Source organism: Python bivittatus, unplaced genomic scaffold (assembly GCF_059951505.1).
Source record: "Python bivittatus isolate LINGU-HERP-01145 unplaced genomic scaffold, Pbiv_v1 ctg000190_np1212, whole genome shotgun sequence".
NCBI lineage: Eukaryota > Metazoa > Chordata > Lepidosauria > Squamata > Pythonidae > Python > Python bivittatus.
This window is the reverse complement of record NW_028277042.1, coordinates 1,966,353-2,021,157: the sequence shown is the minus strand read 5'-3', so window position 1 is coordinate 2,021,157 and position 54,805 is coordinate 1,966,353. Positions and strand designations below refer to the sequence as shown.

Here is a 54,805-nt window from a genome sequence, read left to right as displayed (position 1 = left end):
GGACTTCAGCTCCCAGAATTCCCCAGCCAGCATTCTGGGAGTTGAAGTCCACCCATCTTAAACTTGCCAAGGTTGAGAAACACTGTTCTAGGCAAACAACAGCTCCCGCTTACCATGAACTAATTAACTACTCTCAACATAAAAGCTAAATTTAAATAGGTGAGTGTGTGTGTGTATGTCCTTGCTCTCTCACACACAGCTTTTAGTTTCTACTATGGTTCTGTTATTGATATTTTTTCCTCCAATTTTAAAACCACACTCCTCTTCTTCCAATCCAGCTTCCCTTAATGTATATTCAGGATGTAAATTGAATAAACAAGTGGAGAGGCTATACTCTTGTCGCCAACCTGGAGCCAATCTGCTTTGCCATGTCCTCCCTGTACAGTGGCTTCCACATCTATATATAAGTTTCTCTTGAGGACAAGGAGATGTGGAGACAAGTGAAAGTGGTGATGTGTAAGAGTGAGTTTCTGATCATTTGTTAGATAGAAATGAGAGCTGGGCATGTCAGGAGAAACGCAAGAGCAAGTTCAATGCCGTGGGAATGAGAGAGTTAAGAATGGCAGGTGGTAAAGCAAGAACAGATGAGGACAAGGATGCGTAAAGGTGCTGAATAAATGTGGAATGCATACACAAATGGGTGACTGGTACAGACGAAATCTGTTGGGACGGTTTGGTCATATGGAAGAAAAATCACAAAACATATACAGAGGGAAATGAATGGGTTGAAAGGAGAAGGGAGGGGGAGACGGAGAAAGTTGCAGTTGAATGAACCTGATGAGATCCTCAGAACGAAAGAGGTGAGAGAAGCTGATCGAGCAAAGTCCTGGTACAAAAAGGTGGATGGATGTGATGGTTGGCAAGAAGAGAAAATGTGGAGAAGCAGAGGGTGTGAAGAATGGTGGAAAGTAAATGCGGCTGTATTTTCTTTTCTTATCTGATGCCTTTAATTTCTTCGGCTTTCTACGGCTTACTTCACACCTGTTTTATCTAAAATTGCTCACCCTAAAAGGAATTAGCGTGATGGATATGTATAGGAGCAGATGATGTATGTACAAGAGTTCCAAGAACATCTGCAAAGTCCCTTATTTTATATCTATCCCAGATACTGTGGAAGTGGTTAGAGCGATCGGCATGAGAGTCACACTGTTTGAGTTGGGCATCCTTATGAATCTCAGAACTAAATAAATTACATTGATGATCACCTGCAAGCATCATCAGATTACGCAAAGCCGCCAGCCTCCAAGAGATCAGAAGTGAAAGGATCAAAGTGTTGGTTCCCAGGCTGATTTAGATTCAAGAGAGCTTCATGGAAAGAGTGTTGCAACGGTACTTGGGGGGATTTCCTCATCCTCAAATACAGGTACTAGAAGTTGCAGGAGCAGTTCATTCGCAGTAGGGAGGACAACTTCTCCATCGCCACATTTCTTAGAAATATTGTACAGTCAGCAGCTTTGGGAAACTAGTTTAAATTTTGGAGCAACTTTTTTCTAATTTAGCAGCCTACAGTTTAAGCCAGCTTGGAAGTTCTCTCATTCCTGCTCCCAGTAATAGGACGGTCATGACTGTAGTCTAAATTAGAACTGGTTTATCTTTGGATGCTCCCAATATAGACCGTCTAACTATCTTATGTCCAATGGCAGCTAATTTATCCTGGGATAGTCTTTTAGCGCCCTCTAGAGGATGGATCACATTTGCCAGAGGTCCAAACTGCCCTTATTTCTCGCTGCTGGAGAGTTTCCCATCCGATTCTGAGCCTTCTGCTGCGACTGCCAGAGAAGCAAACGGGCTGCGATGCAGTTGCGCGACAAGGCAGCCTGGTAAATGTGCCGCGTGGTCCAGGGATGCAGGTGCATCGATTGAGAGGGGTGCTGGTTTGCTCCCACACGGTTAGCAAAGTACCCCTTTGAATTCATTATGCTTCCCCGCTGCATAGCAGCCTTTCTGGCTGACCTTGCAAGCTAAGCAGGGTCAGCTTGGGTTAGTATCTGCATGGGAGGCTAGCAGAGCTGTCGGCTAGGCTAGGGACTTGGGAAAGCACCTTAGAAGGAAACAGCAACAACCGATTTTGGTAACTCTGCTTTAAAAAGTGGAGTGTGTGTGTGCATGCACATGTGTGGAATCACCACCACGGGTCAAGCACAAGTTGAGAGCATCTTTTTTTTCCCCCTTTTCACTCTGAACAGAAGAGAAAGGAGTTTCGCAGTTGATCTCTGCCAACTGGAGCTGCCCAGAATTCTTCACCTCCTGCACAGCCCCATTCCTGGATGACGAGATCCAATGTAGCCCATGACTGACCTGGTCCTGAGAGGCCTGTGAAGCATGGGTCTCACCTGGCAGAAAATCTGGGAGGGATGGATGGACGGACAGACACCGATCAACCTACCTTGTAGGTTTGGGGGGAATTAATAGTATTTCTGAAGCAAAGGGAACATCTCCTTTTCCTCTGAAAAAACTGGAGGAGAAGACCCTTTTTATGTGACCCTTTTCATGCAGGAGCGATCCACTGATACCAAGGTTAACTGTAGTCAACTCTGCATAGCTTTACCAAATATTAATTAAAAAAGAATTAAACTATTTCACTACGATTTTAGTTCATCTTCCATTGGGGGGAGGGAGGGAGGTTTAGCCCCCACCCTCTTGATATGCTATAAAGCAATATTTCTGAACCTCAGCAGCTTTAAGATGGGTGGACTTCAACTCCCAGAATTCCCCAGCCAGCAAAGCTGGCTGGGGAATTCTGGGAGTTGAAGTCCACCCATCTTAAAGTTGTTGAGGTTGAGAAACACTGCTGTAAAGCATTGAAAACCACATGGTCCTCCCATGCATTTAGCTATAATTGAGGGTGGAAAAACAGGTTTCATCTTGGTTTTTTGTTTGTTTTACTGGGTTGTATGCTCCTCAGAGATTTTTGACTGGGGCAGGCTACAAATATTGGAAAATCAATCATTAAGCCATTATGTTCCATTTAAATTTTGCAATCTCTTAGATTTTAAGACGTCCGGGGGAAATTGGTGTGTGGCTGTAGAGAGTAATGGTATGGTATTGCTATGGTAAAGGATCACATTAATTTGTTAGATTTACATTGCCCTTTCATTGAAGAGCTCAATGAGGTGTTCGGTGTCCATCTTCCTCCCATTTTTCCCCACAACCACCCTGGGAGGTGGGTTGGGCATTGGTCACTCATTTAAGACGACTGAGAACTCTCTAGCCATTTTGTGGCTTGAGGCATGAAACAAGATGCCGCACCCCCTATTCCATGTTCAAAAGTTAAATGGAAGCTAAATACAACTGGAGCGTCTACGCTTCGTATGTAAAGAATAGACTACCCAACTCTCTCCTTGTTTTATATGTGAATAAACTTGCCAACACTGATCTTTGGTGGGTTTATACAGCCAGGGTTCTGAGTCAGCGTTACTAAAACTAGTTTTCACACACTCTAAGACAGCCATAAAGAGAGAATCTGGTTGGTCTGTAGGTCTGCTGTGGGTTCTAACCCTGAAAGACACTCTTACGCACTGGTGGTTTAGGAGAAAGCCAGGCAGGGAACAGAGCACCTCCAGTAGTTGGAAGCAGCTCATGTTACCTCTTGCTCGTTGCCACAAAAGGACAGGAGAGAGTTCTGTGTCCAAGAACACACCTGTCAAATCATCCAGAGAGGGAGGCTGGCTGGTGGGGGCGAAGCACAGCTGGCCCACGGGACGAAGATGAGGGCTGAGGAAGCCCAGCTATTGTGGATTGCAAGGCAGGACTTACCGCTTAGTAAAAGATCAGAACCTGATCAGCTGTGGTTTATTCCATAAATGGCTAAATTAATTATGGCTTAATTAATTAATTAGTGCACTGGCATGCCGTCAAGCCAAGATGGTAAACCGTGAGCCTTCTACAGCCCTTTTGGAGCATGTATGAACCCCAAAGGCAGACACTGCCTTATTTCCAAGTGTTGTTTTGTATTGTTGCCCAAGAAACAAATCTTGACTATTTAAAGGAGGAAGGTCATTTGTGGGCTTCTCTTCCATCGATGTTTCTCAGGTAAACCTCAGCAGGTTGAAGCCAAGGTGATGCCAAGGTTTAGGGGAATGCCAAACCACGTTACCTCATTTTCTACTGTACTTTCTCATACTTAAGAGTTCCTTGTGGGTTTGGGGCACAATTATTTTTCTCCTTAAACAAGCTTTCAAAGGGAACTGAATGGTTATTGTTGTTTGGAACTCTCTGCTCCAAAATAAAATTGATTTATTGCTTTTGGAAGTGGGCCCAGAAGGAAAGAGGAAGGGCAGAGGGGCAGACGGTGGGAGCTGGACATGAGGTTTGCCAGGAACAGGGTGGGCCAAGGTTAGTCCCGCACCCCCTACAGCCCTGAACCACCAGCCTGGCACAGAACACCCAGACAACTCAGCTATACTTTGCCCAGATGGAATCAAGAAGGCCTCTGCGCTAATAAAATTTTTGTTTAATAAACGTATCTTAAATTTCAATGTACTCTCATAAATCCTTTACACCATAGGAATCTTTTTTAAAAAAATATTTACATTAGAAAAAGTGTCATACAAATATGGAAGGAAGACAAGGTCTCTGCCCTGTCGCCTCTGAGCTACTCAGAGTTATGACGTCGCCCACGTCCACCGAAGAAGGGTTTGACCGAGTCCCCGAGGAGGGGCTCCCGCAGGTGCTTCACGCCCCAAGCCCTCCTGGCCAGGACCAGATCAGATGCTGGTGCTGCTGGACTGCAGCTTCAGGCTGTTGGAAGTCGTGCACTGCATGGAGGACGACCTGCGGGACTGCAGCACTTTGGCCAGGTACCAAAGGAAGATGAGGAAGCCTGCAGAAACAGGAGGAGGCCACGGAGGTTAAGCAGTCCCTGGGAGGAATTGGGATGCAGGGATGGAAGTACAGTGTAATGGGTAGTAGGAATAACCTTGAGGAACAGGAGGAAAAGTGCAGCCAAGACAATGGTCAGATAAAAGAAATCTGAGTCTGGGGCCGAAATGTAAATTGAGAAAGGGTCCCAGGCAGGACCCTCCCTAGTTCTCATGAAGGTAAAGGGAGGGAGGGGGAAGTATAATCAGACTTGCAAGTTTCTGTTACTGTAACCTTATATTAAAAGTAGCATTAGCACTCATAACTTTGGTTTCCTAGTCTGAAGGGCTGACATGCAGTGAGGCTGAGGGCTTTTCATCATCACGCCTCTCTGCTGCTGATGGTCAATGGTGCGGAAGACTGAAATTCAGAAGTCAAGCACATTCTTTGTATTGCTGGCAACTTCATCATATAGAGCCAAGAAGAACCTGGGTTTGAAACCTAGCTGAAAAATTGCTTGTCCAGGAGTGGTTAACTTTTCTACCAAGGACCACATTTCCTCTCTCTATGGTTTCAGCGTGGACAAATTTGAAGCATGCCACGAGTGGACCTTGAGCAAAAAGTGAGTGGAGACTCCTGTCCTATTTCTGACACCCCCTTCTCTCATCTTTTATCTTCGTTATCTTTTCAGCTCTCCTGCAGCACAGGAAGAAGGAGCAGAGTGCTTCTCTCAATAGCTATCAGCCTTGCCAGGTGGACCAGACAGGAAGCACAACCCAATGAGCTAATTCTTCTTTATTGTAATGTTACATTAACAGAATCTTGCAAGTCTGAAAGTACAATTCTCCCCCCACCCCGTCTCCTTTACAGCCCTAGAAACTAGGGAAGGTCCCTTCTGAGCCTCTTGTCCCACCCACTATGCAGCTGTGGTCCATGCCCTCTCTTATCTGACCATTCCCTAGGCAGTATCTCTTTGTCCCATCTCCCAAGTTGTTTCCCACATACCATTAATCGCTGAGGCTCTCCTGCCAAGAGCTGAGGACTTCATGTGACCCATCTCTGCAAAAGATAACCTTGAGACTGGGTCAGACTTGTTCTAAGGTCAGTTAGAGCAAAGCCATGTTTCTAGAGAGTTTCTGTTCTTCCTTGTGCAGCTTCCTGTTCAGGGAAACTGACAAGGAAACATCAGTCTAACTTCAGACTTTACTCAACGAAGCAACAGGGCACTTCCACATGACCTGTTCACACCTTCTGATTCTGATCCATTTTTTTCTGCACTTTTCTTCACTTTCTTGCAAGTCTTTCCACTTGCCCATGCAAGGCAAGGTGGGGGGACACTAACCCGAGTTTATTAACAACAGACTGGCCATTAGCAAAGTGCCATCGGTCTGGTTTCTAAAGAGGGCGGCTGCCTTGAAAGGGAAGTTCCCCATTCACAGAAACAAGGGCGATGTAGTGAGGGTCTTCTGCCGTTCCAAGGCTCTGGTCATGACGTTATTTGATTGCCAAGGGCGTCATCTCACACCACAAGAATTGCACCTTTGCCTAGGAACCTCCTAGGAGAGACTGCTGGTGATTGGACAGTTGTAAAACTAGACAGGTACAAAGCCTTTGCTTCAGTGGCTCAGCCCAACCTGACTGCTACAGGTTGTGTTTCATTGTCCATTCCAGTATGAGCATAAGGATTTCTCACTTGGTTTCTGATATCCAGACAGGACAGGACATGGTGGGGTCCCTCTTTTTAGGCATTTTCCTGACAGCAACATAGCCGTCAGATGAGCCTCTTCAGGGAGAAGGTTTCCTAACTATGAAGGCAACATTAAATGGTCCTGTCTCTTGCTACCAAGCATCTAATCTCATAAAGCAGGGCCTACTACTAGCATCGATGTATACTGGCCCACCTTGAATAATATCTTTAAAAAATCTTCCCTGAAAATAATTCAACCCAGCTTCAGTCCTTTTAAAACAAAATCTGCAGAGCTTTGAGAGCTGGAATGTGCTGCTCTTTTCCAGAAGCAAAACTCCTTCCCTCAAGGATGTAATTGCATAAATATTGGGGATGCTGTGGATATCAACTCTTACTATAACAACGCAGCCTCCTTCATGGAACGAAGCATCTAATGTTTGCTTGGATGTGAAATGCCTAAGCTGGCCATTAAAAAATAAGGGGAAAAAACCCTGAGGGCAGAGATTGGACGTGCAGTCTTAGATGTATGAATCCAAATTGTAAGCTGCCCAGAGTCACCCTCTGGGGGAGATGGGTGGCATATGAATTTAATAATAAATAAATAAATAAATAAATAAATAAATGTCCATTTATCCACCAGCTGGAAGATCAACTCGCCTGCAGATTAGATTATGCTGAAAAGATGCATCTTAGGTTAGCAGTGACCTCCATGTCACATACCATGCAAGTTCAGGGGACCCCACAGGTAGGAGAAGGAAAGCAGCCGCACCCACTGACCTTGAAGGGAGTTGATGATGGTGAAAAGGTAGACTGCTACCAACTTGAACGTCCCGGAAGCGAACGCAAAGAAGACCAGTCCCCATGGGATGCCCAGGACACAGCTGAGCCCCAGAAGCATCACCGCATATTCCCAGTGATGCTCTCGATGTCTCAGCTTGAGAATCTCATACACCATTGTGGCCAGCATGATGCTGTTGAAGAACAGCACCAAGCTTAAATAGCCCAAATTCAGGAAATTGTTGATCTCTTTTTTTGTAATCCAACAGCTGGAGAAGAAGAGAAAAAAACAGAAATGTGAGCCTGTGCACTAGTTAACCAGGTGGAAGGCACACAAAAACTGGAATATGAACCCTCAAATAGGCTGAGAAGTTTTCTTTAAACTGACCCCTCCCCAAAAGACAGGACTGTCCAGGACACTCATGTATGTGGTGCATCACACCCTCCCTGTGGTCCAAGCTCATCCCGTATGTTGGATCTCAGCATCTGCTACCCAGAGGTTGGCAGCTGGTAATCCTCAAGGAGAAATGCATCTTTCTGAATGGACAGTGGGGGGCGCTCCTGTCCTACCCCCAAGAACTTACATGGTTGCGTTGGTATATTTATCAGGAGACTCGTAGACCTTAAAAGAGGAAGGGCCGTAGTGCGAATGATTGATCACAAAAATTAGACACACCATGAATATGGGAAGACCTGCAAGAGGAGAACAGCCTGAGTAAATGCTTCTGCCACACTTCTTCCCCATATTGCTCGCCCAGAAAGTTTTACATTTTCCATTTATTTAAAATATTTCTATACTGTCCAGTATATATTTTCCTCCTAGGCTGTTCAAAAGTGAAACATCCAAATGAAGAAATATCAGATGAAAAGGGAAACAGGAATCTGTAACTAAATTAAAAGAGCAAAGTGAAATTTGCAAGAGAATCTGAGAATAATGGAGGACACTGAAGGAGGAGAGCCATATTATTCTAGCAAAAAATCTAGAGTGATAGCAGCTTTTCTGATGAACAAATTTGATTAAAAAGGCATTTTATTAAAAGAAATTAATAAAATAATGCCTTTGAATCAAATTTGTTCGTCAAAAAAGTGCTTTTCCTTCTAACAATAATGGAACAGACTGAAAAGACATGATTTTTTTTTTTAAAGAATGTTAAGTCCAAGAAAATAAATGCCTAACAGATTCCAAAGTGGGGAATGTCTTGAGGTCTTTCCACGAGCAGAAAGACAATGAAATGCCATTCTAACCCTTGGCTCGGTTTTTGAGAGCATTGCTAGCAAACGTTCCCAGATGCTTCGGATTTTGCCCACAAATGAAATGACAACAGCTCCAAATGGGGAGAAATTCACTCCCTTCTTAACAGAATGCAGACACACTGAATGTCATGTTTTCAAACCAATACGTGAACTGAAATGCAGTTATCATTCCAAATTTGTAGTTCTCCAAATTTTGCAATCCCAGTAGCCAATTAAAGGCGGATATACTGTACAGGAAAGTTTGCACAAGAGCCTTCTCTGCCGTGGCCCCTGCCTTGTGGAATCTTCTCCCCCCGGAAGTGAGGTTAGCCCCGTCCCTCTTAGCATTCCGCAAGTCCCTCAAGACCTGGCCCTGGGATCGGGCCTGGGGCTCCCAGGGGACTGGGGAGATTTTGCAATGGCTCCCTTACTACGGTTAACATCATCCTCTCCTGTTGTGTGCGTTTTTATGGTTTTTATAGTTTTAACGATTGTCTTATATGTATTTATGGGCTTTTTAATTGAGTGTTGTATGCCGCCCAGAGTTTACTTTTAAAATCTTTATATCAAAAATAATGGTTTGCAAAAAAAAAAAAAAGTATAGTCATTAAACAACGTTGTAAATAAAGCAGATGTACACTAATAATATTGGCAAGTAAAGCTTTAGAGAGAATTTGACAATGGTAGCAAGTTGTTGAACTTGGCTGATCTTGAAAAAAATTAAACTGAGTTGGCTGAGTTAATACTTGGTTAGGAGATCATCGGGGAATCCCAGACCTGCAGGCTAGACTGGGAAGTTGGAGTAGCATGTTTTTATTTTATTTTTTTAATGTATAACTCTTTTTTTTTAACAAGACAATCTTTAATCTTAAAGAAAAATATTTTTTAAAAAAATTAAAAGTACAAACTGAAAATATAAACTAAGAAGGAAAGAAAAAGAAAAAATCTCTCTTATATTTTATACTTATCAATAGTCACTGGTTTACCAATGAATTCACTACTATCATAAGAGCAATGCAAGATGTTACTGCAAGATCTCACGGAATCTCTGCCATAGTAACACATATTGCTGCATCCTTTGATTAGTAGAAAATATTGCCTTTTCCAAAACAGATTAATCACACATTTCCGACAACCATTCCTTGATATCACTTTTCCAATTTCTTAATATAACTCTTTTATCCCCCTGTGCTTAATACAACCGTGCTTCCTGATGAACAAATTCCAAAGCTCTGGTACATAATTCAACATTACATTAACACCTTTAACATTTAAAGGTTTTTCTATAAATCTGCTAATATACATTAATACATTATACTAAAAAGATACTAAATGATCACATGATCATATCATATGGGTCAGTGAGCCCTCAATTTTTTTACATTAAAAAGAAAAAAAACCTTTTAAGTTGAAAAAACATCTTAGACAAAACTAATGGCAGTTTCTGTATTGTTGCCAAGAAAATGGAATGAATCAATTAATATCCATTAATCATCAGGAGTCCATTCAACCCAAGACCATCTTTACCTTTAAAAAAAAACCTTTCAAATTAATGAACTGAATGTGACAGATTGATAAAAGTGAGGAACAGAGAAATCCAAACTTCCAAATTTGCCCAGGGCTATCTCCAATACCTTCATGCTTAGAAATTAATGTTGCATTAGGGAAAAGCAGCAAAAAAACTTTCTGCAAATTAAAAAACTAAAATAACATAAAACAACCTTTTTCTACCTGTGTTTTCCATCTGCTTTCCTAGTGTGGTTTTCTATTTTCAGGGAGTTTTTCTTATTTTTTCAAATAAAGGAAAAAAGATAAGTTATCTTTAGTCTGAAATGATATGGGCCTTTCTATCCCAGGATTTTGCCTCCTCGTTCTGTCTCTGTTGCTTTTATTTCTATTTACAGGCAAAGATTTTTCTTTTTTCTTTTTCCTAAGCAAGGGAAAGCAATCAAATATGATACCCTCCTTTTGCAGACTGATGTGGTACGGTCCTTTCTTCCACCTTGTTCTTCTGTGTCTACAGACCAAGTGTTGGCTATGAGAAACCAGCACTTCCTGAGTTCACAGCAGAAGCAAGACTGAACTGAGGCTTTGCATCAATCCTTCAGAGCAGTGCCCACCTTCTTCCTCTCACTGTCTGCTTCTTTTACTAAAGAGCTGGTCATAACCTCTGAGGTTCTGGCATACTAGAGATTTGTTCTCCAACGCTTCTGCCACTCACCCCAGCCCACCAGGCAGAGCTTGAACAGGAAGTGTTTGACATAGGAATTGAAGACTTCGATCACCAGCCGGTAGAGACTGTAGCCCTCAATGGCCATCCAGGTCAAGCACGCAAGCACGCCAAAGTGCAGGAACATGCCACCAGCTTTGCAAGCCATGTCACCTCCGGTAGGAGCCAGGGGAACTGCGATGAGGAAGCTCATGTCAAGGAGAAAGATGGCCCAGAGGAGATTCATGTGCACATAGACAATGTGGTCTCTCTGCTTTTTCCTGTGAAGAAGAAAGAGCATCATACTTCACTTCTCTCTTTGCGTGAGGCTCCAAGCTGCAGTCATGAAAAGTCCCAGAACCCTGCTGCAGGAAAGGTTTTGATCCCCTGCACCTTATTCCTTAGTTATGTAACCTGCACCTTCCAGATGTTCTGCATGCAGTTCTCACAGTCCACTGCTGTTGGCTGTGCTGGTTGGGGCTCATGGACACTGAAGTCCAAAAGACTGGACAGCAACAGGTTACCAACCTCTACCCTCTCAGAAAACATATATCCTTCAAATGCACACAAACTCCCACCCACCACAGACTGCTGTCCATGACGTCCCCTTCCCGCTGATATGCCAAATGAATATCCCACTCAACACAACCTACTTTGAACAAAGGAAAAAGAAGATGGTGAAGAACGAAGCTAGAGCTGAAATGATGCAACCAACATAAGTGACAATAGTCAGGTATTCATAGTGGATATGGTCTATATCTGGAGAGGACACCTGTGGAACAAAGGAAGGAAATTGTTTAGAAAGTGTAAGAGGTAAGAAAAGAACAGGGAGATTTTTCAATGCCTAAAGATGAGCTCAGGACCCAGGTCGTCCAGAGTGTGTGGAATTACAACTCAATCAGTGACCAAGTTCCTTGCGATTGTGAGGAGTTGTAGTTCTGCAACATCTGGGAGGGGCACCTTTTTTTCAACATGCTCTGCAGGATGCTGATACTCACCATGAGCACAGCAAAGAAGGTGAGATGGTCACAAAGGCAGGTTGTTTGATATTCTTCTTGTACAGCTTCACAGCCTGATGTATTCCACTTGCCAGGGTGGCCGGCTAAGATCAAAAGGAGTATTCATTTTACAAATGATTATCTCGAAGGATGAAATAGAGAAACCCACAAACCACAGAGTAATAGCAAGGGGGGAAACAGAAATTTTAAGGCTTATTTTAATTAAAATTTTAATCTTGTGACGCTATCTCAGGCCAATATAAGAAGGTAAAATTTAGACCCAGAAGAATGGGCATAAATGGCCTTTGGAAATGTTGCGCTAAACTTGGGCCAGAGAAACCCAGTTTCTCCAGAAGAAGAAATTCCTCAGCTGTTTCTCAAGGGCAGGACTTCTCTTTAGTGGTGAAGTAGGACCCATCTTGGAAAATACATCCAGAGAGGAGTTCCCTTCTGGTGCCTGCCTTAGCCTTTAGTGGTTCTAGACTGCCAGCAGGAGGATGGTCCAAAGAAAGAAAGAAGGGCCACTTGTCCACACTCTCTCCATGTCCCACCTCCACAAGTGAAATAACACCTAAAAGAAGTTCTCTGGAATATCTAAAATGAATTTTCTTTCATCAGAACAAGGAGAAAGGACAGGAGGTGTTGCCCATCTATGATGGTGAACCACTTGATCCTTGATTTCCTATGGAACTGTTATCCTACTTCTAGGATAGAAGTAGGATAGACTGGGTTCTCACAACATGCTTAACCAGGTATCAACCAAAGCTCTAACAGCTGTATTTGCATAACATGCAAAGTTTGGTTCATTTTAACTTGTATTAAGTTTTTTTGGTGTCTTGGTGTCTTGGATGAACCTATACTACTGAGTTAGTTTATGGTTCCATGTATAGTTTTAGATGCTTGTTAACGGGACTGCTGTAAACATAAGTAATGAAATACAAAATTTTGTCTCAGTCTTAAATATGTCTCGAACTCCTCTATACAGCTGACCCAAAATTACAACTTAGCCAAAGAAGAAAAATCCCTCTCAAAACAGCAAAATGCATTAGAGTAGAGGCTCCCTGTTGGATATCTGCCTGAGTCACCGTCCTTGACTTGTGCTTTCATATCCAGAACCATGACACACACAGGGCTGGACTGCTCTGGAGCACCTGTGACCCACTGGGAAATGACAGTTACCAGGAATAAAGGAATAGGAATAACCACTACACCAAACTGGCTGCATTTTTCACAAATGAACAAGTGCAGAAATCGCTGAAGGAGAAGCCCAGAGCTTCCTTCCAAATCTTCACCTTCGCACCCCGAACTTCCTTGGACACTTACCCTTGGAGCCCATATCCCAGAACACACACGCGGGAGTCAAATTCCTCTGAAATCAAACCAAAATTCAAAGAGTGAATACAGCACATGGCCTTCTTAAAGAAAAAGAAATCCACAGGGAAATGTGATTATTTGTCCCTTTTTCTCTCGGGGGCCCTATTTGTCTAAAATAATTGTTCGGTTCCCTTTGAAAGCTATCTTACAATGACAACTCTGGGTGGTTTACAATGTTTAAAAACAATACAGTAACACAATATAAAACACAAACAGCAGCCAAGGAGCCAAACCAGTCCACACAAATAATATCCACATCACCGTCTCTAACTAACGTTCAACCGCCATGGCCAGCAACGCCCCCCCATCTTAAGAGTCTTCCAAGAAGCCACTCAAATTCTTTTTGCGTGCAGATGAAAAATCCCATAATACCTTATTCTTTCCTTCTCCAAGAAAGTATAATACTAAATTTAAATTTATGATGAATATCCTTTATGATTCTCAAAGTCATAATCAACCCTGTGCTACTTCACTCTCCCTCCTCATACCATCTGCCCAATTTACCCACTACCCCAAACCTCTGTGCAAGCTTGGGAGTTCCAGCCCCCTTTTCAACCTGCTGCTTTTAAAGCAGAATTATCTTTTTTAATCTTCAGAGATGACAGCAGTGGAACAAAAGATTGAAAGAAATCAAAGCGCATGGAGAGAAGGTTATTTCTGATTGCAAAGCAAAAATCTATATTTCTCTGTCTCAGCTCAGCAGTTGATTGCTGCTTAGAAAAACCTTCCCCTTGTAACCACACATTTGCATGCTATTTCTCTAGGAGTGATACATTTTTTATTCTGAGCTGTATTTGTATAAATATACAAAGGAACCAGTTTTCCAAGGGTTCAGTGAATTTAATGAAGAGTCTTTCGATTTACATTGTGTCCTGAACAAGTCTTAGAATAAAAAAGTATTTAGTCAGCCACCAATTGTGCAAGTTCTCCCACTTAAAAAGATGAGAGAGGCCTGTAATTTTCATCATAGGTATACCTCAACTATGAGAGACAAAATGGGGAAAAAAATCCAGAAAATCACATTGTCTGATTTTTAAAGAATTTATTTGCAAATCATGCTGGAAAATAAGTATTTGGTCAATATCAAAAGTTCATCTCAATACTTTGTTATATATCCTTTGTTGGCAATGACAGAGGTCAAACTTTTTCTGTAAGTCTTCACAAGGTTTTCACACACTGTTGCTGGTATTTTGGCCCATTCCTCCATGCAGATCTCCTCTAGAGCAGTGATGTTTTGGGGCTGTCGCTGGGCAACACGGACTTTCAACTCCCTCCAAAGGTTTTCCATGGGGTTGAGATCTGGAGACTGGCTAGGCCACTCCAGGACCTTGAAATGCTTCTTACGAAGCCACTCCTTCGTTGCCCGGGCGGTGTGTTTGGGATCATTGTCATGCTGAAAGACCCAGCCACGTTTCATCTTCAATGCCCTTGCTGATGGAAGGAGGTGTTCACTCCAAATCTCACGATACATGGCCCCATTCATTCTTCCCTTTACACGGATCAGTCGTCCTGGTCCCTTTGCAGAAAAGCAGCCCCAAAGCATGATGTTTCCACCCCCATGCTTCACAGTAGGTATGGTGTTCTTTGGATGCAACTCAGCATTCTCTCTCCTCCAAACACGACAAGTTGAGTTTAGACCAAAAAGTTCTACTTTGGTTTCATCTGACCATATGACATTCTCCCAATCCTCTTCTGGATCATCCAAATGCTCTCTAGCAAACTTCAGACAGGCCCGGACATGTACTGGCTTAAGCAGGGGGACACATCTGGCACTGCAGGATTTGAGTCCCCGGCGGCATAGTGTGGTACTGATGGTAGCCTTTGTTACTTTGGTCCCAGCTCTCTGCAGGTCATTCACTAGGTCCCCCCATGTGGTTCTGGGATTTTTGCTCACCGTTCTTGTGATCATTTTGACCCCACGGGGTGAGATCCTGCGTGGAGCCCCAGATCAAGGGAGATTATCAGTGGTCTTGTATGTCTTCTATTTTCTAATTATTGCTCCCACAGTTGATTTCTTCACACCAAGCTACTTGCCTATTGCAGATTCAGTCTTCCCAGCCTGGTGCAGGTCTACAATTTTGTTTCTGGTGTTCTTCAACAGCTCTTTGGTCTTGACCATAATGGAGTTTGGAGTGTGACTGTTTGAGGTTGTGGACAGGTGTCTTTTATACTGATAACAAGGTCAAACAGGTGCCATTACTACAGGTAACGAGTGGAGGACAGAGGAGCCTCTTAAAGAAGTAGTTACAGGTCTGTGAGAGCCAGACATCTTGCTTGTTTGTAGGTGACCAAATACTTATTTTCCACCATGATTTGCAAATAAATTCTTTAAAAATCAGACAATGTGATTTTCTGGATTTTTTGTCCCATTTTGTCTCTCATAGTTGAGGTATACCTATGATGAAAATTACAGGCCTCTCTCATCTTTTTAAGTGGGAGAACTTGCACAATTGGTGGCTGGCTAAATACTTTTTTGCCCCACTGTACTTGTGGGGAAAATATGCTAGATATCAGGTGCAATTCCACTGCACCCCGGTGCATAGGAAATGTTTTCTCTGATTTCTGTTGTGGAGGCCAAGGATTAGTTAGTAAAGCAACTCCACAAATAGTCAGGAAAACAAAGTTACATCTTTGTGTTTCTGAACTGAACAATTTGTAACGAAGTCACACTAGAAATTCAAGGCTAATTTACATGTTCACTGGATATCATGAACAGATTTATCCACTTCCTTGTTGAATGTGTTGGACTACCAGTCTCATGTATCAGATTAAGAAGTGAAGAACCCATGCTTGATAGAAACAAATGACTCACAGCATAGTCCTTGACCTAGTCCATCCCACCGCTGAATTCATGGGAGCTTGCTGCTTCCATCTTCATATGAGATTCATTCACGGCCTTTCAAGGTAGCCCATGAAAAATCCTGATGCAGGTTTCTTTCACCCCACCAGTGAGCATCAGGGAGATGGGAAGAAAAGATTTCAGACCTACCTGAAGGAGGTGGTGCCAAAAGGTGATAGATATCCGCTCTTCCTTGGGCAACCCGTGGACTGGCGTGTTCCCCACTGAAATGCCAATCACATTTCCACCAAGGAGTGAATTAGAATCATTATCCTGCCAGAAAGAAAGTTGGATACCTAAACATACATACATAAGTTGATTTAAATAATCACAAACCTTAGCATTAATTCAGGACACACCCAACATCTGATGTGTTCCACAAAGACTTTTTCACATATGCACATTGTCAGAATCCATGGGCATCGTGTTCTACACTTTCTTCCCAGGCACTACTCAACCACACGATTTCTTATTCAGCAGAAATCTGCTTGATACCAAAGCTGAGTAATTTTACTTCTTGTAATCTGCAATATGGTTGGCTTGCTTGATCCTCACGTTTTGTCTTTTCAACAGTAATAATTGTTGTTCTTTGTTCTGTTTTATTCTTTTTTTTTCCCTTTGTCCTATATGATGGGGGAAAAGTAAAGGCAAACTTTTTTTAAAAAAATGGGTCAGTTTTTTTATGGCTTAGGATCCTGAGCCCAATTAATGATTCCGTTTATTTTGCAAAATCAGAAAATACAGTAGGTCACTTTAGTAGCCAGATTAAACGTGTCATGCGAACACTATTACAGTGTTGTTGGAGAATAGGTTAGAACAGTTTTTCAACCTTGGCAACTGTAAGATGTGTGAACTTCAATTCCCAGAATTCTGGGAGTTGAAGTCCACACATCTTAAAGTTGAAAAACATGAGGTTAGAAGTTCTATACATTCCAACCCCTCCCCAATGACACCACACTTATCTTAAGGGTAACCAACTCTAACTTTAGGACAACCCCCATCCCCGAAGGAAGATTAGACAGAAAAGGCTCCTCTGCCCTCTAGGTTCATCCTGACAGGATGAAGTCCACCTGGAGGGAAGGTTGGACACGACCCTTCCTGAACTCAAAAGATGACTTCCTCAACCAATTAAGTCCAATGATGGCTTAATATAATGGCCAGGTTCACACAACTGACTAAAACAATGGTTATATTTCCACAACATGCTAAATCACACGCCACCCCCATGTTTAGTCTCATCTAATATTTTGTGCAAAGCCGGCCATTCACATATAGGTGAATGCTTATCTCCAGATAAGCAAACTGGAGAAAAGGAGAGAGCATTTCCCTCTCTTTCCAATGAAACTGACAGAAGAACATGAGTCCACCTACGTTTATGGCCCCCAAAATAATGATTTCCACTGCCAGTCAAAAGACACTTTCCCCAAAATTCCTCATTGTGGGAGAAAAATCCAGGTTTGGGGAAAGCACGAGCCATCTGAGGTCCTGGCAGCCAGATGCAGGGCCTAAGAGGAACTCAGCAGTCAGTTCCTTCCGGACATCAAGAGTGTGTGTATTAGCAGAACTGAAGCAAGAGTCCCTGTGAAGTCTGACTTAGTGCAATCTAAGAACCCGCTGCATAACTAAGAATTTTGCTTTAAAAATGGCTTAATCCAGGGGAGTGGAAGCAGAACCTGCAGGAGAGAGACAGCAAAGCATTGCAGCAACTTGGAGAGGAACCTCCCCCTTCCTTGAGGCTTTATTCAATAACTAAGCCAAATTCCTTATAACCCACCATATATACACAGCAGGGGACACTACCTGGCTAGTCCTATCTGGCCTGGGAAGCTAAGCTGGGCCAGGTCTGATTAGAATTTGGATGGGAGACAGCCAGGGAGTCTCAGGATTCCAGGGTAGACTGGGAACTCAGGAGAAAAAATTCCAGAAGGCAATGGTAAACTATTTCTGTCCTGTTGCCAAGAAAACTACAACAAATTCACCAGAGTTGAGCTCAGCCTGAAGAAGACTTTACCTTCTGAGCAAATACATCTCAAACTAGGGTTGTTGCAGAGTTGTCAACTTCACCAAAAAAACAAAAACAAAAAAACTTTCCCAGGGGACTAACTTTGCTGATGCATGTGAAAAAACTGCTCAGTTTATAGAACATATGAGATTTCTATCTGATGTGAAAAAAGAATACCACACAACTCTAAACCAAGAAATTCCAGCATGCACTGCTAACATTTCATCAATTTTGGTGCAGATTCTGAAACCTAGTGAGGAAATGTACGTTTTCTCTCGTTTTAGACTGAGGCTGTAACGCAGCTGTTCACTTCTATTTGATGTAGAAAGAGGTGAGCTTGACTTGAAGGAAGCTTCAACTTTAAAACAGGCAGGGGGGAGCTTTGAACATCTGCTCTGAACTTGTTGGAACATCTGGTACTCTTGGTGCAACCACTCAGATGAAATAAGTTAGTTTCCAAGGTTCCACAGAATTCTTTGCTTTTTAAACAGGCAGACTGATCAGTATCAAGGGCACCAAAGCTGTTCTCCCCATCGTTACCTGGAAGAGGGTCTCACTTGTAGCAGCCAACACCACGACCTTCATCTTCCCACTCTTGGACCCATCTCTGGATTTCTCAAAGACTTTTTTTGGCAGAGTAACTTGGAACTTGCGGACTACTTTGTCCTCCTGCAGAAAGAAAATAGGCCCCACCTTAGAAAAGGAAAGTTGGAATCTTTATTTATAGAGCAGAGAATTTATGCCAGTCCCTAACTCATATAGACTTATTTATCGGAGATGCAGAAGGGGTGTTTAAAACACACTCACAAGGCAGAGAGGGCAAATAATAAATAACCATGCAAACGCATACAGGTTTTCTCGCAGGTCTGTTTTTTAATTTACAAACTGATGACAAAATAGGACAGAACAAATGTGCAACTGGAAAAGGGAAAGTGGAATGAACTGGAACTTGACAAATGTACCATTTCGACGCTCAACTCACCTTCAGTGTAACCCCAATGGGCAGATTTTCAGGAATATGAAGTGGAACTTTCTGGACATTTGCATGCACTGCTGTCCCCTCAAACGTCTTGTGATCTCCCTGGAATTCCACTTCTCCCAGCTTTGACTCCAAACGCTGCAGGTACCTATTGAGGATGGGAGAGCTGGATGAAGCTGGAAATACTTTGCTCCAAACCATTATTCCACAGATCCCTAGTTGCCACTTCTCTGGGCTTTATTAGCCCAGCAGTAGCCAAATTCACCCACTACACTAGACCATAATTTGCCTGGGCTAAATGGACCCAACTGTTGTGATCCATAAACCATGGGTTAGCCTTATGTGTGAATCCGGCCATCATTGCTTCAACCATCCATGATTTAAGACAAACCATAACTAAACACAATGTGTAAATCATAGCATGTTCGGTCCTCAAGATTGTGCAAGAATGTGTTCTCAAGCAGTCTCTGAATGTTGCCATCCAGCAGCCAGAAGATATTCTCCAAACATCTGTGCATTTGATTCCCATTCAGCTCCTATTTCAAACCTACTTCTGATATCAAGTAAGATGAGATTTCTGCATTTGCTTGGTAATACGGTCAAACATAATTTATATGCAAGGTTATAGGAAGCCGATTTAATAGCAGACCAGACTTCCTGCCCATCTCATAGACAGCAATACTGTCTCCTGTGATGGACAGTGACAGTGACAGAGTTTCAGATACTGGTCTTTCCCATCACCTATTACTAGTCATCTACAGGGTATGTTGAGGACCAATCCTTCTGCACACAAAGCACCTGATCTTCTACCACTGAGGGATGATCCCCCCACCCCCAGTTTTCTAAGCAGTTTGCTTATATTCTATAGCAGCTGGGGAATTCTGGGAGTTGAAGCCCTCATGTCTTAAAGTTGCTAAGTTTGAGAAACACTGCTCTATAGTGATAAAGATCAAAGGACTACCTCTTCCCAAGTTTTATTCACTTTTGTTTTTTCCGAGTATTTCAGAATAAGAAGCTTACAAGCAACATCAATAATTGCAAATAAACATGCAGTACATTTGCCTCAAAAACAAACAAGTCTGCGCCATTGCAAGATATACATAATTTTTCACTCATATAGCAAGGTCAGGGTTTTCTTTTAAAATAAACATGTAAAAAAAATCCTCTTCTTCTCTTCCCTTCCACCTTTCCCAGCATTATGGACTTCTCAAGAGTGCTGGGTCTTGCATTGATAGATAGATAGATAGATAGATAGATAGATAGATAGATAGATAGATAGATAGATAGATAGATAGATAGATAGATAGATAGATAACCTGCTTTCAAGTCAGCATCAACTCTTAGCAATACACAGATAGATTTTCTCCATGACAATCTATCCTGAACCCGGTCTTTCAGGTTTTCCAGCAGTGCCCCCATCGCCACTGCAACTGAGTCCATCCCCCTTGCTGCTGGTCATCCTCGTCTTCTCTTTCCTTCCACCTTTCCCAGGTTGGAATTTTAGTGGGGTCCCCAACAGTAAGACCTCCAACCCTCCCACTTTACCATGAACTTGATTTTATTTGAATCAGCAACTCCCCTTTCTTGCCAACTTTAGCGACCAATGATCAAGAGGAAAGCTAATGGGTGGAGGGTGTCTATTTATGGAATTTATGGATTGTTAGACCACCCAGATCCATTTTACTCAATTTCAAGAACTAGATTAAATGGCGTAAATTAATGTTACTGGAAATTTTTTAAAGAGGTGATTGAAGGAATCAATGGGCTTGGGTTTTGTGAAACAGGTTTCTTTTTTAATAGAAACCTGTGGATTCAAAGAACTGCAATGAGTTTGGTAAGGATTGCACTTACCATTCCTCCAACGCAGTCATTTTGTGTCTCACTACACACCCCATACACAGATACCATTTCCAGATGCTATTTAGAACACCCTCCAAATACTAAGTATGCCCTAATCCCCAAAGATGGAGGATTCAGGACACACACAAGACAAATGGCTTGGGCACAGAGCGCTTCCAACCACCCTACTCCATCCCACTCCATTTCGCAGCCAATAAACAGTGCCTCCTTTATGAATACAAATAAATAAGAATGCAGGTTGGCAAACATATACTCACAAAAAGGGATCTTCTGAAGCCACATTCTTACCACAGCCAGGACATGTTTCTAAGCTCTTTAGTTTTTCTTCCGTTTCTCTCATTTCTTTTTCCACATCGCTGATTTGGACCAACTTTTGCTTCTGGTCCCTTTTTCCAGATTCTGTGGGGCAAAGCAAACCAGCAAAGTAAACTGAAAGGGCCTCACTGATGGGCAGTGCCCTCTCGGTGGGATTTGAACCAAGGCTCATTCCGTGAAAGGGTAGGAAATGGCACTGGCTAAAAAAAGAAAAAAAATCAGCATCCTGAACATCGCAGCTGTTGTTTTAAGACACAACTAGCAGTTTCAAGCTCTCATGGTTGAAAAGACCCTTGGGGAATTCTGGGAAGGCACTGAAGGGAGAGGGTTTCAGTGTCCGATAAAAATATTTAATCCTAACTATGATTGGGGCAGAATAAATTGTGCAAACATATGAGATTTTGTACCATTCTGATAATTTGTTCGAATCAGCTTCTCTGGATATACAGAACAGATAAGGAGGCCAGGCAGCTAACTAATATTTTTATTATTTTTAATACTGTGAGCCACCCAGGGTTACTCATGTGAGATGGGCAATCGTATAAATCCAACAAGCAAGCAAGCAAGTTCTGGGAACTGCATTCACACAACATACTAGGCACAACAAATTAAATTGGGTTATTTTTACCTGTGATTAGTTTTCTACGGCCAAGTATATTATGCAAACTGTACCTTCCTTTGGTCCCCCTGCCCCCTGCAACCCCCACACGCTCTCTATTGAGGGAATGCTCCGTCTGTCTCCCAGGAAATTCCTTCTCTTCCTTCTAATCAGCTTCTCTGTGATCTTTCCCCACCCAAGGACTGATCTGAGACATGCAATGCCCCAGGCTTCCACCCTCCCACACTGAGCCCGGCCATTGCTCCTCCTATGTAGTCTTGGCTGATGCAGAAGGAGCACCACATCAGGTATGGGCACCAGCAGTGCCCCAGGGCGAGGTTGGGTGGTCAAAGAGGAGCAGAATGGCCAGAGCAGCATCTCCGCCCCTTTCAGTGTGAGCGTCATGACATTGCGCTCACATGGAGAGAGCCTGCGATGTGACAGCCCGATGCCACTTTCACCATTTTGACAAAAGCAGGCTGAGCCTCCTGTGCCGGGGGAGTCCTGGTGGAGGGGAGCCTAAAATGTCAAGATGACGGAAGGCAGTGATCCGTTCCCTTTTTTCTGACTCACACTGAAGCCCTAAAAATACTGCATTCTCTTAATCAATACGACTGTGCTCAAGCAAGGTCCCCCACACATTTTCTGAATCATTTGCAAAGAAGGTGTGGCACCAATATTTATTACCCCAGCTTTAATCAACTGGAGCAGTTGCTAAGCAGCAACACACAAGTACCGAATAATGCAGTAATCAAAACAGTCCATACAGAAACAATGAAATACAGTAACACTCATAATAGCCTTTGTAACCCTGACATCATCAATGTCACAGACATGTACAAAGGGGCAGGGCCTTGATCATGCACATTTGCGACTGCCATCTTGACTTTTTTGACCCCCACACCTTGGATGCTCCAGACTCATCTTATGCACTGCATTTAATTCATGGATTTAAATGTTATTTTGTTTTTCCCCTGACCCTTGGCTTGGAATACCTGGTCCCCCGCTGCCTGGATGCAATTCACTTAAGGAGAACCTGTATCCGGCCAAACTTGGAAGGGAGATATTGCAGGAGCCGTTGTTGTAGGCATAGGAGACGCTATAAAGTAACCTGTTTCCAACGTCGTTCTCCTTCCAGGTGACAATTGGAGAGGGGAGGGAATAATCAGCTTGATTACTCAGGGTGTAATTTTTGGTAATTCCATAGTTAAGGCTGAGAAGGTGAGTGTCCTGAAACCAGTAAACGCAGAAGCGATATCTCCCAGAACGTTCAGGAAACACCCAGGACTGCTGAGGTCCCGGTGAGAATGGGGCACTTATGTTAAGCCCATCAACACTGTTGACAATAGTGATGGCGTCCTTCTGGAATTCATAACGGAGATGGCCTTTAACTGTTTGCACTCGGTCAGCACAGAAGCGGAAGTCTTCCTTGTAGCTGTTGATCCCATGTGCACCTAGACCCCCCCCAAAAGAAACGCATAGCATTAGGGTCTGGAGGAACACCTTAAAATCTACAAGTCTTTGCACTTAATGCTATGAAAACAGAGATGCATTGTTCCAGGAAAGCAAGAAAAATACTTAGGGAAATTCTATACAAGGCATGCATTAGGCAATCAATCTGTTTTGTGAATTTCATTTCGGGAGGAGGGGAGAGAAAGAGACGTCATCATTCTCTTTTTTAGCTCCCCTCCCTCCAAAATCCAACTGAGGAGGGAAAAATAGAGGTTGTGCAAGACTGTTGTATCAGTGGAGGAAGAAACCCTCTTTCTGGAAGCATTCTCAGTTACAGGTGCTTCTTACACTGCAGATCAACAGCAAACAGCCTAGGTATTTTCTCACAATGAGTTCCGTTCCTTCACCAGCACAGTGCATTAACCATACATGATGGGACTTGTAGTCCAAGGTAACTGGGAGCTACCAGGTTGGGCAGGAAGGCTGTTTATCATGGTAAATTCACCGTAGAAGAGAAGGGGTAAGAGTTCTGACTCTCCAGTAATGGAAAAACAAAGTTAGGAGTTTTTATGTTACCCTGGAGCCGGAAAAAGAAAGGAAGAAGATAGAAGAGCATTCTGGAGCTCTGGTCTCAGACTGTGGGATCTAGCAGAGGCTTGATGTTGCAACTGTGGTCTTCTGTAGGACACTTTTCTTGAAAACCTGGCTCTTCTGGAAGCATCTGCAGCCCTGGAATTAAAATCCCATCACGGTGTTTCTGCAAAAGAATTGTCAAAAGTGGCAGATCCTGTAAATTATTTCTATGTTTCTTAACTGGATCCCTTTCAAGCCCATTCCTGCCCATCAATTGTGAGAGCTCTTAAGCAGCGGGACAGCCTGCCTCCTGAAGTCAAGGGTGCTCCATCACTGGAGGTTTTCAAGAAAAGACTGGATAGCCATTTGTCCAGAATGGGATGAAGATTCCTGCCCTGGGCAGGGGGTTGGACTTGAAGAGCTCCAAAGTCCCTTCCAGCCCCAGGATTCTATGATTTCTATCCAAGAAACTTTAGAGGCAACAGAGACATGATACAAAATGAAGATGCGTGTTTCATATAGTACTGTGCAAAAGTTTTAGGCAGGTGTGAAAAAATGCTGTAAAGTAAGAATGCTTTCAAAAATATATATTGTAATTGTTTATGTTTATCAATTTACAAAATGCAAAGTGAGCAAACAGAAGAAAAATCTAAATCAAATCAATATTTGGTGTGACTACTCTTTGGCTTCAAACCGGCATCAATTCTTACACTTGCACAAAGTCAGGAATTCTTGTAGGATTAGAGTCAGGTGTATGATTAACCAATTATACCAAGCAGGTGCTATCATCAATTTCTTATGTAGGTTGAAACACAGTCATTAACTGAAACAGAAACAGCTGTGTAGGAGGCTTAAAACTGGGTGAGGAACAGCCAAACTCTGCTACTAAGGTGAGGTTGTGGAAGACAGTTTCCTGTTACAGGTCATACACCATGGCAAGATTGAGCACAGCAACAAGACACAAGGTAGTCATACTACATCAGCAAGGTCTCTCCCAGGAAAAAATTTCAAAGCAGACCGGGGTTTCAAGATGTGCTGTTCAAGCTCTTTTGAAGAAGCACAAAGAAACGGGCAATGTTGAGGACTGTAGATGCAGTGGTCAGCCAAGGAAACGTAATGCAGCAGATGGAAGACCCATCATGCTTACTTCCCTTTGACATCAGAAGATGTCCAACAGTGCCATCAGCACAGAACTGGCAGAAACCGGCGGGACCCAGGTACACCAATCTACTGTCTGGAAAAGTCTGGCCAGAAGTGGTCTTCATGGAAGAACTGTGGCCAAAAAGCCATACCTCCAACATGGAAACAAGGCTAAGTGACTCAACTATGCACGAAAACATAGGGACTGGGATGCAGAAAAATGGCAGCAGGTGCTCTGGACTGATGAGTCAAAATTTGAAAGATTTGGCAGTAGCAGGAGGCAGTTTCTTCACTGAAGGGCTGGAGAGTGGTACAATAATGAGTGTCTGCAGGCAACAGTGAAGCATGGTGGGGGTTTCTTGCAAGTTTGGGGCTGCATTTCTGCAAATGGAGTTGGAGATTTGGTCAGGATCAATGGTGTCCTCAATGCTGAGAAATACAGGCAGATACTTATCCATCATGCCATACCATCAGGGAGGTGTGTGATTGGCCCCAAATTTGATTGGCAGCAGGACAACGACCCCAAACATACAGCCAATGTCATTAAGAACTCTCTTCAGCGTAAAGAAGAACAAGGAGTCCTGAAAGTGATGGTTTGGCCCCCACAGAGCCCTGATCTCAACATCTTCTAGTCTGTCTGGGATTACATGAAGAGACAGAAGGATTTGAGGCAGCCTACATCCACAGGAGATCTTGGTTAGTTCTCCAAGATGTTTGGAACAACCTACCTCCCGAGTTCCTTCAAAAACTGTGTGCAAGTGAATTGATGCTATTTTGAAGGCAAAGGGTGGTCACACCAAATATTGATTTGATTTGGATTTCTCTTCTGTTCACTCACTTTGCATTTTGTAAATTGATAAACATAAACAATTACAATATATATTTTTGAAAGCATTCTTACTTTACAGCATTTTTTCACACCTGCCTAAAACTTTTGCACAGTACTGTACTGCATATAGAGACTTCACGTCTATTTCATTTACTTTTATTTACTTAGCACATGACTACACCGACGTCTTGTCAAGCAGCTTCCACAATTGGCATGAAACAGCTTTATAATCACAGCTAAAGGCAAATAAACCACTGTAATACCAGGCATTAAGAATTAAGAAGGAATTAAGCCATATGGTAAGTTCGGAGAACTTCAAAGTTGCTCTGTATCTACATCACAATGACCTACATAGAACATAAGAACAGAATTTAACTTCAAAGTCGATCTGACATTGCAACACACCCACCTTGGGGAGAAGAAAACTTTGATGTAGGGAGACTGAAGCATTCAATGTCACCTTCACAAGAAGATGGACAATGTTTGGTAGAGGGGAGCGGGGTCACAGCTAGTAGGCAAAGACCACAGTGCTGATGAGAGTCAGGAGATGGTCCTTAATGGGACTGGAATTTTTTTTTAGAGGACACATTAAGTCAATTTTAGAGTTTTATGTCTTTTTCATTTCAAAATAGCCTGAAACATGCCACTGATTTTCAAAACCTGTCTTATCATGATGATGATGACCCTCCCTTTTTGCCCATCACTTATGGTACTATATCTATATGACTTTTTTTTTTCTGGATTAAAAATTGAATCTCATTTCAGAACAAAATAATATATTCCAGGCAACTTCTAAGCAAGGCTCCTTAGCTGCTGTTAGCCACAGCACAGACTAAATTGTAGCCAGCAGTCCCAACACACCAGCGTTCCCTTCCTCTCAGTGGCATCACATTTACATGTTGGCAAAAAGACGTGGACATCAATGTTTGATTCCCCCTTTCCCCCAAGAAGCAAGGGATCCTGTGGCTCAATTGTTCAGGCGTATTTTGATCCCTTGATACTGTACATGAATCTGCCTCGCTTGCATCAAAATGAGCTTGAGGTACCCCCCAAAAAACTCCCCCCTTTTTTTTTGCAAGGAAGCAAGCAATATAAAATGTTCAATATCCAGCCTCTGATGTGTGGCAAGAGATTGATGCAAACCACCAGTTTCTTTTTTAATGACCCAAAAGCCAAAGAACGATTTCCCCATTTTCTGCCTGAATCAGTCTCGCGAAGCGTGTACAGAACGACCGCCCTGGTCCAGATGAAGGTCTGTGCTGTCTGAGCGAAAACAGAGGAAGGAATCATTTCCAATCATTGTTATTCATCTTTCTCTCCTTTCACGGCCCCACAAGGAAGCTCACCACCAAGCATAACAAAATCTTTCTAAAGCAGCCCAATTTATAGCCAATAAAAATCTGAAACTAACCAGAACAAAAACAGCAGCCGGATAGAAGTCATGGACAAACTGGGTTTCATTTCTTCTGGACGAGAGAGAGAGAGAAGGGGGGGATTCCCCACCCTGAAATGAGGTATTTCACCCCTAATTTTTCATATATCTTGGTGGGTTTCATCCTGACCCACAATTCCCTTTGCTGTGCAGGAGTAGTTGCTGTGCAGAATCAGAAGTAACTATGGTGTCAATGGTCCCACTGCCACCCCGGGTCCTATGTACCTCCCCACCCATGACACCCTGTGGATCTGTTTCACTACATCTCCCATCAACCTCCCACTTCTCTAGGCCTGGGGTCCAAGGGCTCTTTGTCCCGGGAAGAGATCATTGCAACTATGCTAAGAGACAAGAACTGTTTCCTTCTTTAAAACAGTCCCAGCTTTCAGGGGAAAGAAACCCCAGGAATGTGTGGGAGAAAGAGCCGATAACCAGAAGTTCACACATCTCAAGGTTTTGATATTTATTTCTGAGTAGCTAACTGCCAAACGGTTTCTCCTTCAGCAGAACTGCATGGTCTAAATAGAGTTTTTCAGCCTATAAGACGAGAAGAAAGCAGAAAGCCATACAAACACCCAAAAGAGACATTTCAGAATAATTGGAAATGATTAGAACAGAGTTTCTCAACCTTGGCAAATTTAAGATGGGTGGACTTCAACTCCCAGAATTCCCCAGCCAGCATTGCTGGCTGGGGAATTCTGGAAGTTGAAGTCCACCCATCTTAAAGCTGCCAAGGTTGAGAAACTCTGGATTAGAATGAAGGCATAACAGAATCCAATGGCAGATTTAGAAAAGTTAGGATACAAGATAAAAGCAATAGGGAATTAACTAGATTTCCTGGAAGATACTTCAATCAGAATAGATTTGCCATTTTGACTCAACCGATTGCAGTTTATAGCTTGATTTGGTGCTTCACGTTGTGTTGACCATGGTTCTTGGGATTTATCCTTGCTCAGAGCTCTGGCTTTAGTTTCTCAGCACAATGTATTCAATTATTCATACTCAACCAACGGCATACTGGAAAATTATAACCTCCTGGGCATTTTTAGATCCCTTGTTTACTTATTTGAGCATTACTTTTTTTTATTTCTTCATGCTGTTCTAATCTGGGTTGTTCAATTAAAGAGAAGGAGAAAGCATACCAACAGCAGTTCAGGGCTGGGATCGGGACAGGGGAGAGGCAGGTTCAAGTTCATCCTCAGCCATGAAAGCTCAAGTGATTTGGGGCCCTCAGAATCTCCTAATCCCACCTACCTTGCAGGGCTGTTTTTGCTGTAGGGGTAAAATAATGTAGACCCTTATGCATTCTGCCTTAAACTGCCAGAGGTGCGATATAAACTAATATTGTTGTCCTAATGATGATGATGGTCCCATAACTTTCCCTCAGGAAACATAAGATGACTAACAGTAATAATAAGAAATGTAATAATGTATTATTTGAAAAAAAAAGAAAAAAAAACCAAAGCACTAATGCTTGCCCTTTGCTACTTTAGCCTACATACAGCTGGCAGGAAGGTATTAAGAAAAAAATTACTAGTTCCTTCAGCTGTTAGAGCAAAGACTGGCATGGGAAACTTCACAGTTGCCTCCTCTGCGAAGCCAAATGTTTGCACACGCCTAATCAAAACTTAAGCCTTTGCTCAATCTAATGGGAAACGTGAAGTTTCAGTTTGAGGTGGGAAAGACACAGCCTGTCTCCCCGAAGCAAATCAAGTACACCAAGTGAAGGAACGAGTTCGCGTCTGCATAGCCAGCTATCGAATGGCGTGAGAAAATGTTTCACGGAGGATCGTGCAGGTCCCAGAGTGGGAAGATGAAGGTCGTGGTGTTATCTGCCACAAGACAGACTAGCTAGGTCATGATGGGGAGAAAAGATGTGGGGCCCTTGAGAGACAAAGAGATTGGCAGAATTTTGGAAACTAATTTATTTTGCTTGAGCGGTTGGGCCGAGAGTACCAAATGAATCGATGCAAGTTAAGAGCCCCAGCTCTGCTCCCAAACAAAAATTCACCTGCTGGTGGCTTTATTCTGCATCATTCCTTTAAAGTCCAGAGACAGGACTTGTTAGAAAAGTAAAAGGAAAGAAACACTGCTAGGAATGGCCAGGGCCATGGTATCTTCCAAAGACAAAGACAGTCAGAATGGAAATGGGAATGAAGGAGAAGAGGAGACAAGCAGAAATCAAAGGAAGGGTAATCTAAGCAAGGTCTTCTTTTCATAGGATATGTTGCAGTTCAGCTACCGAGCTACAAAGAAGTCCTAGAAAGAGCTGACACAGAGATTCAACCAGAGTTCCTTCCTCAGAGTCTGAAGGGCATGACCTAGGGCTCTGAGCAGCATAAAATCCAGCCTTGACCTGCCACTTCCTCCATGGCTCCTGGAGGTAGCAGATTTCTCCACCCAACCATTAAGCGTCCACAGCCGAGGCAGGACAGTTCAAATAATGGAACTACAGGGTGTCACAACCTTTCAAAATCTTACCAGTTTGAGTCACTGGCTGCCTGGTGTCCCTGGGAAACTGCTAAGCTAGGAAGTCCTTCCTGACACTCAAGAGGAAGCTATGTAACTTCAAGCCACTATTCCTGCACAGGAGGTACATCCACAGAAGAGGTCAAAAAAGTCACAATGGTGGCTGCGACAATGCAGTTGAAGCTCTGCCTCTTTTTAATGGGTGTCACAATGCACTAAAAACAGGGCGGGGCTTCCATTTCATGATCACAGCTACCATCTTGACTTTTTTCACCTTCCCCCTGGATGCCCCTGCTGCAGAGAACAGCCTTTGGACTTCTTTTGGAGACCCCTGCAAGCCCTTGAAAAATACTATCCTACTTTTCCCAACAACTAAACCTGTCTCATTCATTCAACTTCTTCTCGTAAGACTTACTTTCCAGCTACCTGATCATCTTCACTGCCCTTCTCTGTATCTGCTCCAGTTTATTTGAACCTTAAATGGGACATCTAGAACCAGACTCAAAATTCCAGCTGGAATCTCAACAATGTACAATACAGTGAAGGAATTGCCTATTTGGGAGCTGGCCTTCAACCGATGCAGGTAATTGTGTTTGCTTCAACTGCTGCCTTTTGTCTGAATCAACCACAATCAGCTGCTGATGATAAAACTGGGTTACACCAAGCCAGCTTACCATGACTATTTTACACGCTGGGCATTCCTGTTTTGCACAAGAGCTTATCAGCTCATGGACCAGATGCATTTCAGCGCACTTTGGGCTACCACATGACGGCTTTTGAAACCTGAAAGCTGGAAGGAAATTTGCTTTGGAGTTGATTTTTTTTAAGTCCATTTCCTTTCTAGGTCTTTCCAGTATTGTTATTATCTCAGAAGTTGATTTTGTACAATTATACCACAATGACTAAAGGGAAAAATGTGGTTGGGGTGGGAAATACTAAAAGTAGGACAAGATATTTTGGCAACCTTCAAGGAGGAGAACCCAAACAGAAATTATACAAGTAGTTACAGTATGCTAGCCCTAAAAGCTCCTTTGGGCCCACACAGATTCTCTGTCCCACATGACTTTTGAAAAACCTGTTTTATTTTAAAACCTTAAATAGGAAGCTGGCTGACCACAAAACAAAGCACCAGTCTCTAGCATCATACTGACTTAGAGCAGTGTTTCTCAACCTTGGCAACTTTAAGATGGGTGGACTTCAGCTTCCAGAATTCCCTAGCCAGCAAGAATTCTGGGAGCTGAAGTCCACCCATCTTAAAGTTGCCAAGGTTGAGAAACACTGCTCTTAGGAATTAGACAGTAAGATATTTCCCAGATTTTTCCAACCTGGAAGTGGTCAGGACTGAATCTGCGTAAATTTGATTTAAGACATTCCTTGTGGTCTATTTTTACGGGATGTATGTAACGGTAATTAAGCCTACATTTTCAAAAATGCTATGTGTATGATTGATAACTTTAAATTACCAGCACTTAATGTCATGGATGTGAACGCTTGGAAACTTAGGGTTCATTTTTCTGAATTCTCTAAATTCTTCTGATAGTAGTACCATAGGTGCATCTGGATTGTTTAGAGTATGTGGTGGGCATGCTGGCAATACGGGTGCTGTGGGAGGGTGGCCTGTTCTCAAACTAGCTTCTGTGACGGACATGGCCAGCCTCCAAATTTCTTTATCAAAAAATGGGCTAGCCTCCCAGATTGCTGCTTTTCTGTCTTACTGGGGCCAGAGGCAATACTCTAAATCAGTGTTTCACAACTCTAAGATGTCTGGACTTCAACTCCCAGAATTCCCCAGCCAACAAGCTGGCTGGGAATTCTGGGAGTTGAAGTCCCCACATCTTAAAGTTGCCAAGGTTGAGAAACACTGCCTAAGAGAGTAGGCTACCATTGGGGCTGCAGAATTTTGCATTTCCACTAGATTACAGAAGAGATTTTTAAAAATCCCAACTCCTTGTTGACATGTAGTGCAACTCAGATCTGGTAGCCTATTAGAGAGAACGGACCTGAAGGGGGAGAAACTTGTTCCCAGGATCTGAATTTACCTAACTTTTGCACTTTTGAACATGAACCAAAACACAGTGTTTAAAATCTGCAGCATTCCAAGATGTACAGTGCTATTAATCAAGCTTTTTTAAAAGAAGTATAGTGTCTTTTTTAAAAGAAGTATGTGTCTGTACAAATACACATATCAAGTCTGGGGAAATCAGCTCTGATGCAATTTGAATTGGAGGCTTGAGATTCATAGGAGCAAAGCAATTCAATTCCAATTCCTTCCAGATTCAAGATTACATCTGAGAAAAGATTTGTTCCATGGGCTATAAATGGGAAGTATGAAAATGCCTGCAGCTGCTTCATTTTTCGGCAGAATGGAATGAAAATACCAGGGATGGTAGACTGTTTAGAGGATATTAATCTCACTGTGTTTCAACATGATATCTTCAAGGATTTCATCCTAATAAATATGTGAAATATTTGCCCACTCCCCCTTTAAGGCACAGATAGCAGGGATGAGTTAAGGACAAGCAGCAGCTTTGGAATTATCCAGCAAAAACCCTAGGTTGTGCTGAACAACTGCAGAAGGTTTCTTTTTTTAATTTAAAAATTAAAACGAAAGCAAACTTTAAAAAGCAAGCTCTTTATTTTTCCTCTGTTTTTTCTGGGGTAGGAATGACCACTGCCTTGCCTTTCAAAGTGGTGGGGCTTGACTGTCCCTGATCCCTGTGGTCACAGGAAAGCTGGCCTAGATGGGGGGGTAAACTTGGCCTCCCCCAGGAATGGCCCTCCAGTATTGGCCAGTGTCAGCTGCAGGAGACCCAGACCTTCACTCTGTATTACTTAGTTAGCAGAAGCAGTGGGGATCCCATGCCATAGAGAAAGTGGCATTCATAAACTTACCACCGCATTCTTTTTTTTTAAAAAAAGTAAACATTTGGGATCGGGTCTATAAGTGTTAATCTGGCACTCACTTGCTCATTGTCGAGAGATTTCAACAGGTTCTGATTAAGCACAATTTAAGTTTGCTTCTGAGTGCAATTCAGGGTGCTGGTTTTGACCTGTAAAGCCCTTCATGCCACAGGGCCAGGTTATCTAAGGGACCGCCTCTGCATGATTACTTCTACCTGTCCCATCAGGTCCGGCAGGAGAGGCACGTTGCAGGTCCCGTCTGCTAGGGAGTTCCATTGACGGGACCCAGGATTCAAGCCTTCTCTGCTGCGGCGTCCGCCCTCTGGAACATCACTCCCCCTGAGGTGAGATTAGCCCCAACCCTTACGGCCTTCCAGAAAGCCCTCAGAATGTCCTTTTCATCAGTCCTGGGACCCTCTGGCAGCAGGGAGCCCACATGTTGGTTACACCACGCATAACATTCTGATTGCAACCCTCTCGTGATCTTGGTCTTAATAATTAATTTAATTGGTTTAATTGGTTTTATAATATGTGTAAATCATTGGTTCTATTATACACTGCCCAGAGTCACCTTGTGTGAGATGGGCAGCCATATAAATTTGATTGACTAATTAATTAAAAGGTTCGACCTGCAAGTGAGAGCCAGCCTGGTGTGGTAGTGGAGGTGCTGGACTAGAAACCACAAGACCATGACCTGTAGTCCTGCCTTAAGCGTAAAGCCAGATGGGGGCCTTGGACCAGGGGCTCCCTCTCAGCCCTAGGAAGATGACGACGGGGCAAACCGCTCTGGAAAGGTTGCAAGAAAGCTGCAGGGACTCGTCCAGGCAGTCGCCAGGAGTCATTTATTAGTGACTGAAAACCCCTTAGGGACTCTTTCCTGAAAAAATAAAAGAATGAACTGATGATTTATGGATTTGATGATCAGAAAGGGTACTTTATGGAAAGAAAGAAAGAAATTATGATGTAACTTAGAGAGAGGGGGTAAAATATAAATGTCCTTATAACTGTTGTTAAGAAGATCAGAAGCCACTTCTTTTGTGTCTTTTTCTTTTTTTCCTTTCTTTTCTATTTCTTTTGCTTTATTTCTTTTTCACTTTCTTACTACTTTTCCCTATTCTTTTTCTCTTCAGTTCAAAATCTGCATTTTTATTCTGTTGAAAACTTATTTAATAAAAATAATAGATTAGATTAGATTAGATTGATAGACAGAGAGACAGCAGACAATAGATCTCAGACTTGACCCTCCCTAGTTCTCTTTAGGATTAAAGCAAGTTGGGCACATTCAGAGCTGCAAGATTCTGTTACTGTCAACCTATAGTAAAAATAGTATTAACTTCCATAACTTGGGTTTTCTTGTCTGGTTTACCTCGAAGGGCTGACAGCTACCCCAAAACCATCCCGAGGCAGAAACACCACTCCTGACTCAGAACTTCACTCAGTCCCTGCCTCCGACCTTCTTCAAATGCAGAAGTGAAGTTGCTTCATTGCAGGTTGTCTGGAACAAGCCCCAAAGCAGCAAAACAGGCCGTGGAATATGAAGCCCTCGGATTGGAGTCAGCAAGAAAACCATCAAACTGGTGAAGCAGAGATGTGCGAAATGCTTCGAAGCTGCGTGGTGTGATCCACTGCTTCAAAGTTGGCTCCCTGGCTCAGTTTGCAGATCCTCTTTGATGGGGTTGTGTATTTCTTTAAAAGATTTGTACAGCCACCCATCTTACGTAACATAACCCTGGGTGGCTCACAAACAATAACAGAACAATAAAAACAGCAAAAAGAAAAATAAAAACCAAGGAAGAACCTCCCTGCGACCCCAAGCACAACACATCCACAAACAACCTTACTGGGCTCCAGCCTCACATCACCCAAAGCTTGTGGGAAAATCTGGGTCTTTACCTGAAGGGGGTGGGGGCCTGGCGGATTTCACGGGGAGGATATTGCAAGGGGCAGGGACCACTGCAGAGAAGGCCTGCTGCCTAGGTCCCGCGAGGTGGCAACCTTTAAGGGAAGGGACCTGGAGCATGCCTAACCTGTCAGACCTAGTGGAACAGGCAGATACCCTCAGGGAGAGGCAGTCCTGCAAATATCCTGGCCCTGTGCCATTTAGGGCTTTAAAGGTGATAGCCAACACCTTGAATTGCACCTGGGAAAAACTGGAAGCCAGACCGGCTCCTGCAGCAGTGGTATAACATTGGCAAACCATGGGGTGCCCAAAACTGTGCATGCCGCTGCATTCTGGACCAACTGCAGCTTCCAAATGTTCTTCAAGGGCAGCCCCACGGAGATGCATTGCAGTAATCCAACTGGGAAGCGATCAGGGCATGAGTGACTGTGAACACTGCCCAGAATCACATTTGTGAGATGGGCCTCCCAGTCCAGGAACGGGCACAATTGGCGCACAAGATCAATCTGTGCGAAGGCCCCCCTAGCCACGGCTGTCAACTGCTCTTCATCAAACCCTGTGAAGCTTTGCACGACCCAACTGCACAAATTGTGAAAATAATGCCCCCCAATCCATTCCTATTTTGGAAAATCATTTGCAACAACTTTGCAGATGAGGCAAAACTGCAAGCAAAATGCATACGACTTAAGAAAAGGTACCCCACCGAACATACACATTTTAGGGCGAACTTCAAAAGAACCACTGAGGTTGAGGTTCCACAAATTGAACCTGACAGATCCTCAAAAATGGGAAATTAAGGAAAACTGAAGTTGGCAGGTTCAGCCATTCCTCCCTGGTCCATGCAACCTGTTTCAGGCTGAATGTTAACATTTAATCTTTGAAAAGCATATGGGGGGGGGGTGTGTGGTAACAGTCCAAAATAGTGGGCAGGACCACAAAAAAGGAGCAGGCAGGATCAGGACAATAACTAACAATGGAATGAATTTAACTTAGATGTCATTAAGTGAATCAGATAAGAATTAATATAATTGTTTCCAATTATTTAAATGATTTCTCATTCTGACATATTAAAAATGATAATTTGGTGCCAAACTTCAAAAGATTTGGGGCTGCAGGTGTGGTGCCCTTGTTGTGTAGACAATGTGCCCCTCAAAAGACTTAGATGGCAGACATATGATATGGCAGGTTTCCATCCATCATATGGGTGGAGCACAAATTGGATCATAGTTTCAAGTGGTGCTGTTGGCAAAATATAGGAGGGTGTGGTATCCTCCAGATATTTTGATCTCTAAGACCTATCTGCCCAAACAAGTTACAAGGGTTTGTAGAGTTGTCTCACAAAACATCTAAAGACACCCACTTGCTTGTCTCTATGTCAGACCACACAACAGTGTTTTTCAGAAGAGCATGTGGTTCCTCCTGCAGTAGAAGAGCCATCTATCTTCTGCAGTGCATGCCAAGATGTTCAAGAGAGATGGGAAAACTTGAGTCCTACCACATCTAGCTGGAATGAACTTTAGTTATGCTTCTAAATTTTGCTTCTGCTTTATCGTTAGGTTAGAAAACAAAATAAGTGGGGGTAGAGGGGGAGGAAAGAAGAAGAAGAGGCAGACACAAAGGAGGAGATGGAGGAGAAAAAAGAGAGAAACGGAGGACAAAGAAGGAGGAACAGGAGAGGAAGAAGAAGAAGAAAGGAAGAAAAAGGAGGAAAAAAAGGAAAAAGAAGAGGAAAAAGAAGATGATTCAGATGATTCCACACAATGAAGTTTCCTACCAGATCCTTCACCACCTCCACCTTGAGCTGCTTCCTCCAAACAGCTGCTCATCCTCTCCTAATCGTTTTCTCCCACTGAGCTCAGCTACACAGACTCACCCTTAATCCCCTGTGCAGGCCTGCTCTTCCAAATAAGGGCCAAACATTTTTGTGCTGAAACGAGAACAAACTGGGTCCTGTTGGATCTGCAGAGAGCAGACAGGAGAACCAGTTGCCCAGCGAAAGAGAAGACCATCAGAGGAGAGGAACATAGAGGCTAAGGACTCTTGTGCTTGCAAACCATGTTCTGGCACTGAGGAAAGTAAGCTTAGCTTAACGATGACTGGGAAGTTGTTTCTCTGCCCAAACCAAGTTGACCCACTTCACATGCACCGATTTCCTGTGCAGACCCCCGTTTCTCCCAAAGGGAGGCCCCCTAAAGTCCCAGAGGCTGTGTTTCCAAGAGTGGGTGGGGAAGCCACGTCAGGCCAGGCTACAAACAGCCCTGTGGTGGGAGAGACAGAAAAGGGACAGCATTATCTCTGGTGCCACAAGACTTTTGGAAGTGTTGGGCTCCCCATGACGGTGGGGCTCCATTCAGGCAGCCTCGGATAGCAGCGCCAGGGAGGGCAGCACAAAGACCATCTACAGGGCAGGAGATGCAGCAGAGGAGGCAGCCTCCTGCTCAGAGATGAAGCCAATGACGAGGAGAAGTCTGGGGGCACAGTCAAGAGAAGCAGACAGAAAAATAGGAGGGATCACAGCCACGTGTTATAAGCCATGACGATGCACGTGCATCAACCTATCATTTGTGGGCTGACAACCATGAACGTGGTCGCTTACCTCCCTTGCCCCCTTGGATGTCCTCTGTAGGAGAGGCAAGTGGCATCATCTGGTTTCACAACATCGTCCCACAAATGTTATAATTCACGTCCTTGGGACAATGATGTCATGTGTTTATTTATTCAGAGTTTGAAAATTTATTTTATTTAGAACATTTATAGGGCTGCCCATCTTAAATGACATAACTCTGAGCAGCTAACAACCAATTTACAAAAAACAATATAAACAGACCCCCATAACTAAAGAAAATTAAAATAATCCAATGCAAAGAAGACGGAGGCACCATATAACAATTCACAGAACAGGCATATGTAGATTGGGCTCCCCTAACATCCTGGCCCTCACGCAAAGTTTCTCAATCTCAGCACCTTTAAGATGTGTGGACTTCCATTCCCAGAATTCTTGGAATGCTGGCTGAGGAATTCTGGGAATGGAAGTCCACACATCTTAAAGTTGGCTAGGGAATTCTGGGAGTTTCCATGCATGCTGGCTGGGGAATTCTGGGAGCTGAAGTCCACACTGCCCTAAGGTCTGGTGAAAAAGCCTGTTCTTAATGGCCTTATGAAAGGTCAAGCGGGTTGGGGCCCTCCAAATCTCACAAAGGAGGCTGCTCCATAGGGCAGGCACTGCAATGAAGGTGTGCCTTCTCCGTCCCACAAGATAGGGACATGTGTGGTACCTCTGTGGCATCTACTAGGCATCTATGCCACCAACTTCAAGCTCTTCCCCAAAGTTGGGAACAGAAGGCCATTTAACATAGCCACAATAAAACGAATGCGAGCAGCTAGACTATCTAACATCTGAACACACAGATTTCTGTGCTGAGATAACAAATTTCAACCATGCAACAATTCAAAATAAATAATGGTTAGGATCATCCAACACAGATTAGAGCCCTACATGGACAAAGAGATGCCAGGTGTTCAAGCTGGCTTTAGAAAAGGCCGAGGAACACGAGACATTATCGCTGATGCATGCAGGACAACTAAGAAAGCCAAAGAACACCCAAAAGAAGTCCGCAGATGCTTCACTGATTACAGAAGTCCTTCCATTGTGTGAATCGCATCGCGCTGTGGAATGGGTTTGGAACTGCATTGTCTTTATTTGAGATCTTCCTTAAACCAGACCTGATCTTAACCCATCCTTCCCACAGGTGACCATCTACCCAGTGGGTTCTCTGGATGACTGAGCTGGTGGGTCTCTGCTGCAACAGAATTGGGCTCTAGCCCAACAGGGAGCGGAGGGGAGTCCACATCCAACAGGTAGGAAACTCTTTTTAATCCACGTCTTGCCTTCCTGGCCACAATGGCGCCCTTGTGTCCCCAAGCCACTTCTTAGCAGCTTGGGCTGGGCTGGGCCCTACTGCTATTGATTTCTTCTGCAACTAAGCCCTGAAGCCAGATACTTCTTATTTCAAGGCGCCTGGCCTGTTCTTTGAAACTGAGCAGCGCTCTAGGCAAATGCGCCTCCCCACCGCTCAGTGCAGCCACGGCGCATGGTGCACAGAGCTTGGCGCAAAGGAGCCGTCTTATCTCCAAAGGTCAGGCTGGGCAGACCTTCCTCTCCACAGACGCTGCAGGGCCAAGATGGCTTATTTGCAACAGCCCCATCCTGGAACAGAGGTTTAACCTTCTTTGTGGTGGAACAAAGAGCTTTATCTCTACCCCGAGCTGTTCCAGTCAGCCTCCTTGGGGTATATTTAGAATGCTCTCTGCAGCAGCACAAGACCCGTCATTCGGCCTGGCTGCTGCGAGAACAATAGGACATTAAAAGTCCCCGCTTAGTCAGATGGAGAGACAGAACACAGGGTGTCCCCAGGAGAATTGGGGGGGGGGGTGTTTGTGCCAATAGAGCTCTTCCTCCCACCGCACTTCCTGCCCCCTCTGCTTCTGTTCCACTTTCTTCAGCCACACAACTACCTGCGAAGCTGCATGACATCACAGGCGCTGGGCAGGAGGCGCTGGACGCCACTGAAAAGTGACCAAGCAACATTCCAAGATGAGTCACGAAATCCTGGCAGCTCACGGAGCAAGCCGTCACTCAGCCCTTTCTCTTCGGCCCGAGCTGTCTCTCCCCTAACTCTTTTAGGAGCCCCCTTCCCTCAACTTGTACGTTTGACTGCAGTGCCAATAATCCCCATCCCCCCCAATGGATCACAAAAGATGCGTCCGCAGAATCAGGATTCAAGAATTGTGTCAGGGTCAGGCCTCCAGCGTTGCTATTCCAAGAGAGCAGCTACCATCTAGAGACTGGCTGGGGATTATGAGAGATGTAATCCTGCTCTTTTCAAGGACTCCAGGCTGATGAAAGCTGACCAAGAGTGGGGATGCACGAACAATTTGGAGCCGAGAAGAAGACAAGCAAAAGCAGGGTGACACTTTTTAAATCAGATTTGAAGCTCAATGCCATCCATAAAATAAATGAAACGCATGCTTATAATCCATATATTTCTTTCCTTCACATTAAAAGACACATTTGGCAGCCACCTTTGGAAGCCAGTGACAGCCCAACTCCCCTGTTACCTGTCCCAGGTGCTCAGAGAAATGTCTTGAGAAAAGGAAACCACAAGATCATTCAAAAGATTAGATGTTTTGTACCAAGCTAAACCCATTTCCTTTCCTAGAACGCTTTTGTCTGAGTCAGACTATATGGACCGTTCAACCGTTGCTCAGTCAGGCATCAGCTATCCAAACATTTCTCAGAAGTTTTCCTTCCCTGCCCACCAGGCCTCTACCTTATTCTTGGGGTGCCTGAGAATTCCTTCATTTGTTTTGATAGTTCACTGGTGTCTGCAGGGGAAAAGCAAGGAGGCTGTCAGGCTGGCAAAAGGAGCCCCACAGCATCAGAACATAAGCCTGCCCCTTTTCTATGCGCAGCGCATCGTATACTTGCCTCAAAGGGGCGGCACTTGCTGCCCTACACCACAATGCTGCATCTGTCATTGTGGCAAAAAGAGCAAGTTCCTGCAGATGACCCTTTGGCATTCTTTTTGACAGTTCTGTGGCCCCTGGCACTTATGGTGGGGTCCTTTTCCACTCACATTTTGCCATCATTCTGAAGTTTTTCTCCTTCCCAATCTGAAAAAGTCCATAAAAGGTGTTCCTTCTTATTTATATTTTATTTATTTATTATTAAATTTGTATGCCGCCCATCTCCCCCAACGGGTGACTCTGGGTGGCTCTTGGCAGCTTCCCTTCAGTCCCTAGAAGCCAGCAAGAATGGTCCAAGGGCAAACTGGAAATTCATGCTGCCATCTTGGTCACCTCCTGACTGAGTGGCTGAATTCACACAATACATTAAACCAAGCTAAAATGGAACGGGGTAATTTATGGTTAGGAGTCTGGGGGAACCCAGCCCTTGTCTTAGGTTCTGTAAAATAAATATATTTTTATCATGTAAATAATATAAAGTATATTGTAATAATAGTAACATGAAAAAATAATAATATAAAATAAGGAATACGATCTAATGCTGGGAAAGGTGGAAGGAAAGAGGACAACCAACAGCAAGGTGGATGGACTCAGTTACAGTGGCCATGGGGTCACCACTAAATGACCTGAAGGGACAGACTGTCATGGAGAAAATCTATCTCTGTGGTCATGAAGAATCAACACTGACTTGACAGCCCGTAATCAATCAATCAATCAATCAGTCAATCAAATGATACAGCTTATTTGTCTGAGCTTTGCATGTAATGTGAACACAGCCACTGATTCTTATAAACCTTGGTTTAAGGCATTGGGTGAACCCCGTCAACAAGTTAAGAACTTCACACTATACCTGTGACAAATTCTCCCCAATTCTCTTCTTTGAAAGAAATTCCAAACGCAGATGCTCCTTCAGCAAACTGAATAAGAACTGAAGGGAGGGGGAGTGATTTCTCAGCCCACCCTGAGGGCTCCCCCGAACATTTACTCTTTCCCAGATCCACAAAGGTGGTGCTGCAGTCCTCCTGCAACATCTCTTCCACCTGGCATGTACCCCAATCTAGAGATCACCCTCAGGGCGTCAATCAGAACAAAGCTATGGCCTTTTCATTCTCATGCAACCGAGGAAATTTGTAAATTGATGCAACCTTGTCATGGTAGACTTCCCCAACCAGTGCCTGCTAGAAGAGTTGAATCAACTTCCTTTAATGACCACAATGACTGGCAGTGATGGGAGTTGGCAGCCAAGACATCTGAAGGGCACCAAGTTGAAGAACCACTGATTTAAAGATGGAAAGGCTTTGATGAACTTGCCAATAAATGAGGCTGGGAAATTCCGCTTTCAGTTTCCTAGATTCTGTTTATTCCAGTCAAGACTTTTCCAAAACTGGTGAACACCTCGCTTCTTTGATCTTGCTCAGGGGCCTGACCTGCAGCAGGCGTGTGTCGGTAACAGCAGACTGATCCCCGCTGTGCAAGGCTTCCCGAAGGCTCTTAAGACCAAGCTGTTCAGAAAACGTTGCGATTTTATTCGAGATTGTTGTGATGAATACAATTGACATACAGTCGTCAGTTGATTAATTTTGTGTAGTTGTTTGTAATCATGATGAACGTGGATGGTTACTATTATATTGTTATCGCTTTCTACTGTTATGGTACCACGGAAGTTTTATTCATGTCATTCCTGTGGATGCTTTATATGTATTAACTGTAGATTGGTCACTGCCACGGTATTTTAATTATTATCACTGGGGTTGTCGTAATTCTGGATCTCACTATAAACTGCCATGAATGGATATGATTTGGCAGCATATAAACGAGAGAGACTTTTTAAAAACTCAGAGAAGAGAGAAAGGCAGGCTGGGAGCAGAAAGATATTATTTTATTTATGCCTCTGAGTCAGTGTTGACTCCTGGTGACTGCCTGGACACGGCCCTGCAGTATTCTTGGCCAGGGTTTTTCAGAAGTGGTCTTCCACTGAGTTCATCCTAGGGCTCAGAGCGAGGGACTGGCCCAAGGTCACCCAGCGGCTTTATGCCCAAGACAGGACTAGAATTCACATCTTCTGGTTTCTAGCCCGGTGCCTTCTCCACTACACCAAACTGGCTCTTTACACGGGAGTACACTAATTTCCATGTGAGCCAACTGTGTTCCTTTGTGGCAACACATCCTTCAAAAAGATCCATCAATCCCCAAACGCCTCCATGGATGGTTCTGTCAGAAGGGTGGGGCAATGAAAGCAGCAGTAGGAAAACACAGCAATGGAAGGGGATGAAGGACCTTTGGGGGGAGATGGGGACAATTTTTGGTGTCTCACACATTCCAAAGTTTGATGTAGTATTTGGAATGATCATCAAGATTTTTTTGGTGCGCTGAAGGGCACTGGGAACTTTGAAAATGTGCTGTGGGGGCTTTCAAATGGGGGGGGTTATAAAAAAAATCAAGATGGTGCAAAACTGCAGCCACTTGTTACATGCATTGCACATGCAATGCATACAAAACAGGAGAAAGGCTTTGATTGCACAGTTGCAGTCTCCACCTTGACTTTTTTGGCATTCCCCCCCCCCAATTCTGGGAGTTGTCCACACATCTTAAAAGTTGCTGAGGTTGAAAAACACTGCTATAGACTAATCTTCCTTAAACTGGGAGGCCTCCAGCTTTGTTGGCAGCAACTTCCAGAACTCTCTGCAATGTCCATGCTGGTTAGGATAGGCCAGTATAGGATGCATTGACAATTATGGGGGGGGGGACTTCAAAGCAATGCTCTGCCCCCACCAGATCTCTCTCAGGCTTTAAAATCCACGTCCCACATCCATAAAATTCTGGAAATGAAAAGCAGCAACTGCACAATGAAAGACTTCTCTTTCTGAATTTTCCCACCCCTGATGTGCAGAGCAAGGGACAATACAGGATTTTTTTCTACTAAGATCCTTTTCCTGCTTTCAAAATGTATTTATGATTGCCTCCCCAACCCCCCAAAAAGCCACACTTTGTTTTCTGAAGTACAACCTTATTCCTACAGACCAAGTTATAATATTTTTTTTTAAATCCCTGTTCCCTTTGATCTATCTAGTCTAGGGTTCTTCAAAGTGGTCAATATTGACCCCCAAGGGTCGAATGACTATCCAAGGGGTTGTTGTTGTTATTCATAGTGCTATTAGTTAAAGTAGTATGTATTACGTTATTTTCCTATAATAAATGTTTGGGGGCTGCTGTACAATCTGAAACTTCACGAAGGGGTCAATGAGCTGAAGAGTTTGGGGTGCCCTGATCTAATCAATGGATGGTTCACACAAGCCTTATCCCCAAACTCAGGTTAGCAAAGCAAATGTCTGCATTTGTACAATATGCAGCACCCAAGGAAATAAATCCCGCGGTGGCTTAACACAATGGCCTGGTTCACACAGCAGGAAAAGACAACAGCTGGATTCCCTCCATGGGCAGTCCCACTTTAATCCCCCCTTGCAAGATGGCTGAACTCCACCATCTGAATGGAGCTTGAGCCCCCCTCCAAGCAGATCCTCCCAAAGTACAGCTGCGTCAAGCAGCAACATTTCACTTGCATGAAACTATTTTTACAATTGAAGGTTCCCAGCTGCAACTTCAAACAGAAGAAATGTAGTAAGAGCGAAGAGGCCCACATGTCCATCATACTTTTATCTCAATCATCTTCTGTTTCAGCTACAGGTTGGCCAAAAACGCCCATCAGAACTTTACAGTCCAGCATGAATCCTCAGTCTCAGGAAATGATCAACCCTAAAGGAAAGCCACAGTACAAGGCGCAGGACTGCATACCAGACCTCATGCTCCATAGTAAGCATTCCACCTTCCAAATTAATTCTGCTGCAGAAGAACCATGGAGGAGAATCTCCTCCTTTCTCCATCCGCTTAAGCTGGCCATCAGTCTTCCCTCCACAAAGCAGCATCCAAGATGAACCTTGGAAGGCCCCTGCCTCCTTTGGGGTCAGGAGCTGTTGGGTCCCTCAGTGGAAAAATGACTTGAGGACAGCCTTCTCTCAGAAGCTCCTATCGGACTGGGGTTACAGGGGTCAAGAGCTCCTGCCACCAGACAGCTGTTCTCTTTCGGACAGCTGGGAAGGGGACAACTGGGTCTTAAGCACAGCTTCTGAAGCAGATGTACCGTAATCTGAAGGCAAACCTGCTAGCCAGGAATGACTCAGCCTCTGGTGAACTGTCTGGCTCAGGAGAGAAGGCAACAGATAAGCTAAGTATGGACACAGGAATGCTTGGGGTAGGAGAGGGGTGCCTGCTCCCTATGCTATCTTCTTTGCAAAATATCTTCTTCTCTACCGCTTCCCGTTCCTTGGCAGTTGTTGACAGCGATGCTGCTTTTTGGAGTTTGTCCCTCCCTTCAGATCGTTCGGTTACAATCTGGACCGCCACCAAATATGTAACATTTGGAGTCACAGCCTGTCTTGTGCAAGAGCCCAGCGCAGCCAGTCCATGCAAATGTTGAAGAATGAAAAGTATATATTATGAGTGGCAGGGGACAGACGGTGCTGGTTGACTATGTGTCAGTTTGAAGGCGGTGATCCATTCTGTATTGGCTTGGCTGCAAATCCAAGTAAACTCAAAGAGACAGGGGAAATTGCGAAGCTGCACCGTGAAGATGTGCTCGTGTTTTGCAAGCGTCAAGTCATCTTTTGCACGACTATGACATCATACGTTTTCATGGTTTCATATGGCATCACCTGGAAGTAATTTTACCAATAAGGAACAGCCAAAATAATAATAACAATAACAATAATAAAACTGCATGACAAAACAGCAACAATGGTGCATTGGAATATCTGCAAGAAATACCGTTTGCCTGCAAGCAAGAACTGGCGGGACCACAAAACAGACAAAGAAATAGAAAATGAAGATGCTAAAGTGCTTTGATACTTTAGAATTCAAACAGACAAGCAGCTGCCACACAACACCCCAGACTTAACAATTGTTGATAAGAAAGACAAAAAAGTCTGGATAGTGGACATTGCAATATCTGGAGGCAGGAGAAGAGAAGAGAAAGAATTGGAGAAAAATCGCAAAATACAAAGACTTGCAAATAGAAGTAGAAAAAGAAGGCCAAGATAGTACCAATAGTTATAGGTGTGTCGGGTACAATCCCAAAACATCTGGAGCACCACTTGAAGACCACTGGCATTGACAAAATCATCATTAGTCAATTGCCAAAGGCAGCTTTACTTGGAACAGCTTCCATCCTGTGACGGTACCTCTAACACCATCAGACAACAACATCTGCCTATCCCAGGTCCTTGCAAAGGACTCGATAGGTGGATAAAAATGGCAAATCCAGTCTAAACATCTGGCTGACTGTGCGACCCACAATAATAATTTATTCAATTTATATGCCGCCCAACTCCCAGTGACTCCCAAATTTACAAATTGTTAAAAACATTTAGGGCAAGAACGCATCACTGTTTTCTGGTAAGGAGCCACAGCATTGGAACTCGACGCATGCCTCATTGAAAGCCTACAGGGAGAATATTTGTAGCTCAGGGCTGAACTGTGGAGTCCTTGGTGCTCGCTGAGCTTGGTGGTTTCCCTGCAGATGCTTCATGACCCAACTGGGAACAACATCGACAACAGCACATTGATGGAATTCCCTAGTTGGGCAATGAAACATCTGCAGGGAAACCACCAAGCTCAGAGAGCACCAAGGACTCCCTTGGAGGTTTCCAGAAAAGTAGGTCATTTGCTTGGATCAAGCCTTGCTGAATCTACTGCTCACTCCTTTGCACAGAAGCCCGTCTGTCCCATTGGGTTCAAGGGAGCTGAAATCCACACATCTTAAAGTTCCCACGGTTGAGAAACACGGGTATAGCCAGTCAAGTCAAATGACACAACTTGATTTCCAGAATTAAAAAAAAAAAAAATCAAGCAGGGTGGCAAAGAAAATATATATTTTAAATGATCCTTTAATTATTCCTTGCTGGCAAAAAAAAAAAGGCCATCACAGTAGACTACAGTCATTCTGTTTTTGGCTAGTAACAGCAAGACAACAAACAAAAAACCAACCCAGCTGAATGGCCTGGACTGTTTTTTTAATGGCAAGCGAGGAAAAAGACGTGCGTGCATTTGAGCAGTGGAGTCCCTGCGCAAGTCCCACCCGGCCATCATGACGCAGGACGTAAAGCAGCGGTGTGCGCAGTGCATTACTTGCCTTGTGCATTACTCTGAAGTGGGACTTGCCTTAAATTGCCCCACTTTGCCCGGGCGCTTCCCCAGGAGGCTTCTACACATGCTGTTCCCCACCGCTGCTCCAAAAGCTGAACAGCAGGGGTATTCCTTATATAGCCCATGGCTGGATTTAGACATGTTTAACCACGGACAGCCAAGAAAACAAAGCAATGGATTGTCAAACCAACCAACCCAGAGTTCTCACACGAGGCACAAAATGACCAGGCTCGGGTTATCCTACTTTGGACACATGATGCGAAGACCCAGCTCTCTTGGGAAGTCCATAAGGCTGGGAAAGGGAAGAAGAGTCTGACCAGGAGCAAGGCAGAGGAGCTCAGTTACAATGGTGATTGATAGAGTGGATTGATTCAGTAACCCCATTAAGCGCGATGTGCAAGCTAGTGACAGAATCAGGCTCAGCCTTCCCAACTGGGCTCGCAGACTTGTGCATTACTCCAAGCCGGCTCTCTCTCCACCAAGGCCAAGGCCAGCTCAATCACAGCCATCCAAGTGGTCCTGCACAGTGACCAAGAGGATACCTATCTTGTAACAGGGCAGTTCCTGGATCTGCTACAATGAAGGGATGCTAAATGGATCCAGATTTCAGAAAAGGAAAACGCAGAGTTCTTTTTGTGGTGATCTCCCTTTTATTGCCTTCGTCAAGCACTTCAGCATTAAACTTCTGGTGGAAAGAGCTCAGCGTGCTTTCTACATGCTGGTTCAACGAAGCATGAAATCTGGCCACTTTGAAGCAGGAAGCAACAAGATTCCACAGCCTTCGTTCAGATGCTCTTTCCAGCGCAAAGAACAAGGGTTGCCCCAAAGAGAATCCCAGCAGGTGCCACTTCCCCTGCCTCGACATGCCACCCTGCAGAAAATCGCCTCCCTTGCTGAAGTCTGACCCAACTTGCTCTCTGGCATCTCTGCCCCCCCCCCCCGCCGCTTTTGGCCTGAGCTTCTCTCTTGGTCACGAGAGCGACAGAAAGTGCGGAAACAGCAGACACAAGGACGCCACTGTGTTTAACTTCCCCGCGGGAGAGTTCTCTCCGTACCTCCGGCAGGCACATAAAACACCCAGGCACTGCTCTGCTTCCTCAGCTAGCGAAAGATCTCCATGCCAAGCACCCTCTCATCTGTCACAGATATTTGCTAAGGACAACTGGACAAGGAGTACTCTGTTGCAAGTCTAAGCTCACAAGGAGGCTAAAAAGCGAAGGCTCCTCCTCGCTCTGAAAGCACCAGTTCCTAATGCACATTAACGCAAGCAAGGATTTCCTAAGCAGGAGCTGAATTAATTCTTTGCAGCAAGAGCAACAAGGAACTGGGTGGCCCCATCACAGCTGATGGTTCTCCAGAGTCTACAAAAGACTTTTGGTATATACATACAAAAGGCATCTTTTCTCACTCTAATTTCTTCCCTTATCTTAAGGGCTTACAAATTTACTCCTAGATAAGCATGCGGGAATACATGAATGGCCTTGTGACCAGCCCTTTGAGAATCCAATTCTTAGTTTTTACGATGCCAGTCTTTGTCATTTGAGCGCAGGTTATTTCGATGATAAAAGCAGAATCTGGCACTACACAGAAGTACAGCTGTTTTGCCTATGCTGGTTCCATCACAGCTTTCCCCAAACTAGTTCCCCCACCCCCCAAGCCCCCACCCCCTAGCTTCCCCCCATTGAAAGACAACTGCCATCCTTCCCAGCCATCAGCCCTGGGTTGGGAAAGGCAGAGATTTCAGTCTGAAGCATCTGCTCTCATCTACCCTGACCCAGCCCCACCCAGCGCTTCAACAGCAGCAGCACGGGGGTTTCATTTGCCTCTGAATCGAAATGGAAGACAGGCTTCAGTTCTACATGCCAAAAGCTGACTTTCCAAAGTGTTCCAGCTACCTGCTTAAGGAACCTCTTCCCCTGTTTCTGTGAGTCATAAGGAGCCGAGAGAAAGGAAGGAAGGGAAGGTCAGAACACAGAGATCCAGCCAGAGCCTTCTGTGCAAGGAAATAATTCTCCCAGCCTGGAACCAAAGGCATGATGCAAGCCACATTAGGTGCCAAGCAAAAGCTTGGGTGGGGGCAGACAAGGAGCAAAGCCAAAGGCGTCGAGAGTGTAGGCAAAAGGGGCTGAAGCATTTTTGAAGTGCAGAGAAAGGAGGTAACATTCAGAAGTGACTCCTCCCAATTCACCTGGGGGGGAGGAGGAGGAGGAGGTGCAGCACAATCAGACTTTATTATAGCCCTTCTCAGTAAAAATAGTTTTAGCCTTCCTGTTGATTTCATGGCCTAGTCTACCTAGCGGGGCTGACATCAGTCTTGCAAGTCTAACTATGCTGTACCTCCTCCTCCTCCTCCTCCTCCTTGTAGTTCAGTGAATTAGGGAGGTGTCTGTCTGAGCAGCTTCTGAATATTATTCGTCTGTTGTGGACTTAAAATATGCTTTACTGCTCATCGCCCTGGCAACGGAGCTTTCATACCTCTACTGAGGCGTCTTCCTTACCCTCCGCAAACGGACCCAGTCGGAAGCCTTTTCTGAGTTAGCGGGACGCTCTATTCCCATCTCTCCCAGACCGCCTCGTCGATGCGGAGCGACTGCAGCTCCCACAATTGCCCCCAGCACTGGGTGGCCGCGAATTTGAGGAGCTGGAGTCCCACGGGGGGGGGGGGGGGTTAAATAGGGGAAGAAAGCTGCTTTAATTTGCCCAGTGTGGGTTTCTTGCCAACACGCCCCTTCCCCTTTAGACACAGACACGCAACTCTTTGGGAATTGCAATGTCTTTTCAACGTAAGCAACCTTCCTGCCTTCCTTCCTAGGCATTCTCACCAGGCTGCAGTGAATTAATTCTTTGTCTGGGGCTGACTAATCCCCCCGCTGCTGCCTACCTCCGCCTGGAGACAAAGCATCACTTTCAGTTACCAAGGCCAACAAGCCGATCCCATTCAGAGAGCAGCAGCGACTGAGGAAATCTTTTCACCTTTCCCTTTTTTCTTGTTTCGCCCTCCCCTTCCCTGCCCCCATCTCCTCTCTCCTCACTATTAGCCCCCTCCTTCAGGGCCACCTCTGGCATTTTTTTCCCCTTCCTTTTCCTTTGCCTTAAAACTCAAACGGTGGCAAGCCACTTGCTTTATGTGGGGGGAAAACCCACATGGGGCACAACGCTCCTGAACATTAAATGGGAAGGGAGGGATCAGTGGCAATGAGACAACGCAGGCATGTTGTTGGAAACACGAAGCCCTAGCAAGCAACCTGCTCGGGCGTATCGCTCAGCGCTTCTGAAAGTCCTGAAACGTGCAACAGGCTGAATCAACGCCACTCCAGCTCACAGATGTGGCGAGCCAGCTTCCAAGGCTAGCAGAGGCAGAAGTAAAGCACACTTTCCTTCCAGAAGAGGGGCAGTAAAATTCCAACAAGGGATTGAAAGTGCAGAGGAAAAGCACAAAACAGAACTCTGAGCCCAAATAAGGAGACAAGCTGGCGCCCTTTTCATCTGAGAAAGAGCAGGATGATTTCTCTTTAAAATAAAATTGGATCATCTTTATTTCCTTGGCAAGGCTTCAGGAGAGAGAGGTAACCAGTCTCTGCCCTCTGTGTCCCGGGATTCCCTGGAAGAAGGAGCCATCGCAGAAGGAAAGCCGTGTTAGTCAACAGGGGTGAAAAATAAGGAATCTGGTAGCACCTTTTCCAACGAACAAATTTTAATGAAATTTGTTCATCAGAAAAGGTGCTACTAGATTGCTGATTTTTTGGAAGGAGACTCTTCCTAAAGCAAAGTCCACTTGCTAAACCGGAAGTCCAGGAGCTTTTTTTACGGTGCTGCGTGGGAGCAGGAATGATCTCATGTCTCGGTTTCCACCAGGCAAAGCAGCTGGCACTCTTGACCTGTGTCAGCTGTTCAAACCAGGCAAGGATCTCCAATCAGCAACACACGCTGTGGATGGCCCCGAAACAGGAAGCATATAGCTACTGTGGGTAAGGCTAGCCTATTGCCCTTCCTGCTCACCTTTCTAGTTAAAAACTAGGCTGGGCTAAGGCATGCCAATGCGGGACAGAAAAACTCACTCACTCACTCCCGTCCATCTCTTCTGCAGGAAGAGCTGGAGTAGAGAGATCCCTCAAAAGGCAACATCAAGGATGCTTCTAGGAGCGGTTTTGCAGGTCTACAAGCTCCCATGTTCCATCTAAGGCTGAAATTTAGGGCAGATATGGCTTAAACATCAAACATATTAAACGCACACACTTCTGAATGTTTCATGATCTTGCTTGGTAGGGTTTGGTGGCCTAGAGCCTCTTTCTTCTGTAGAATCTTCTGACCACAGTGGGTGGAAAATCTGGCGTCCCACGGTTTCAAGACAGGAAACACACAGAAACAGTAGCATAAGCCCTTAAGTTAAACTTAGCATGGTTTAAAAGGGAGTGGGGGGTAGGAATGAAAACTTCCAACATACCATAAAAATGTTCCCAAATTTCAACATCACCCCTGGACTCCGCCCAACATTACTCTGTCCACTGCAGCCTCAGCCCTCCCAAACTGTTAACAGCAGCCTCTGTCTACTCCAACACTGACCATTCCTGTCTGCCCATCATTTGTAAACCTTCCACTGACCTAATAATACAGATGAATCAACTTAAGATGGATGTTGGACTTTCTTTTCTGCTGCAGTCCAACTTTTTTTGTTTTCCCCAAAGCTACCAACTGCTCCTGGCTAGGGCAGCTCTCTGCTCTTTCCAGGTTCAGAAGTATTCTACTTTTCGGCACCAGCTTCCAGGGCTTTGGTCACACTTGGATGCCACCTTCACTTTTTTTGGCGCGCACACACACACACACACACACACACACCCCAGCCATTGGAAAACAACTGCACAAGAAGTCATCATCCCAAAGACACTGGGATTAGACAAAAATTTCTCCAAGAGGGTGAACAAGAAATTCTCCTGCAGTTTCACATGGACAACAGGACTCCCCCATACCTGTCACAGTAACACCATGACTGAAAAAGCCCCTCCAGGAGGAACCCCCTCCTGCCCTCTTTGCGGGGGCTGAACAGAAGAGTGGGAAGCCAAGGAGGCTGCAGAGAGGGGAAGACTACCACTCCCTCACCTTATTCCTAATTCAGCGCAACACTTCGGCCATGGGAAGCACTCTGAAAGCCCCTTCTCCTTCGAAGAAGTTGCTAAAGCAAACAGTTCTTTATCTAAATGAATTAGAACTGGTAGGGGAAAAAAGCAGAACTTCTCAGCTCGGCCAGCTTGCTCAACCAATAGAGATCACGCACTCCTGACTATTCAGAGTCTTTTAAACTCTGGTGTGTGTGTTTTGAATGAAAAAGTGGCTGAGCTCAAGTCACACACACTGTGGGCTGCTTAGCCCCTTCCTCCCCAGAACAAAGGACGTGCAATGGCTTTGGGCAGTTCACTTTCTTGAGTTCTGTGCAAACCAGCTGTTTCTCACCTTTGCCCTTCCTGGGTTCCTGCCGGGCCATGAGCACACTCCTTGGCAAGCAGCCCTGATCAGGGGCAGAACCGGAGTTTTGGGGTCACTCCCTTGAAGGCCACTTCAGGATAACATGGGAGGCAGAATATAAAGATTGCTAAATCCAGACTGAGGACCTTTGCTGAGAACCCAGAGAGGGGACTCAGAGGGAAGGTCATTTATCAAAAGAGCCCCAAATCTCTTACTGTCATCCGATTTCTACTGCTGACATCCCAGATCAGCTTCTCTCTTACTAGGCTGACCTCCTCCAACCCAAAGACCTCCAGCTGGGATTATCACAGTCTTGGGCCAAAAATTCTCAGAGCTGCAAACCCAGCCAAACTGACCTTTTAGAACATCCTGCCTAAAATTGCAGTTGAGGTTCTAGAGCTGTTTCATTAGCATAAGATTCTGGGTTCTAGCCAGCCGCACCCTGATCTAGGTTTCTCCATTCCCTTGCACAAACATACGTCTGTAACCACTGAACACACTCAGTTTTCACTCACCTCCTCAGTGGTCCCTCACCCAGTTTATTTTCCCCTATGTCTGCTGATTCACAATGACTCTGGGCGACTCAAAGATTTGCATGCAAGAGGTGAGTTGGCTGGAAGGTCTGGGCAAAGTTTGTCATAACTGTGGACCGTATTTCACATGCAACATAATCTCAATGAACCTTCAGGGGTCTGCTGCCCACAGTTCCATAAAATAGCTTTTCACAAACATCTAGATCGGAGAGTGGAGGAATTTAGTTTGATTGTCATTGGTCCCAATGATAGGAAGGACAGGAGAAAGCTGCAAAAACACATTTTTGCCCCAGATGTTTCTCCTAACAAGTATCACCTTCTGTTATGAAGCTTCACTAGGATAATAAATGGAGAACTGGGATGGGGGGTAGAGTAAATTCCCCCTTTACCCCCCTATACTATCATTTAATTACTTCCCCACTCCCCTTACAAAATTGGCAGTAACTAATTCTCAGTCAGGGTCTGATATCACCACATCTAATTTGGATTTTAATATTTTCTTCTGTAGTAGCATGCATGTGTGCGAGACCATGAAAGCTAAACGTCCCAAATCCATGTTATAAATATCTGAAATCTTCTAGATGCTCAAAGGAATGCAGGTGGTGACCTAAAGGGGACTGTCAATCTAAAACTAGTGTATGTCTGCAAAATGGGGAGGTAAGTATGAATTTCTGGACCTTTAAACAAATTCATTTAAGACTGTCTGGTGTCACAAGCCATAAATGCCAATGTTGAGCCAAGCTGGTACATACAACCTGCATTTCATGCTGTGGATGAGCACATTAGAGAACTGGATCAAATAGTTTTTCTCAAGATGCACCAAGGGCAGCCTTTGGATCTCCCAGATTCCCCAAGCAGTGTGGAACTGTGGGAACTGTGCTTCCAGAACATCTGGAGGAGATCAGATGAGGAACATCCCCCACGGGTATCTCAGACCTTCACCATCTTCTTCCAGAGCGACATAAAGGACCAAAGGCTGGTTAGGCTACTCCTGAAGACAGCAAGACTTGGCAGAAGACCCCCACCAGACCTCAGCTGCAAACTGTCCATTTATGAGTCAAGTGGGAATTCTAGTCCTTGCCAATGTTTATGGATTTTTCAAATGTGGGCGGCGGAAATTGTGAAGGGGGGGATCCTCCCAGTGTTGCAAAACCCCAGGAGCAGGTTTTCACGCCCGAACAAACCAAGAGCTTTTCTGAACAACAACAGAAAACCAGTACAAAGACTGGGTCTCCAAGCATCCCTGTTCAGACAGCGAGCTGTTCCTTTTTCCTTTTCCGACCAGCCCCAGCGCGAAGGTGGGGTTCAGTCTGCCTAGCTTTCGCTCGCCGCTTCTCCCGCCTTCACCGGTTGAACGGGCAGCCCGAGCGGGCAAGCGAGGACGGCGAGGTCAGCAGCACCAGGCAACGCCAGGCAGGGGCCAAACCCGAGGCGGCGGCCGGCGGCGGCTGCTCAGCCTCCCGCGGCAGGTGCCTGCAAGAGCGCTCCGCGCCCGCGCCCACGCCCTTCGCCAGGCTGGGGCGACCGCGGGGGCTTGGAGCCCGGCGCCCCGAAGCGAGGCGGAAGGGGGGCGGGCGGCGGGCGGCGGGGAGAGAATCCCGGGTCTTGCGAACCGGCCTCTGCGCGAGCGGCGCCAGAGGGGGAAGCGGCGCCGGGTCCTTAGCGCCCCGCCGGGCTCTGCCGCCGTCCCGCAGGACCCCCTGCCACGCCCTCGGCTCTGGAGCCACCCCCACTCCGGCGGGACGGGAGCATCTGGAGCGGCGGGAGGCGCCCCTTACCTGTCGCCGGAGAAGCTCCCCGCGCTGCGGGACGAGTGCGCGTCGCCTCCGCCCCACTGGCGCTCGGCTCCGCTCGGGCGGCGGCGCTCCTCGCGCTTCTCGCCCGCCCGGCTGGGCAAGGCAAGGCGGGGGCGGGGGCGGAGTCGGGGGCGGGCCGTGGCTTCAAACCCCCCTTTCGTTTGGTTTTTTCCCTGCTCCGGGCGGGGGCTTCTGCCCGCTGGTGATTGGGCGCACTGACTGCGGCAGCCGAGGAGGGCGCTGGGCTCCCGAGCGTGTGCAGAGCGCCAGGGACGGGCTGCGTTAAGGTGCGGCGGCTCCGGACGGCCGCGGGTCCTTTCCCTGCCCGGGAGGAGCCGCGGTGCGAACTCCGCAGCCCCTCGGAGAGATTTCAGGGGAGCCGGACAGAGCGCGGGGGGACAACCTTCTACCCAAGGCAAGGTGGGCGATCGCGTGGCCCTTCTGGTCGCGTGCAGAGCGCCCTTCTCTCGGAGGACCGAAGGAGCCACGTTAGGAAGGGCGGTCTACCGAAACCCAAATGTCTTGACTCGAGCGTTGCCAGCGGCATTTTCTCCCTCGGCTCAGCACCCTTCCCACCTGCGCCTGCCTGGCTCCTCCAGTCCCCAGAACGGGTGGGGCCCAGTCGGCTGCCTCCAGCCGCGCCCCACAGGGCCAAATCGCCCGCCCTACAGGAAAGACAAAGGAAGAAGCAGAAAAGTTGCTGTGCCGCCAGTCAGTCCACCCTCCCCAGATGCGTCCTCCAGATGTGCTGTGGGCTGCAGCCCTCCTCACCCCGCACCCCGCCAACACATCTGGAAGGCACACCCACCATCGGGAAAGGCTGGAAGAAGAAATCCAAATCAGATGGGTGTGTGTCTCCCCATCATGTATGCAGAGGAAAGCTGTGCGAATCAGGGGAGTGAAAATAAAACACAAGGCGGTTAAT

At 45.0% G+C, this 54,805-nt stretch overlaps 1 protein-coding gene across 1 annotated transcript; it reads right to left on the bottom strand.

Annotated features, from left to right (window-relative positions):
- Nucleotides 1-4,436: 4,436 nt before the first annotated feature.
- On the bottom strand, nt 4,437-54,016 carry LOC148216464 (adhesion G protein-coupled receptor G1-like). Its single transcript, XM_088135882.1, has 14 exons — nt 53,863-54,016; nt 23,700-23,880; nt 22,667-23,125; nt 21,016-21,157; nt 18,902-19,046; nt 18,460-18,588; nt 16,068-16,190; nt 13,028-13,073; nt 11,705-11,808; nt 11,360-11,478; nt 10,719-10,987; nt 7,849-7,957; nt 7,265-7,533; nt 4,437-4,822 (listed from the first exon to the last, which is right to left on the bottom strand). Exons 2-14 carry the CDS (start codon nt 23,737-23,739, stop codon nt 4,707-4,709), a joined length of 2,070 nt encoding a protein of 689 aa, XP_087992008.1. The 5' UTR covers nt 23,740-23,880; nt 53,863-54,016; the 3' UTR covers nt 4,437-4,706.
- Nucleotides 54,017-54,805: the final 789 nt, after the last annotated feature.

Coding starts and splice junctions, on each gene's coding strand:
- LOC148216464 (XM_088135882.1), bottom strand. CDS start 23,739: ATGCTCTTCTATCTTCTTCCTTTCTTTTTCCGGCTCCAGG. Junction 11,479..11,704: donor CCTTCTTTGCTGTGCTCATG/GTGAGTATCAGC, acceptor TTTGTTCCACAG/GTGTCCTCTCCAGATATAGA. Junction 4,823..7,264: donor CATCATCAACTCCCTTCAAG/GTCAGTGGGTGC, acceptor CTGTTTCTGCAG/GCTTCCTCATCTTCCTTTGG.